Genomic DNA, 60,948 nt, shown 5'->3' with positions numbered 1-60,948 from the left:
CATTTACTTAATGTCAATCAATGAGGCTGTTTTAAAAACAAAAATACAACAGGGGGGTAAGGGCATGAATGGGGGGGTTGGGGTGGTAACGGGGGAATAAGGACACATATAATACCTTAATAAAGAAAATAATAATAATAAAGTTACAAATGAAAATCCAAAAAAAAACAAAAATAATCATTGAAGTTATAAAAGGAAATTTCAGCCTTAAATCAGGCTCTACATTTCCTTAATTCCTCCATTTTGTTTCAAGAGCTCTGTGCTATTTATTATCACTTTAAAAATGGAATTTGAATCAAATAGTCATAAAATCACTGAAGCATCTCAGAGAATTCTACAGAGCCTAGTTTAAAACCATGGTTCTTCAGTGCTTTCCCACTACATCAGGGGACTTGTAATGTGACCTCATTTGCCTCACCTGTTAAAATAAGAAATTGGACTCTTACCTGTTTGGGTCCTCAGATCTTTTGAGAATGTGTTGGAAGCTACAGAGCACAAATTTGCATACAACTTCAAATTTCATACAAATTTGTGCTGACCCCATCACTCTGCCTGTCAGAAGATTTAAGAACCCCTGAACTGGATACTCTCTAATATCTTTTTAAATTTCAGCAGCTCTGGGCTCAGATCAGGCTGAATCATTTCTCTCTTGAAGTCCCCGAATGGGAGATGTTAAAGAACCAGCTCTGGGAATCCCGGCTCCCAAATCAGGTTCATTCTGTTTACGGTACCATTAAAAAGGATTCACATGTGCTAATAGGATAAAGCCCTTTTCAATCTGCCCTATAGCCAAAAGAGTTTGTTAAGAAAGGAAATTGAAACCACTAAGAAAACTGAGATTTTAGGAAACTCGGGAAAGTCACCACAATGGAGGCTAGGAATCTTCCCTTAAAAATTTAGGGGAGTTGGGGGGAGGGGGGAGAGAAACAGGCTGGAAATTAAGCCCTCTGAAAATTACTAGATGTCCCAGGACTGAAAGGAACCATTACTATTAGTAATTATTTTCAGCATCTGGCCCCCAAAAAGTCTCCAACAAAATAGCTGTCTACCTATCATCTTGTTATCCCCTTTCTCCGTCCTAGGCTTAACAACAACTCTGAATTAAAAAGATATTTGTACACCAATGTTCACAGCAGCATTATTCAAATAGCCAAAAGTGGAAAGGACTCGTATGTCCAGCGATGGAAAAATAAAATGTGGTGTACCCTGCTGTCCGAAATGAGGGTGTTCCTATGAAACCTTTCATAAGCCAAAATGGCATCAAACAAAGAGTATCCTCCGCTTTACAAAAGTGCAAGTTGCATCACTTTGCTTTTGTGAAAGACCTACTTTAGTACCTGGTTTAGCTAACCAGAGGAAATCCGAAGACTTTTTACATAAAAGCTGTTACCATACTAATTCTGATCTTACGCAAAAGGGAGGAGACCTAACGGGATCTTTTGGAAAGAGGGGCCTACCCATATACATTCAATGGCATATTAGTCACAAAAAGGAATGGCATTTTTACATATGCTACAAAATGTTTGAATCAGTGAAATAAGCCAGACACAAAGGACAAATATTGGATGATTACAGTTATATGAGGCACCTAGAATGGTAAATTCATAGAGGCATAAAGAATAAAGGTTAAACAGGCTAGGGGAACAGGGCAGGGAATGGGAGAACAAGAAATTACTGTTTAATGGACACAGATTTTATGTTGGGGATTATGACAAACTAGAGGCCTGGTGCACGAATTTGTGCACATTGAAAGGAAATTAATTAGAAGGTGGCCAGTGGGGTGGGACTGGGAGAGACAGATGGCCAGACTCGCCATAGAGCCAACCTCCCATGGTCCCTTCCTGGCCGGCCGCACCTGGGATGGCACCATGGCTCAAAAGGCGTCTGTAGAGTGAGCGGGATCCTTCCGGCAGGTGGGGTCCCTCGGCCTGGCCTGCAGGGATCGGGCCTAAACTGATTCTCCGACATCCCCTGAGAGGTCCTAGAGTGCGAGAGGGCACTCTGCAAAGTTGCTGTCATACAGGGTGTGGAACGCAAATGCAAATGTTCAGTAAACCAGAATCGGGCCAACAGTGCCCCAGCAACAACATAACCCATGGTCAAAGGTAGAATTGCATGGCCCCGTGAGGAATTGGGCTCCCTCTTCTCTGGTTCCAGGGTGCGTCACCTGAGAACCACCTCTGCCAAGTCACTGCAGCTCGGCAGCTCCTGCTTTGAGTGTCTGCCCCCTGGTAGTCAGCCCATGTCATAGTGACCAGTCGAATGGTAGGAGGGACACTTAGCATATTAGCCTTTTATATATATAGATGTTTGGGGATGGCTACACAACAATGTATTTAATGCCACTGAATTGTACACTTACAAGTGGTCACAATGATATATATTATGTTATGTATAGTTTACCACACAAAAAATAACAACAAAAAGGGAACGTACCATTAAAAACATTTTTTTGGACTTCGGCTCAAGGATTCCCCAGAAGCTTGGCCGAACCTTCCTGGACTGCCCAACATGTACAATGCTTCCATCCAAGCTTCTCTCCCTCTCCTTCACTTGGGATTGGACTTGCATCTGGGTCTGCTCATTCCCAGGCCTTCCCCAGTTCCCTCCACTTCCCACCACACACAGTTCCCCTAGTACAGCCTGTGCTCATTTCATTTTGCCTTGGCACCTGCTTCTTGAAGGACCAGGATTAACACCCAGAGTGAATGCAGCTGCTGCACTTGTACCCAGGCACCTGCGCACCCTCAGAGTAATTACCAGGACGCACTGAGCCACAGCAGGCTAACCCACTTCAAAAAAGCTTTTATTGAATTCAATTCCCAAAAGCACTGATTTTTGAGACAATTTTGATAGGACCCTGAATGTTTGCAGGGCTGTTTTTGGCTACTGTAAAAAACACACGCACATCAGGATGGCCCTACTATGAGGGATGGACAGTTCTAGAAGGCACTGACCAGTGACAGGGGTGGGGCCTGCCCTTCCTCAGGCAGCCAGCTCCGCAAGGGCCCTGTCCAAGGGGTCCGTAGACCAGTAGTCGTCATCCCAGCCGAGGAACCAGCCCACGAAGGAGGGGGGCTCAAAGCCTTGCTTGACCATGGTGATGGGGGTCCGCCTGTCACGATTCGCTGGGTCCGTCTCGATATACCGCTTAGCTGCATACACACATACAGGAGAAGGAAACCAGAATCCTCAGTGCCTCCCTCGCCAGGGAGAGGGTTCAGAGCAGGAGTTACCTTAGATCAGTGGTCGGAAAACTGCAGCTCGCGAGCCAGGGTTTGCCGCTCTGTTGACTAAGGAGTTTGCCGACCACTGACCTAGACTCTCGATTCCAATAATTACAGGCTGTTGTTGTTCCTTGTGATTAATCCCCTATCCCAGTGGTCGGCAAACTCATTAGTCAACAGAGCGGCAAACCGTGGCTCATGAGCCGCATGTGGCTCGCGAGCTGCAGTTTGCCGACCACCCTTAGATGGTTTTTGGTCCTACTGTCCCTAATGCCCAATCTCTGCACTGGACACCACTGTCCCTTAAATGCAATGATACTCACAGGATTCTCCCACCACCCCGCCCAGGAACCCAGGAGGGGACGGGGTTACAGCTTAACCTCCTGCCTGGATCATTTCTCTCTTGCTGTCCCCTAATGGGAGATGTTAAAGAACCAGTTCTGGGAATCCCGGCTCCCAAATCAAGTTCATTCTGTTTCCCATCACAGAAATCCCAGTAAGATCAGTCCTTGGGCATTCTGGGAACCCGAGCAGCTGCTCTCTGCTCCTTCCTTTCCCTGGCGTGACCTGAGGCTTTCTGAAGGCGCTCTCTCCACCCCAGGCAGGGCTCCCGTGGGACTGACCATGGATGAGGAAGTCCCCACCCCACTGTCATGAACTCCCAGACTCTAAGGAAGCTGCTCCCACCCCCCCCGTGTGAAACGACCCACAGGCAGACTTGGGTCCTCACCAGAGTTCAAGGCTTCCGTCTTCTCCTCTTCTTGAGAATCCTTTCCAACCCAGACAAAGACCTGGAGGTGAGATGTGAAATAAAAAGTGCATGAGGGTGCTGGCCAAACTCACTGCCGGACGAGGAGGGGAGGTTCCAGGCACAGGTCTGGACAAACCCTCAGCTGGCAAAGCTCACAGACGACTAGGATTTGAAATGCACTTTTCCAGCAACACCTGGCACTGCCTCTTTTAAGTCTTCTGTCAACACCTTGGAGCTGGAAGTCTAGGTCCTCCCACTCCCTTGGGCCCTGAGAGCCTTTGCCTTCTGTCCTTCACCCACCTGGTCCCAGGTGTCCAGGAGCATGACGTCATCAGTGGCCAGGTCTTCCTGCATGAGCTCGCCAGGGACCTCTTCGATCTGGGAAGGAATGGAAGAGGTGAAACAAAGCGCCCAGCCAGCACTCTTCCTCCCCTGGGAAGGCTCCCCACAGCACAGAGGGAGCTGCAGAGCCTGCTCTGGCCAGCAGGGGGCTCCCTCCTCTGTGCTGTGCCAGCAGATCTGCTTCTCCCTGCCCTGCTGCCCTGGGCCCTGCTCCCTGAAACATGCCCCTCCCCACTTCCCTCACCTCCCCAACCCTGGGACACGCAGGCACTCACCACAAAACGTCCGATCTTGTTGGAGCAGGCAAAGAGGCGAGGAGGGTGGGCGTCCATCTTCTTGTCCTTCAGCCGTGGGGACGTGCGGTAGGTGGCCTTCCCACCCAGGGCCTCCCAGAAGCTGTCTGTGAGGGGAGGCCACACAAATCGCCATCTGACACCACTGCCTCCCTGGCACTTCTCATCAGTCTGGAACAAGCCCTGCCCTAGAGCAGCCACCGCTCTCAGTCCCAACCTCCATCTTAAAATCCCAGGGGGCCCAGGAGGGACGGGGCCTGAGAGATTCGAAGGTGATGAAACGGAGCCCGGAGGGACAGACTTGGCAGTAGATGCACGACAGCAGGGCAGGATGAGGACGATTATTCCCACTCAGCAAATGAGCTGATTGGGGCTCAGAGAGATGCAGCAACACACTCGACATCATACAGCCAGTACTCGAGTGAAGCCAGGATGCAGATCTTCCCAAACTCCCATCCCCATAGTCTATCCACTATACCTGCTCTATGTTCAGTAAAGACTATGTGACTGTTTAAATTTTTAATTCATTCAAATGAAATACAATGAAAAATTCAGTTCCTCAGGCTAATTCCCACCAGTGACATTTCAAGTGCTCATTAGCTACACGTGACTGATGGCCACCAAATTGGACCTGGCAGATAAAGAGCAGGCCCACCCTCTCAGAAGGTTCCACCAGACACGCGGCTCTTTCCCGGGTCTGTGCAGCACCAAGCAGGAGGGAGTGGGGTTAAAAGAAGAGCAGAGAGACTGAGCAGAGAGATGCTCCTGGCTTGTGTTCTGGAAAGAGAGGGGGGCCCGAGGCAGTTTGGTGCACTGAGTCCAAAGATTAGAAGAGACCGCTGCCCCTGCCTATGGTCTTTCAGGGCTTCCTAGCAAATGACCACCTCCTCCAGCAGCCTCCCTGACTGCCCCAGCCCACACTGAGCTCTCCTTTCTCTAACTCCTGGAGGCCTCTCTCTCTCACCACAGCCCTCATTTTCATCCAACGTGCTTTTACGTATCACACCTTAGGAGACAGGCAGTGAGAAAGGGTGAGGATATAGAGCCCCCAAAGAGAAGGAAGGTAGGGTAGCCTAACACCTGCAGTCCACCGAGAGCAGCAGGCTCCTCTGTCCCTCGGTCCTTCCTACCTGGCTCGCTGCCTTCTGCCACCGGCACAGGTTGGGCCTGCAGCACCCTGAGCAGCTCCTGGGCCCCTGTCTTCTCCGCTTCGCTGGCTCCTGTACCCACCCAGAGGTAGGCGGCCGAGGGAGTTTTCAGGACAAAGGCATCATTGGAATTCAGTGCACCAGCCTTAGGCATTATCTGGGAGGAGAGCGTTTGATTAATAGGAAACCAGACAAAACGCCCTCAGCCCCCTTCGCACCGCCCGGGAGACACTGCAGCAGGACCACCTTAGGTGGGGACTTGGGTGAGCACAGCCCATTCCAGCTGAGGGCACAGACGTTGGACACTGAGGGGCTTAGTTGACTTCCAGGAGTCACTAATGCCCTGTGGCTAGCCAAGGTGATTCTAGAATTCTGGGATGCATGAACAGAGGTTGAGTGCCCAGAATAAAGGAAGTGATAGTCCTATTCTCTTTCAGGCTGCTCAGACCATTCTGTAGGCTTATGTTCAGGTGTGCACCTTACATCATGAAAGGGACAGTAGCCAACTGAAAAGTAATCGGAAAGTGCCCAGATGGTAAAGCCTGAACGCCCTGCAAGTAGTGAGCTCCCCGTTATGGAAGATGTGCAAGGGGCCCTGGGCATCCTTGAACAAGGGGAAGTCTAAGACATACAATCCTGCTGCAGGTACAAAAAGTTGCTTCTTAACCCCTCACCCAATCCTGTATTCAGAGGTCTGCCCATCAGCCTTGGAGGTTTCTAGGAGGCCACACCCTTCTGGGGTCCAGGGTCTGGGTGTTAGTTACCTCAACAGCTCGGGTGGCTCCAGAGCTGCTGGCCCGGACTTGGAAGAGGCGAGTACTGGCGGGGGCCGTCTGCCCACCCTCGCGGGAGGTGCCACCCTTATAGATGATCATGGGCTTCCCGCCAAACAGGCTCATGAGGTGGGCGGGCTCCTTGCCTTGGACCACACGGCTCTGGCAGGAAGACAAGAGAGCAAGTCAGAAAAGTGGGGGCAATAGTCTTTCCACCCTCCCTGGATAGCATGGCCCAGGCCAGCCTCCCAAACGAGGCCATCACACTTGTATGTGTGTGTGGTGTGGAACTGATCCTACAGCACACAGGGCTGTGCAGGGCAAAGGGAATTCTGGGAAAACTGGAGACAACGCTATGACTCGAGGTCCCCCGGGCACTGCCTCAGTCGCTCTCCCATCCCAAGAGGACCTGCTTTGCTGACCTGACCCTGAGTCTAGGCCAAGAAGCAAGAGAGCCCATGTTTGCAAATGTTCCCTTAAATGGAAGCACAGGGACTGTCCGTGGACATGCTTCCAGGACGGTGACATCAGCTCCAGGCACAAAAGCCAGTGGTGGTGAGAAGCGAACCTTCCAGATCTGGAGACCCTCCCACACAGTCAGTGCCCCAGATGCAGGCTGCAGGTATAGGCCAAGATACATCACATCTGCTCCTGCCCATGTGCCCACTCAGATCCCAGTTGTGGCCCCTCGAGCTAAATCTAGGAGGAAATCTCATGTGTGTGTTGGGAGTACTGTGCTCACTCCCCATTATGACCCCCACTGCTGGGTTAGAGCTCAGATCCCAGCACCGCACTGATGGTGACATTTTGGGCACATGCCTCAACCTCTCAGGTTCTTCCTCGTAAAATGAGGCCAAGAATGCCCAGCATCCAGAGACCACCACTGTCACAAAGTTCAGGGCACCGACCTTGGATCTGAACCTAGAGTCCCACCCACTCCAGGTGTAGGATAGAGGAGGGAGAATTCTGTCTCCTTCCCCCATATCTTCCCAACCTGGCTCTGCTGCCCTCCAGGGCCCCACCCTGTAGCCAGAACAACCTTTCAGATCCCCAAATCACCTCACATCAGATTTATCCCTCAACAATATCCCCTTGCTCTCAGGATCAAGGTCAACATCCTCACCATGGCTTCTGTGTTCTCTGAGCATCTCTCCAGACTCCTATCATTCTAATACCCAATGTCCCCCCCTCCCCCGCTCCCCCACCTCAGGGCCTTTGCAGTAACTCTTCCCTCTGCCTGGATGTGCTTGCCTGCACACTTTACCTGGCCAACTCTTACCCATTCGTTAGGCCCCAGCTGCAAGTCCCTTCCTCCAGAGGGTGAGGATAGGGGTCCTTCTCTAATCGTATTACATCCTAGCTGGGATCTATATCCTTACACTTAACATGCATGTATAAGGGGCCTACTACGGGCCAGGCATGGCTCTAGATGCTTTACAAATACTAACCCTTCATCTGCACAGCACTCCTAGCAGATAGGTGCTGTTATTATCCACAATCTGAGAACAAAGTGGAAAGAGGCTCAGAGACTTGCCCATGGTTGCCCACAGGTGGAGACAGGATTCAGCCCTAAGCAGGCTGCCACCAAGCCCATGCTCTGAGCTGCTCTCCCGTTTTTCTCCTACAGCGTCTTAGGGTTTTCACTCACTGCATGTAACAGCGTGTGATTTGATCTCCTGTGTGTGATTACGCACCCGGGTGTGTGCATGTCTGGTAAACGTCTTTCTGTCCCCTAGACTAGAAACCCATCAGGGCAGGCGCAGGTCTGTGTGTTCATGGCTACAGATGCAGTGCCAGGCACATGGGAGTCCTCCTAAATGTTTGTTGGATGGATGGATGGATGGATGGATGGATGGATGGATGGATGGATGGATTGATAAATAGACAGATGAGTGAACAGATAGACAAGGACCAGAATGTGGCCCAGAGAGGCGCAGGACTGGGCTCACCTGGACAGGGGTACCTCCCAGCTCCTCATCCAGCTGTGCAGTCAGGATAGCAGACGCAGCGACCTCATCCTGGGTGGACTGGGCACCCTGCCTGGAAGAGGGAGGAAGTGATACTTAGTACTGGGGTTCACACAGAGACCTGAATCTCTCCTTGCACCTGAGCATGATAAACCCACAAATTACCAGATTACAGGCAATCAAACTGATACCAGAGAGGGCAAGGGGTTCTCTGAACAACAACCACACAATGTTCATAATAGCAAAAGACTGTAATAATCCAAGTATTCATCAGCAGGAAATCTGTTAAACTACAGTTCAGCCACACCCTGGAATATTATGCAGCTATCAAAAAGAGCAAGGAAATTCGCTGACACAGATTGGTCTCCAGGAAGTATAAGTGAGAAAAGCAAAGTGCAGGACAATATATAAAGTATGCTATCTTTTGTGTAAAGAAGGGAGAGAACTAGGAATATAGGGTCATATTTGCTTGTGTTTGCATGAAGAATTACTGGAAGGCTATACAAAAAACTAATAAAAGTGGCGACCCATGGAGGGGTGAAGTTGGAGAACAGGACTGGGAACAAGATTTCTAAATACATACTTTTTAATTCTGTTTTGATTTTCTGAATTACAAAAATGTGTTACCTATTTTTTTAAAAATTGAAAATAATTTTTCATTAGAAAATAGGTGGAAGGATAAACACCTGTGTGCACAGTACTTAGAGTGAAATGTGGGGAGATTTTCTGCAGGTTTGTTTCTCCCTATTCCATCCCTATTCACCACATCTCTTACAATGGTCATGGAATGTTTTTATAAGAATAGCTTAAAAGGCCTTCCAAGAAATAAGACAAGTGGTATTGCTCTTTGCATAAGAGCCATTCCCAGCAGAGTGCTGGCCCACATACAATTAGACACACCCTTCAACCCTGGTTGCCCCCTGCCCTCAGGGCTCCCACATTCCACCCATGTGGTCCCAGTACCTCACCAGTTATAGATGATCTGGCCCTGGCGGCCACCGTGGCGGTAGTTGTACAGGATGATGTAGCTGTCCCCACCGTAGAACTGCCCATATGTAGCGGGGTCCACAGGCACTTTGTTGGAGCCTTCAATTCTCCAGATCTGCCAGAGCAAAGCTGGACTCAACATGGTGCGGCACCCCCCCCCCCCCAGTTCAGCCCCACCACAGTGACGCCCCCTGGGACAAGCTTTTGATAGGTGACTCCACCTGGGCTCAGAATGAAGCTAAATAATTTACCCTTCTCTGAATTCCTGCCCCCCGCCCCCCAACTCTCCCGCACTTCCTCCTCAGAGGGATGAGCACAGGCACTGGCAGCTGGCTTTTAGTGAGCATAGCACAGTGAGAACTGAGGGCACAAATCAACATACGACCCAGCCTCCACCCCCTGAGAGGTTGTGTGACCTGGAACAACTTGCTTAAACTCTATGAACCTCAGTTTCCTCATCTGAAAAATGGAAAGGTTGTTGTGAGGATCAAGTGAGTTTATTCATGAAAGTCTAGCACAGAGCCTGGCACAGGGTGCTAGCTCTGCAGTGCGACAGCTACTTTATTATTAGAATTATTACAGTTGTTATTACTAATTTTGCCATTATCGGTATCATTATTGAATTGTCTGGACGCTGCAGATGGCCTCCAGAGGCAGGGCCATCACTAGGTGACCTCAGAATGATCCCTGCGGGCAGATCTCTTTTCAGAGCTCTGGTGACAGGGTTTTTCCTGGTGGCCATGAGGCCCTGCAGCGCCACCTGGTAGTGCTGCACAGACTCTGAGTCCTGCAAGTCCCAGGAAACAGAAGCCCAGAATCTCAGGACCTTCAAAATTCTTGAAGGTGATGGAGTGGGATTAAACCTCACTTTAAAGGTAAAAAAAAAAGTGAAGCTCAAAGAGGTTAAGTTACTCACCCAACGTCACACAGCCAGGCGGCCAGGGCTCTTTCCATACTACCCTACCCTGAACATTTTCACTGCATCCTCTCCTCCCACTCAAGGAATGAATGAATGAATGATACCAATGATACAAATGATAATAAAAATTAACCTTTTTGCTATTTCTATCATGTGGAATGGGATCCATGTTTGCTAGAAGCAGATTCTATCTCATAAACATCTCTAAACTCCAGCCCACTCTTCGCCATCTTCACTGTCTTCCTGGTCTCAAGGTCGTCTTCTCTTCCCTAAACTACCATAACAATCTCGTCGTGGGGTCTCTACCTTCATTTTCCTGCCTCTAATCCATTTTCACAGAGTTCTGACAGCACAGAACGGAGCCTGTCACATTTCTGCTTTTATCGCTAGCCCACACGTTGCAGGGGTAAGTCCACACCCTCCTTGAGGATGTCCTCAGTACCAGGCTCTGGGACAGCTTCCAGCCTCCTGTAAGACCCATGGCTCCTCTCTGGCAGCAAGTCCATATTCATACTAAGAGCCAACCCAGTGCCCCCATCTCTGTGAAGACTGCCCAGACCATCCTACCCTCACTGTCTTCCTCTGTCCCCATAATCCCTTTGCTGGCCTCCTATCTTCCACTGACCACACAGGTCTGCTCAATCAGCTGTGACTATGTCACCTCCCTTCCCAGGCCAGGCACTTCTCATAGGCAGGTGGGTCCTGAGACACTTGGCACACAGGGCCTAGCACACAGTAGGTGCTTAGAGTATGCTGGCTATAAAAATTAAGACAAAAGTATCTCATCCACCAGAACTGTGGTCCAAACCCCATAGAGAAAAGTCCATGGGGAAGCAGGAGGCCACGCATGGGCCAGATGTGCCTAGGAGGGAGCGAGGGAGGGGCCTGGACATGCCCACCCCCGCCCCAGGTACCTGCTTCTGGCCTGTGCCGTCATCATCCATGCCGTGCTGGGCGGCCATGGCAGTGGAAGTATGCAGGGTGGCGGCATCGAAGGGCACCCTCTCCACATTGGCGATGTGGCTGGAGAGATAGGTCAAGCCCAGGCCATCTGTCTGGTCTGGGTCCCGCCAGTTCTTGAAGAACTGCTTGAACAGTGGGGTCTCACCGCCCTCAGGAAGGACAGCAACCTGGAAGGGGTCAGAGAAGAGCAGGATGTGGCTGGGACCCCCAGGTCAGCAGGGGTCCTAGGAGCCTCAGTCCACACTGAGGGGGGACAGCCACCCCAGGCCAGCCCTTTCTCACCCAAACTGGACCCACCCTCACTCTCCTACCTGACTCCAGACTCACCTGGGTCTGCCTGGGGTAGTCCATCTTGGAGATGAAGTCAGTGGCTGTTTTGAGGGCAGCTTTCCTCTCCTCGGTGTTGGCCCCCCTGCCTATTGGCAGACAGAAGATAAGGGACCTGGGGTCAGGGCTGCACCCTAACATTCCATGGTCCAGAGAAGGTAGCAGCCAGACCTCCCCTCTTACTCTTCTTAGACTATGGGCAGCCAAATTGAGAGACACCCTCTCCTAGAGCTGACCATTCCTAGATCCCCTGCAGTCCAGCAGGGATCCTGGCTGATGTCAGCAACCACAGCCACCATCTTGGATAATTGACTCTGCTTAGGACTACACATAGGTATTTTCATTGAATTCACCTAATGACCCTAGGTGTGATAAAGATCAGTATTATCTCATCCCCATTTACATATAAGGAAACCAGTGTCTCAGAGAGGTTAAGCGACTTGACCATAGCCACTCAGCAAGTGGGAAAGCTCTAACTGCCCCATTGATTCTGAAGCCTGCATACCACACACTCGGGCTCCTACACTCCCCTAGGCCATCTTTCCTCCAACTCCACAGTCTGAAGTGCTTCCCAACCCTGAGAGCATCCCTGTGTCTGGTGTCTGGACAGCTCCTGTCCCCAGTCTTCTCATTGCCAAGGTTGAAGAGCCAAGAAGATGATGATGATGATGATGATGATGATGACGACGACGACGATGACAATAGCCACACGTGTTCAACTCTCTCTCCCTCTCTCTGCCATGTTCTGCACCCACTGCCTCCCTCCCCTGCTGTCTTCTTCCTCTGGACTAATGAGAAAGCATCTGAGGACAATGCTGATGCACTTGCTCAGAAACATTTGGGCAGTATCTTCTAGGAGCCTCCCTTAATCAGCACCCAAGACAGCCCACAAAGAGTCCACGACCCCCAGCACAGCATTTCTCCAACAGAAACCAGACGACCTTTATGAAAAGCCCCCAATACATTAGCAAGTTAAAGGCACTGGACAAGTCCTGCAGTAAACAAGCCTGTGAACATAATTTCACCCAGTGTTGACCATAAACTTATTTGACCACAAAGCTATATATAAATTTTTTACATATTTTTATATGATGCCAATTCTTCAAAAACTGGTGTTATGACACATTTGGGAAACACTGGTTTTAGCCCGAATAGGAAGTCTGGGACCCAAAGAGGCAAGTGAATTACCCAAGATCACACAGCGAGTCAACCGCAAAGCCAGGGCTTTAGCTCGATCCCCCGATTTCCATTGAGGAGCCTGCCACTGCCTTGGGGTCCATGGAACACACTCTATTTCCCTCCTGAGCTGAGTGCCTGCCAGGCTCTAGGAGCTCCCACCAAGGCCCCGTTAGTTAAGGGTCCTTTCCCAGCCCCCAGTACCTTTCCAGACAAAGATCTTCCCGTCTTTGCCATGGTCCAGGATGAAGCAGTCCTCTGACTTCAAGGCCCCCTGGGCGAAGGGGTTCTCATCAGCCACCAGCAACACTGACATGGTGCCCGCACCATTGGAGACCTAAGGGGACAGGAGAAGAGCCCAGATGTGAGTAACTTCCACCACCTCAGCCTACCCAGAGGGCACCCCAAGCCAACACAAGTCCACATCCCAACCCCTGCCACAAACACAGGGCCGAGTAATGCCTGGGCTTGCATCCTCAGGCTCTGAGGCTCTCTCAGGTCTTCTTTCTCTTTTCCTGCTTTGTCACGGCCATGTCTGTGCCCACACACAGGTGGAACATGGAAAGGGCAAGGGAATAAAATGCAGGCGGCGTAGGAGAAGAATGGTACAATTGGCTGAGAAGATAGTTAATCTCATCAGGAAAAATAAATAAATAAAAGTGAATGCAATGTGGTAGCTTGAATTGGAATCTGGAATAAAAAGTTGGGGAAACCTGAATAAAGTCTGTAGTTCAGTTACTAGCGTGGAACCGGTATTAATGTCTTAGTTTTGACAAATGTACCTGGTTATGTTACATATTAAGGAGATGCTGATGAAGGAGATATATGGGAACACTCTGTACTATCTTTGCAATTTTTCTGAAAACCTAAAAACGATTCCAAAATAAAAAGTTCATTAAGTTATTTTTTTAAAGTGAACTGTATCAATCAAAATTCAGAAGACTGACAATACCCAGTTTGGACAAGGCTCTGGGCACACAAGCACTTTCAAACCCCCAGGGAGGGCTATTTGGGAGCTCTTCCAGAGGGCAGCTTGGTAATAATATGTGTCCGAACTTTACATAATGAGTGTTCGGTACTTACTGAGTACTTCGTATGTGCTAGCACTGTTCGGAGCAATTTGTGTAACTGATAACGTACATAATTATAGAACTCCTTAATCCTTGCCACAACCCTATGATAGTTCTACTACTACCCCCATCTTATCACATGGAAACCAAGGCGCAGAGAGGTGAAGCAACCCGCACACTAGAGAGCACCAGCCTGGGATTCGAGCCCAGGCAGTCTGACTCCAGAACCAGTATCTTCCTGTGACCGTGTCTGGGAACTTGCTCTATTGCCATATTTAGCACAAGTGCAATCGGACTGTCTGCAATCGGAAAAGGCGGAAACATCCTCTAATGTCCATCATTAAGGATATGCTGAAACTCTTATGCTCCTGAAATAGACCACCATAAAGAGCCATGTGGGTCTAGTTTACAAAGGTATTCATGACCACAGCTGAGGGGGAGAAATGAAGGCCACAGAACAGCATGAATAGTTTGGATCTATTTGTATCAAGTAGAGATGGACAAAGTATATAATTAGATGCAGAAAGATGTAATCTGGATTTTTTCCCCCCCATTAAATGGTAACCATGGTAACCCATGGAGAGGGGAGGAAGGGAACCATTTTTTTAAATTGCATATTGTTACTTTTGAAATTAAAATACATTTCAAAATAGTACTGGTTATCTTAAACCAGTCAGATTAAGGAGATTCTTTTTCTTTTTTTTTAAAATATATTTTTATTGACTTCAGAGAGGAATGGAGAGGGAGAGAAAGATAGAAATATCAGTGATGAGAGAGAACCATTGATCAGCTGTCTCCTGCATGCCCCCTACTGGGGATCAAGCCCGTAACCCTGGCATGTGCCCTTGACCACAATCAAACCCGGGACCCGTCAGTGCACAGGCCAACCCTCTATCCACTGAGCCAAGCCCATTAGGACCTTTCTCTCTCTCTCTCTCTCTCTCTCTCTCTCTCTCTCTCTCTCTCTCTCTCTCTTTCCATATGTGTGTGTGTGTGTGTTTAATTTATTGGGGTGACATTGGCTAATAAAATTATATAGGTTTCAAGTGTAAATTCTATAAGACATCATCTGTATGTTATATCTTTTTATATTTTTTAGTATAGCTATTTTTATAGTGAATATGCATTCTTTATCAAAATAAAAATCACTAATGTGGTTTTTCTTTGGAGGTAATGAACATGTGTGCCCCATTTAAACCCAAGGCACAACAGGAGTGTCACAGCTACGTGGGGCTTTCTCCTGGAGCTCAGCCACCAGGCCAAAGTTCCTTAGCTCAAGAGCAGCCTCAATTCAGTTTTAAAAATCACAAGGAAGAAATTATAAATAAAGTCATTAACCATAACCCTCCCCCTGCAAAAAACAAAAACAAAACAACCACAAAACACCACATGCCCCTTTCTGTAGCATTTCCCCAAGTACTTTCCTAAAACGCTTTCCTGTCATTTTTCTCTGTGGACCCTCAGAAACTCTGCAAAGTTCACTTTACTGCCCTTCTCCCCATTTTACAGACTAGAAAACCGAGTCCCAGAGAGAGGACACGTACTGCCAAGACCCCATGGATGAACATGACACAGATGTGTCTGTGGTCAATGGTTTTCTCTTGTTCTTGGTGCAGGAGGCAAAGGCAGTAGATGGATGCCCACTGGAAACCTGCAGAAGCCAAGCCCCCTACCATACCCCCCAAGCATGCTCAGCTCAAGGCCTCACACAATGGAGCTCAGGAAGGCTCAGTCTCCCACTTCCCTGGCATGACCCAAGGGGACAGAGCAGCTGAGGCTCACCTTGTAGAGCTTGGCCAGCTTGCGGTTGGCTGCGTCCTCCTTGGCTGTATCATCAGTACCTTCGGGCAGAGTCGGCTTGGAGCCCAGCACCTGCAGAGATGGAGAGGTGAAAGAAAGGGTGGCTGTGAGCTCCCAGCAGCCTCCTCCCACAGGAGGGGCCTGGACTCCTGACAGACCCCCTCCCGGGCAGGCAAGGACCACACAGGCATCCATAGCGACCCTCCAGTTAGGGGAAAACCCCTCCAGAGACAGCCTGCATCTTCACATGCCTCAACCACATCGGCCTGTCACCCTGTCTCTAAGAGTTCCGGAGGACCCCTGCTCCTCTGCTTCCAGGACGGTCCTTCAGATATTTACTCTACCATTTCCTCCTGGGCCTTCTAAGCCCGATAACCACAGCTACTGACCACACCTTCCACCCAGTGCCTTTAGGCGATCCCACTCAATGCTTACCCCCATGCTAGGAGGCACAGGTTACCACTCTTACTTTACAGAAGTCCCAAGAGATGAAGAGATGGAGTGACTTATGCACACAGCTACAAGTGGCCAAGCAGAACTGAACCTGTGACTGCAGAGCCTGCTTCACTCCTCCATCCTGGTCACACTAGCCTCAACTGCCTCAACCTCCCCAGCTACCAACCCTCCCAAGCCATGGTTGTTTCCAGGATCCTCCTCATCATAATCACTTCCTGCTCTTCCTAGAAACCAAACTGCCAACACCCCCAGATGAGCAGGAGCTAAGTGGGTGGAGCAGGGATCATAGTCTCCCCCATTTTCCTGGTGAGGTTTACCTCTAATGACACGTTCACAAAGCAAAACGGCTGACAATTGTATCACGCAGTTGACTAAACGGGCCATAAACCACCAGGAATGGGCAGAAAAGAGAGGACTGGGTCTCGGTTGTCTTTTTATGATCTGGCTCCAGCACCAGGCTTGCTCTCAAGAGACCCGCTTCCTCAGCTACTTTGGAGGACCTGGACTCCCAGCTGGAGGGTGTGGCTCACGACCCCAGCAAACAGCAAGTCGTGGATTCCAGCCCACCTCTCAGGGGAGTCTGGGAGTTGTCAGGGAAGCTGCTCTTCCCCATTTCCTAAAGAGATCCAGCTGGATAGAAAAGCAAATTCAACTCAAAATTGCCTACTAAATGGAAGAAAGTAAAGAGCATCCTGTCTACATGCTCAGCTCCCACCCCACACTCCTGGGACGTGGCTGTCAGTACCTGGAGCATCGCCTCGGGCTCAGCGCCCTCCTCAGACACGTGCACTTGGGCCCGGCCATGCCGCTCGTTGTCCCGGATGCCCTTGGACACCTGGGTGGCCTTCAGCCTCTCAAATCGGTTGCTGTTAGAGCCGCACCACTGGTAGATATTCTGTAAGACAGGGACCCCAGGTAAGGCAATGCCCCAGCCTTTGTATAAGCTCTGCCCAGTGATAAGGTCAGGAGGACACTGTGGGGCGTGTGTAAGCGCTCCTTGGTCTCTGTTTGCATGGTGAGGGCCGGTGGAGCATGCACAGGTGCACATCAAGCACAATGTGTGTGATCTGAGTGCACCAGAATATGTGAGTGTATGGCTCGGAATATGAGTTTTTTCACAGATACAACTACACAGAGCATGTGTATAAAAATGTTGGCCTGCTGGTGGGAGCAGAAATAGGTACAACCAATTGGAAAACCATCTGGTCATAGCTACTAAAGCTCGGTCTATCGATATCCTATGAGCCAGCCATCCCTCTCCAAGGGCTATGCCCAACAAGTACATCCAGATATCCACCACAAGACCTGTGCAAGAACATCAGAGGAGCACCAGGTGGAATAGCCCCAACCCAGAAACTACCCCAAGGGCCCATCAACAACAGAAAGCATAAATAAATTGTGGCATATCCAGCCAATCGAATCTCAAAAATGAGGAGAATGATCAATCTACAATATGGATGGATCTCAGAAATGGAATGTTGAGCAAAAGTCAAACATAAAAATGAATGGTTCCATGTATATAAAGTTCAGAAAGAGGCAAAACTACTTTGTGCTGTTGAGAGGGTTTAGGATGGTGGCTATCCCTGGAGGTGAAGGGCCTGAAAGAGGACAGGAGGGGCCTTCTGGGGGCTGGGGATATTCTGTTTCCTGATCTGGGTGTTAGTTACACAGTGTGTTCACATTGTGAAATGCACAGAGCTGTGCATTCATGACTCACACACTCTTCTGTGTGCCTATTATACTTTAAATAAGTGTGTGCCTGCATTTGCATAGACATACACCACATGTAAACATGAGGTTTGGGTGCAATGTCTGTCCACGTTCATTTGCAGGTATGAGGGCCCATGGATTTGGGATGAATGGGTACAAAGCATTACACATCTGTAAGTTGGGCCTGGGTAAGTGTGCCCCGCACACATTTCCATATACAAGTGTGCATGTGCAGCTGCACGTCTGTCACATATATATGTGGGTTCTTGAACAACACACCCAAGTTTATGTGTGTAAGCATTGATAATGGTGCCATGTCCATGCTTGGTGGGCAAGAGCCTAACATTTTTGCACATGCCTGCCATGCATTTTTAAGTGAGGGATTATATGTAAAAAGGTACACAAGATGTGTATATGAACACAAGATGTCAAGGAATCTATATGTCAATTGAAGTCCAAGTACACTGTGCAGGAGGGCTGTGCCCATGGCATGATGGCCTTAAGTCTACACGTGTGGAGGTCTATGAGTGCTGGGTACACCTGTATCTGAGGCTTTGCAGGTGTGTCTGATTCAAGGCTAGAGCACGTGTGCCTGTTGCTTTCCCTGTCTGTGTCTTTGCATGTGTTACCATAGGTTTGTCTACCTCCCTAGAGTCAGGCCTGCCAGGCCAGGAGTACCTCAGTGTCCCCTGGGAAAGGGCAGGGCAGGACTCACATTGCCCAGGTCCAGGATGAAGCAGTCGCCATTGTTGAAGCTCTCCCAGGACACGGGCACCTCAGTGGCACGGACCACACGCCGCCCTTTGACCTGGAAGAGTCTCTGCACCACCACCTCATTGGGTACCACATGCTTGAATCCTGATGCCACGCCTCCTTTCTGTTGGGTCAAGGAGACAGGATCAGTCCAGGGAGAGGGTCCAGGGCAGCATACATGGGGGAAAGGAATAGGGTTCAGTTGAAGGAAATCTGGCCTGTGGACCAGGGGCCTTCCAGCAGATGCCATACCATTGCACCTTGCTGCCACCCCTTTGAATTTCAAACTCCACTAACAGGACTTCGGGGGCCACTTTCCTGGATCAAAAGCTGCAAACATTCCTTTCTCAAAACCAGCATTTCCCAAGGGATGTTATAAGAAACCCTAGCCCCAAGACATTCTTCAAGAAAAGGGTCCCATGGAGGTAGAGGAGGAAGCACTTTTATAAAGGCCAGACAAGCAGCCACCCCATCCTGGCCTCTCTTTTTTAAAAGGTTGTTTTGTGTACTAAATCTTGGTTCCAATAAATCCTCTGTATATAAATTTATAAAATAAAAGAATACTTGATTTCTAATTATTGTGGGCATGCATTTCCTAATTAACTCTTCTGATCTAGAAAATTAGACTTGAAGAGATGAGTTAACAATATAATAAAAGCAATATATGCATAACCCATGGACACAGACAACAGGGTGGTGAAGGCCTGGGGCGAGGGGCAGACGAAGGCTAGAAGTGGTCAATGGGGGAGGGGGGGAAGGGGACATATGTAATACTTTCAAAAATAAAGATTTAAAAAATATATATATGCAAGCTCTTAGAAGACAGTGGATCTACAAAAACGGGGCAGGAATATTTTGAAATTTTTATTAATTACTGCTTTGTATGGTCTAACCATTAGGTGAGCAGCAACTGGTACCAAATTATTTGAACAAAATATAATAGGTTAAATTGTTTTAAAAGCCATTTTCCAAATTAAAGTAATGATACATATATCATATATAGAGATAATTCTACATCTATATGAACATACATATATAACTCCAAGAGTAGGATCATGGGGGACTTTTACTTTGAAAACCTATATTCCTATGTTTGACATTTTACAATAAGCTTGCAGCATTCTTATAGACAAATGAAGGACAAAACCTATAAAGATTTACATTTTTCAAAATGTTAAACTGTTTATAAAACAAAGAAAAATGTGGTGACTGGGGTTGTCCCCTCCACCCATTAAGCGCTGACTTCCTTCCTTATCTGAGAAATGGGAAGGAGGACGGAAAGGCTTCCAGTGACTCTGTTTCCCGTTGTGCTCCTTGGGGCCAGGGGCTTCTGGGATCAGCAGGCCCAGATTCTGTTTGAACAAAGGGTTTCAAATAACCCAGCCCCAAGGGGTCTCTAGGGTTCTGTCTGAGAGTCAAGGAGAAAAAGCAGGAGGAGAAGAAAAAGGAGGAGGAGGAGGAGGAAGAGGAAGAGGAGGAGGAGGAGGGGGGGGGATGATCAACAGATTCTGAAAAGTGCAGTGACTTTTAAAAGGATTTGGGGGTTGCCGAACAAGATGAGCTAGCCAGGCCCTGTGACAGCCCTTTCTAGTAGTCGCTCCTGTCCCCTCCCTGCCCCTTCTCACACACCCAGGGACAGAACTGGCACTGAGGTGCAGGCTTTCACAGGAACAAGTCTTGCATAACAAGCTCTGCTCCTTGGGATCTATAATTGATGAGGGCTCCAGGCCAAGAACCTTGGGCTGGGCCTGCCAAGCGCGGGGCAGCAGGAGGGCTTGCAGAAGGTGGAAAACAGGACCGGCCTGGGACCTCACATTTGCACCAGGAGCCAGGGCCTTTCAGGATTGAAGTCCTAAATCTGGGCCTGGGTTGGGAACCCATTCCTTAGAATATGGCCCAAGAACATCTGGGGAAAAACCCCAGAGGGTGGGAGAGGCTTTCTAGCATGCCAATTCCTAGACCGGAGGTCTTGAAATGTTCTCTGAACCAGCTCTGTGCTAGCCCTTCACACCTAGGTTTGAATTCCAGCTCCATCACTTATTAGCTATACAAGCTGCTTGACTTGTCACACAGCAGCATCAATAAGCAGACACTGACTGTTGTTACATAATAGATAAATGTTTGCTGAATAAATGCCAAATGGGGAATGTGTGAGAGCACACACCCAGCAACATACAACTGTACAACTGGCCCAAAGCCTCGCAGTTAGAGGAGTGGCCTTAAGACTGGAACCTTAATCCCTCTGGCTCCTGGTCAAGTGCTCTTTCCACTTCCTGTTCCAGGAGCTCCGAAAAGGCAGGTACTTCTCCAGGTCAGTGGTCTGGGTCCTAACTTTCTCACCTCTCCTTCTTCAAGGTACCCTGGCACCAGAATTGGGTGCAGGAAGAAGGTAGAGCCGGACAGCTCAGCAGGAGTTGCTGTGGGCATGGGTGAACTGGCAGACAGGGGGCGCTAGTTAGCTCCAGGGAATCCAGCCCAACTCCACCCAGCCCAGGGCTGAGGCCTTGTTCCCAAGACACACCCAGCCGTTTGCTATCTCAGTCTCACTAGCACTTTCCCATTATTAAATTCCCTGTGCCCCATCTGGGCAGACAGGGTCAGCACCCTGTTGACACAGAGCACCCTGAAGCCCAGAACAGGACAATGACTTCTATAAAGTCACACAACACATCAGCAACACAGACTTCACTGGAGAGGCAGGCTGTGTAGTGAAAAGAAGGCTGGGAGTCAGGAGATCTGGGTTCTGGTCCCAGCTCTGGGACGGACTTGCTGTGTGACCCTGGGCCAGTTGCTTAATCATTCTGTGCCACAGTTTCCCCTCCATCCCTGAAAATAAGAGCTTTGGCTCTGACATTAAGGCCCATCTGGCTATCAAAGCTTGTGACCCACTCCCTATCCTGACCAAAGAGAACCACTGCTTTGTAAAACTCCAGTTTTTCTGAGCCCTTCCAAGATGCCCAGCCCCATGCAAGGCATTTCCCAGCTACACCTTCACCAAATCTTCTCCCCAGGCCTGAAGGGCAGGTGTAACTGGCTCTCATGTAACCAAAGAGGAAAGGGAGGCTCAGGGAGGCCAAGTGGCTTGCCAGGAGTCACACAGCATATCAGGACACAGCCTCTCAAGGCTTGCTCTTAGCTTAGTTTTGCTCAGCCCCACCTGGCTGGGGGCTGGAGGAAAGATCTGCTGGCTCAGACTCTTCAGAGTTCAAGTTCAAGGGGGATTCTAATGAACAGAAAGAGGAATGTGATCAAGGATGTCCTTTCAAATACCTAACATGGGACCCTCTGTTGACAGGGCGTAAGATCTAAGGGATGCAGAAATAGGGCACAGCACAAGGCCAGGAGAAGCGCGAGGCTGGGTTTCCACCCATGGCCCACCCCTTTCTTCTGGGGCTAGGAAGACAACCCTGTAGGGTGATAGTGAATGTTCTTATCTCCATTTTAAAATAAGGAACCAGAGGCTAAGAGAGGGAGTGTGATTTGTCCAAGGTCACACATCTAGGAAGGGTCCAGGACTCAAACCCAGGGCTGGCCAGCTCCAAAGGCTGAGCTCTGACCTATCTGCCCACATCACCCCACAAGGCTGGAAGGAGAGTGAGTCTGAATGAGCCCTGCCATTGGTATACTTATCCCTCCGCTCAGGACCCACCTTGTATTTGAGGCCGGACTTGAAGTAGCTGAGGAAGGTGGCCGACTCAAAGCCCTGGACCTCGCGGTGCTGCACAGCCCGACCGTTCAGATAGTCATCCAGCTGCACAGTGAAGATGGCGGCCGCCCCGCTCTCGTCCTGGCTGCACTCATTGCCTAGGGGATGTCAGAGCAGCATAAGCCTGGCTTCCAGAGCCCCCAGCACTGCACTGGCCTGGCTATACAAGCCGGCCAATCCCTTGCCTTCTGTGCACCTCAGTTAATCCATCTATATAATGGGGGAGGTGGGGGCCGGACTCCATGGTCTCGAAGAGTCCTCCCAGCTCCAACACATCCCCCACATTCACCTCTTAGCCATTCCCCTGCACTCACTCAAGCTTGCTGAGCATGAAATCAGGCCTGGGAGCATCAATTCAATAGAAAACTGAAGCTCAGCGAGGGGGCAGGACTTACAGAGTCACACAGCAGAGCTGTGACAGGGACTTCAGGTTCCCGACTCAGAAGGGTAAACTGGGACCTGGCTGGAGCTGGGCCAGGGAAGCTGTAGAGGGGGTCCAGGGTCCCCAAGTCACCCCCAGTTCTGAGTGCTTGATGGGGGTGGGGTCTGGCCTCACCCAGCCAGTAGTGGAGGTCATACTGCAGGTTTCCGTTCCTCAGCTGTACCGTCTTCAGGATGACATAGGCGTCGCCTGTGAAGAAGTCTCCGTAAAGGTTGGGGGGCACAGGTACCAGGTCAAACTTCTCCACACGCCAGATCTGCAGGCCAGGCTCTTTCCCTGCCTTGAGGAACTCCGGGTGCTCTGCGGCCATGCTGCCAGACTGGAAGAGAAGGGCGGAGCCTGAGCAGGAGCAGAGGCCCTGGTGGGGAGAGAGACCCCAAGACCCTGGGGCACGAGGGAGGGTGGTTTCTAGCACCAAGAGCATCTCACTTGAGCTTCTAACTCTGCCCACCCCCGAGGCATGTCCAACTCCTTCTGCGAGCCCTGTCTCGATGTGTGAGCAAACAGGGCGGAGTTTAGGCTCCTTGGTCAGTATTGTCTCTCCCACTCAGCTCGTTGGTGATGGGGGACAAAGGGCTCTACCTCTTTTCTTCCCTTCGTAGTGCCAATTGGTTGGGACAGTTGAGGCACAGAGAGGTGAAGTGATTCTGCCAAGGACCCCCAGCTAGGAAATGATGTAGCAGAAATTACCCCAAGCTCTAAGAGCATGGACTCTGGGACCATTTCCCTCAGATGGAAATGGTAAATCTGGAGGTCCCCAGGGGCTCTATGTGTTCCCTTCCAGCATCCTCAGTGGCTCTTAAAACTAGAAGGGTCCTAAAAGAGATCATCACCCAACCCAACTCTGCTAATAGGGAAACTGAGGCTCAAAGAGGGGAAGAGACTGGCCCAACGTCACACAGTCTGTTTGCTTTTGCTCTTTGGAAGTGGGAATATTTCCCATGCCCCATTCATGTCCCCATCACACCCCCAAGAGGGGTCTAAATGATTTAGTCGAAGTGGTCTCCTGTGCTGTCTGCCTCCTCCCTCCTGCCCCCCAGTATCCCACCCCAATTTCTTGTAAAAGGCAGAGAGGATGCAGCCAGGGCCTGCAGGAACCTGTTGGAGACAAGGTGGTTAAGGATGGGGGAAAGGCCATTAGACATGCAGGAGGACTAGAGATGGAGCAGTGTGGGACTGTTAGCCTGGGGCCCAAGGTCAGAAGTCAGCACGTACAGGTCACCTGGCCGGAGGACATATCTGATGGGAAAAGTCAGAGAAAACAGAGAGAAGTCAGGCAGAGGATGGAGAAACACAAAAGGGAAACAGGAGAGAGGAGAAATCAGACAGGGCAGAGGAGATACCAGAGAGGAGAGAATAAATAATCATATTGATGATAAGCAGACAGCGGTGAGATCATACAAGAAAGAAGAGAAAATACTAGAGAGGGAGAGCAATCAGATGAAAAAGAGGAATCTGAAATGGAAGAAATTAGAAGAGGGAAGGAGACACGAGACAAGGAAAGGAGGAAACCAGGCAGCAGGATGCGTAAGAAATCAGAAGGTGGTGGCCAAGGTGAGGTTAGCCTCTAGGGAGGGAAACAGCCAGGTCAGCACGGCTCCCACCCCCGTCCACAGAAGCCCGGGAAGCAGCAAGAGATACTTACAAAACAACAAAACAGTTTGTTCATTCTAGACCTGAATTACTCCCCTTTTCCTAGCGCTGTATCTGAAAGAACTGACAATAGAGAGTTACTCCGGGAGCCCCGAGCACCCTGGGCACTCACCCGCCCCTGGGTCGCGGGTGCCTGGGTCGCCCCTCGCGACGCGGTGGCCGCCCCAGCGGGCGGCGACAGCGCGCACAGCGCCAGGACCAGCGCGCCGAGCATTGCCGGCACGGAGCTTTGCGGAGCCATGGTAGCGAGGACGACAGCAGAAGACCCAGTCGACAGCCGCCCACTCCGGGTCGCCGACCTTAAGTAGCTGCTGGCCCATCCCGCCCAAGCCGGGACCGCCCCGCAGGGAGTGCCTGGGGCAGGACCCAGCCCCTGCGGACCGGCAGGGGCGGGATCTGGCCTGGATTTTGGAGACTTCGGGTTTCCACCCCGAACTGACTGGGCGTGGCCACTCCTTTACCCCAGCTCTGGGCTGGAGACCAGGCACAGGGCTTGGCATACAGCAGGAGCTAACTCGGTGCACACTAAATGGGCGCATGCATTCACGAATAGCAGAGAGCCCAGCTCAGGCTCCTGTGTGACCCACGCAAGACCCCTCCCACGTCTGCAGCTAACATCTTCAGTAGTTACTGAAGTAGTTCCACATGTTATATGAAGGCTGACACCTCAAAACATTCTTTATCCTTTACAGAGAGGAAAACTGCATGCAGAATAGTCAAGCAACCTGCACACACTAGGAAATGGTACAGCCAAGATTTGAACCCAGGCAGCCTGGGTGGCCTGCCCACCTAGGCAGCATGAGCCTCCCACCAGCCAGGGGCAGACTGGACCCATGAGCCAATAGAACTCAGGGAGGGGTGGGCCGACCTCTCACTTCCTGAGAATGCAGATTCTACTTTACTCAAGACCACCCTCTTTCCTTCTTTTTAAAACATTTTTATTCTTTTTTGTGTGTGTGTATTATTTAGTATTGGTTTCAGGTGTATAAAATAGTGATTAGACGATCAAAAAAGTTTTTATTCTTAAAATGTTAATTTTTTATCAAGATTTAAAGTCACATATTTGTACAAAGTTGTTCCATCTCAACCCCACTTACCTCTTCCCAGGGCAACCACATCTACCCCCCCTTTAGCTGATGATTTCAGGGTTAACCTTCATGTCTTAAGTAACAATCCCTGTTGCTTCTTATAGTTGTTTCTAGTTTTTTAATTTTGGTTTGTTTGGGGGCTTTTGTTTTGTTTGTTCTAGGTTCTAGCTATTGTCACACACACACACACACACACACACACACACACACACACACACGACCCGGAGAAGACAAGGTTTAAGTCTCTTCCCCATTCCCAGGCCCCTTTCCCATTCCTCCAGCCTCCACTCCTGAGGCATACAGTCTTTGGGTTAGAAGTCTATTCAGACTCACCTAGTCCCGCCAACCCCTCTCTCCTCCCTCTCACCATCCTACTGGACTCAACTTCTCTATTTCCAAGGTCTCTTTGCCTCCCAGAATTCCTTTCCCAACAGCCTGGAAAGAGAACTGGGGAGTTGGAGACCTGGCTTTGATTCCCACCTCCACTGTGTGTAAGTTACTTTCCCTTTCTATGCCTAGTCACCTCATCTACTAAAGGGGTACAGTAGTTGCTGAGGATTAAATCAGTCTCAATGTGTGAAAATGGCCTAGCTGACAATGAGGTAAGTGGGAGTTCCCGTCCTCCTTCCCCACAGCTATAGCCACCTGTCCCAGCCCCTCCCGGATCCCAGCTTCTGTTTAGTCTGGCTCAAGTTTGCCCTCCATCCACCATAGCTTCCTTGTACTTAAGGGGGTCTGTGGGTCAGATAAAGGACTAAAGGAACACACACACAGAGAAGATGATTCAGAGTGTAAGGATTATAAGACTTCATGGAGAAGGGACTTGTAACCTGGGTGTTGAAGGACAGGAAGGCGGGAGATTAAGAAGAAAAGGCATTTTCCGAGAGGGAACAGCATGGGCAAAGGGCAAGCAAACACAAGAGCACACGCAGCGAATAACGGAGGGATCCAGTAATCCAGAAACACAGCGAGCAAGAGAAGATGAGGCTGGAGAGGGCGGCAGGAGTCACAGGGGCCTGTCTGCCACACAGAAGACTCTAAACTTTATCCCAGTGAGTGGGGTGGTGGGGGGTGTCACGGGGAGATGCTGAGTTCTCAGGGCCTGCGGAGGCCAGCTCAGGCCTAAAATCAGAGAGCTCTTCCGTCTCCATAGGCATTTCAGAAGATAATAAAAACCCCACAGTTCTCATGTCACCTCTCTGGATAGGAGTTTGATTATCCAAATTCAAAACACACAAAGCAACCACAGATCCACGTCCTTCAGAATGACTTACAAAGGAACACTAAAATATACGTGCAAGGATGTTCACTGCGGCATTGTTTGAAGAAAACTGGAAAGGACCCAAATTTCCTGGTCACATAAATTATGGAGCCGCCATACAATGGGCCACTCTGCAGCTATGAGAACAGAACAAGTTAGATCTGGCTGTGCCTGGCACATAGTAGGCACTCAATAAGCATGGCAAGATCTCCAAGGGCAAAAAGCAAATTGTACAACTATTGGCTCCTCTCCTCTTTTTTATAAGGGTATCTGTTTTTGCAAACATCCTTATGGGGAGAATTTCCCTCTCAGATGTTGCCAAGGCTGCCTTAGGCTGCAGTGAGTGGCTGGGTGGCTGGAGTCAGCACCAGGAAACATGTCAGGGTGATGAAAACATTCTAACACTGGATTATGGTGATGATTAAATAACCAAAAATCTACTAAACTTCAGAGTGCTGGACGCTTGCTTACAGTGGGTGAATTGTTATGGTATGTGAATTATACCTCAATACTTGCTTAAAAAAAACAAAACTTGCTGTAGGTTAAAAACTACTTACAAGTATGTATTCAATATAGTTGTGTGTTTTTTTTTTATCAGAACACTGATCTAGAAATAATACATTTTTAAATATGCTTAAAGTTATGCCTGCTCATTAGACAATTTGGAAAATCCAAACAAGTAGAAAGAAGAAATGTCCTTGTCATCCCAGCCCCCAGACTGACCTGAGCGGGCAGCCGCCCAGTCCCTTCTTGGAGCAGTGTGTCCCTGACATCCTCAGTTGCTGATTAACAGAGGGCTGCTATGGCTTGGCCTTGGCCCCAGGGGTCTGACAAGCAGTCCAGGGTCACTGGCTCTCAGGTTAATGATCACAAAGGCCCTGCAGCTTTGCCCGCCACATAGTTCTGGAGCCTGGGCCCTCAGCCCTGGAAACCTGGTGAAGGAGCCCTGCCCCAGAGAGCCCGCAGCCTAGGAACTCGCTACAGGGCAGTGATGTGTGAGCCTGTGATGGGGGCAGCATGGTCTTACGCTGCCCCCTGCCTGAAAGAGGATGCACTCAGGAGAGTGGAGGGGATTTTGGTGCAAGAACAAGATCTCTGGGAGTAAAAGAAGAGGCTCCAGGGCTAGGCCTGGCTCCGCCACTGACTTCCTGGGTGATTCTGGGCAAGTCTCTATCTTCCTCTGGGCCTCAGGGTCTCCATTGTAAAGATGGGGTAGGCTCCTATGTTATTCCCAGGTCAGTATTCCCAGATACTGGCTTGCAACCATATCCAGAACCTACATGTCTCTGACCCTCAGGATTTCCATCTGTAAAATGGTATGGGACCAGGTCACCTCCACAGGTCCTTCTGAACTTGACGATCAAGGACCCCTGACCTGCAGGAGGCACCACATCACCCGTGGCAGCATGCCACCTCTCCTCTGGGCCAAGACATCTCTGGGAGAAGCAAGGGAGTAAAGTAGAGGGGGGTCCAAGACTGAGTCTCTTCATAGCAGGGGAAAGGGGCATTAAAGTTCCCATAAAGGAGACTCGGGGAGGTTCAGTTACTTGCTCGGGGCCACTCGGCCGGAAAGAGGCATTGCTGAGATTCAAATACAAGTGCAGCTGGCTCCAGTCCCCAAGCTCAGTGAGGTCTGGGGAGATCAAACAGGACCTCCTGGCACCATCCAGCCCAGGCAGGGAGCACAGTGTCCTTTCCAGGTAAAGGGTTACAGTTCCTAAACCAGTGAAGCCCAAGCCAAGCCTGGCAGCCAGGAGTCTCAGGGGCAGCCATCCCCACCACACCTTCCAGATCAGGGCAGGAGGCTGCATCAAGAAAGCCCTCTAGCCCCCAACATACCAGTGTGAGCACCCAGGACAAAGGCATGTCCCAGGAAGGTCCCCAGGCTGTGGCCACTGAGTGGAAGATGGACTGTGGCACCTATATTCTATGCCACTCCTGGGCACTCAGGTCAGGGACAGTTTTTTGTCTTGGGAGGCAGCCTGGCTCTGCCACCACTCACTATATGAGCAGATCCTAGTTCCTTCCCTTCTCTGGACCTCAGAGATCCCCTTCACCTCTGATCTTGGTTGTTCCTGGCTCTTGCCCAGTGCCAACCACACAGTTAGGCAGCTTCTCAGTATAAGCCACAGAGAGGAGTTGTACAACCCACATCCCTCCCCTGTAGTTGGTCCCAAGACCCCCACAACTAGCTCCTGCCTTGCACCCCTCTGGGACCTCAGGTTTGTCTCTGGACCTCCCAAGGCAGCTACAAGAGTCCGGAAACAGCGGCCTCACCCTCCGCCCCCAGCCACAGTGTACAAAAAGTCTTGGCCAGCCTAGGAGACACCGCCCTGTTCTTTTCTCTTCACCCCAAACACTGTTGTTCTTGATTTCTGAGAAGCCGGTCACTCATGGGAAGCCCTCTCGCGGAGCTTGTTTGCCTTCTGGCTCACGGCTGTTCTCTCGGTGCTCCCGCCCGTCTGGCTGGGATTTTGCTAATTAGGACAATGGTCAGTAAACAGAGACGCCAGTTATGAAACCCAGTGAAACTGGACAGGACTTCAGTGAGGTCTGGAGAGCCCCATGGACTCAGAAGGAGGCTTGTTTAAGAATCTGGGAGACTCAGTTTCTGTGACCAGGGCCTGTTTCCTTATCTTTAAATTGGAATGATGCCTAGCTCACAGGGCAGCAAGGAGGCCCAAGGCCCGACACACAGTATGAGCTCCCCAACAGTGAGTCCCCTTCTTCTTGTACTGTCTGGTTTCTTTGCAGAGGCCTTTGTTCAGCCCTGACACACCACATGACAGCAGTGGGGCAGGAGAAAGGTTAGACTTCACAGTGAGATTCTTGCGATCAGGTCTGGGCTGTGTTTCCTGGAGAAAATTACTGTCCCTCTCCGAGTCTTGGGCCACTCATTTGTAAATAGCTATAGTGATGCCCAGTTGCAGGACAGTTGTAGTAGACTGCTGGAGTCTACTACACATAGCAGGACTCATTAGCAGCATTAGTCCATCCTCTCTCTGTAGATGATGACACCAACAACGAGAGCGTGACTTCTCAGAGTCACATGCAAGTACTTGGAGAAACAGACCTAGAACTCAGGTCACTTGGCGACCAGGCCAGAGCTGGGGCGTCTCCATGACGTGATAGGGCTCACTGAAAGGGCCAGCTGGACCTCTATGTTGGCACAGTCTATTCCGGGTGTGGACAGCTGTCGGGGGGACAGCCAGCGGGGCTTGGCTCAAGACACCTCCAGGAAGCCAACTATCCCAGGGACCAGAGCCACTGGCCCTTTCCCAGCTTCCGGAGGCAACCCCACATAGTGCTGAGAGCCAGGGCAGGACATTCAGAGGAGGCCAGACCCCACCACTTCCTGACCCTGTGCCCTGGAAGCAGTCAGATTTGGCGATGGGTACAAGCCCAGCACCCTGCCTGCCAGGGCCCACTTTACATTCTGTCTCCCCTTTCCTGGGGGAGGAGCTGGTCCTGGAAGGGTTGGGCCAGCAAATAGCTTCAAACAAGTAGCCTAGCCACTCTGGTACCCTGTAGCCCACCAACAGGGGAGCCCAGGCACAAACACATCAGCAGCAAGTCACGGAGGCCCAAATGCAGGTGTTGTGGCTGCAGGACCAGTAGAAGACGGAACAGAATTTCCACCAGCAAACCTCCTGGGAAGACAGGGCCTAAGATGCCCCAGCCAGAGCCAGCAGGAGCAGGAGCCCAGGAGGCAGCTCCCTGCGCCACAGAGGAAGGGCTTTCCAAGAGGGAGGAAAACAATGTGCATGACTAGAAGGAGCTCCCTCCAGGAAAATCTGGGTTTAAGTCCCTGCCTGACCCACCACTTTCTAACTGTGTGGTTTGAGCAAGTCCCTTCTGCTCTCTGAGCCTCCATTTCTCATCTGTAACATGGGGATTATAATGCCTCCCTAGGGTTGCTGTGGGAATTTTACCAGGTAAATACATTTGGGCTTAGCACAGAGCTGGGCAGAGTATACACCTACAAAGGAAACTATGATCGTTGTTAGCTGGGGGCTTGGGTAAGTTCTCTCTCTGAGACTCAAGTTCCTTAGGTATAAAATTTCTCCAAGGCAAGAGGAAAGGATTGAATAAATGTGAAAGATCCTAGGACCATGCCTGGCAGAAAATAGATGTTCAAAATGCCAGTTTTCTTCCCCCGGAGCAGGGGCTGAGCCTCTGTAAGCTCAGGATGCCAAAAGTGACCAAGACGGGGAGGGGTGCCTCACCTTCCAGCCTAGCGAATACAGGGAATGTCTGGATGAATTTGGATAGAGCCCAAATCCCTACCATGGAGGGGGGGATGCGGGACTTGGCAAACAGGCTTTCTGCAGAATTTCAATTTCCTTTCTGTAAAATGGGGCGATGATTCCTACCCTGCGGGGTGCCTGGGAGCTCTGGGCACCGTGCTTGGTACACAGCAGGCACTCAATAACCATAAGGTCCAAAGGTAAGCTCCCAGGCCGTGCACACATACAGGTCACACCCCTCATACCCACCCCTGAGCTCTACCTCTGTGTTCCCATATCCAAAGCTGGAAAAGGCTGGAGGGTCCCAGACAAGGCCCAGAGCCCAGGGTAGTGGCTGGTGCCAGGGATGGGAAGGAACCTCAGGAGAGAACCTCAAACCAGAATCTAAGGAGCCTGCCTTGCCTCCCATCCCCTCCTCGAATCTCTCCTGATGACACCCTCTCCTCTCCTCCCGTCTACTCCCACCCAAAAGAACAAAGGTTTTGGAGTCACCATCTGAACCCAGCCTTGCCACCCACTACCTGGGTGACCCTGGGCAAGTGACTCAACTTCTCTGAGCCTGTGTCCTTGGGTACAGAGTGATGAGACTATGTCACAGGCTTGCCAGCCCTTGATACTAGTAAAAATCAGTTACGGGAAAACTCCAACTGTTATAGCATGATTAGAGATTCTTTGCAATTGCTCTCAAATTCTTAACTGCAGTAGGATTTCCAGAGTTTCAAAGATATTTGTTATTGTTACTAATCCTTTCCCTTTTAGTAGGATTTTAAAGTACTCTCCCCTCTTAAATATAAACAGAAGTATGGCACTGGAATGCTTTTGTTCTTTTCCAAGCTCAGAGGACAATCGCATCCAGATGGAAGAAGTAAATGATCCAGCACACAAAACAAGCCTGGCACCCAGTAGGGCTCCAAAACGTGTGGTCTTCTCTCCCCAGGTGTGCTCCCACTTCACCTCCATTCAGGCACTAGTCACCAGCATCCTCCTCTGGGTGTCCAAGTGCCTGAACCTCTGGGGGCTTCCAGAACCCCCTGGGACACTCTTAGCGGCAGGGGCTAACCAGAGTCAGTCATCCAGGACTGCACATAAGGGCTGAGGCCAGAGCTGCGATGCTCAACCCCACGCACCCCCTGTTTCACATTCGCTTCCCACCCCACAACCCAGCCACTGTCCTGTTTCTGGGTGCCCACCTTTCCTCTGGTCCCACTGCACCAGCTTCCCCACTGCCTCCAACTCTCCCATTATCCCTAGAGATTGTATTATTTCCTATACAGGACCTTTCCACAGTCCCCAGTGCGTACTGAAAGCAAACAAGACTCCCCAGCCTCTTGCAGCCTCATCACCTGCTGATCCCCCATCAACAGCCTCCACTCCACCTAACCTTGCCTCTATACAGCCTCAATTTCCTGCCTCCAGGAGAGCTGGAGTCTAGACTCCATCTGCCTCTGGCTGTATGTGACCATGGGCAAGCTCTTGGTCTCTCTGAGCCTCAGTCTCATTGGGGGCACTTGTGCAGATGAGACAAGATAAAGGAGTGAGTGCCAGGAGGGCTCAGGAACCACCAGCCTGCTAAACACCGCCTGCTCCCTGCACCTCCACCCCAGCAACCCCAGCGGCATTGCTGGCTCTCTCCCCTAAGCTTTTTCTCCTAAGCACTGGAATGCAGTGTTTACAGCCAGCAGCAGCAGCCAGGGAGGGGAGCAGGAGGGAGGATGGCTTACAGGAAAATTACCGTGCTCTGGCCCTAGTGCTCACAGCTCCCTCTGAAAGACAAGCATCTGGGGGCCTGGCAGGCTCTTCCTCAGCCATGCCCTTGGCCCCAAGCCTTGAGCTCTGTCTCAGCTGGTGGGATGATGGGATTTACTCTGGGGCCCAGTCCTCTGGTAGACACATACTCTTTGGCATCAGAGACAGGGAGGAGGAGGAAAAACATATACGGGTGTTTGTGAGAAGAGAAAATTGGATTTTGCCACTGCATGCTGGGGCCCCAGGCACTGACATGAAAAGGGGCTCTTTGTGCCCATTGTTGAAGCTCAAGCACTATACCCTGGGTACCATGTCCCCATGTACCCTGTCCAGCATCACATATGCCATGCATGCTCTCTATGCCCCATACCAGGCCCTGGGTTCTTCATATCTTGTGTGCGTGACTACCCTGATGCATGTCCCATGTCCTGTGTCCCATGTCACTTATTCCTTGGATCCTGCTCCATGCACCATGTCACATCCAGTACATGATGCACTCTGTACTACATGCCATCTTTTGAATCCGGTGTCCACTGTATCACATCCTTAAAAGTGTGTGCCCTGAACCTTGTCCTGGGCTCACAAATGGTATTTCTTGAGCCATGATTCCCATCTTCAGGTGACGGTTAAGGAAGGCAAGCCTGGAGATAGACGCCCGCCCCTACCCACCATTACCTATGCAACCTGGGAAAGTTACCTCCCTTCTCAATGCCTCAGTTTCTCCAGCTATAAAATAAGAATGATATTGGTACTCACCTAATAAGTGCTGTTATGGGAATTAAAAGAGATAGTGCATTTAAGGCGCTTAGCCCAGTGCCTGGCACAGCATGAGTCTGTAAAATGTTTGCTAGTGCGGTGTCCTGGTACCTGTACTATGTCCCAGGTACTGCATGCCAGGCTCCCACTCCCCAGCTCCTGCCATATATCACACACTCTACCACATCAGTGAAATTCAAACAGTAAGCTTTAAGGAGGATAGTTTTCCCTCTCCTACAAAGGAGAAATCCAAGGCTCAGAGAGGGGCAATCATCTGCACGAAGCCACACAGCCAGAAAGGGTGAAGCTGGGAGGTGCACACAGGGCATTCAGAAAGACAGGACAGATTGGTGACGGGCTACGGGGTGGGTGTGGAGGTTGTCAGCAAGCAGGCACAGCGTCTTGAGGGGTGGTAGAAATGTTCTCAAACGGAATTGTGGGAATGGAGGCACAACTTTGTAAATTTATTAAAAATCACTGAATTAATTAAACTGGGTAAATATATGTATATAAATTATACATAAGTTTACTTCACCAATTCATGTAAATTGCACTTGAATAAAACTGTTTTAAAAAGGAAAAAAGCCCATGCACTGCCCATGCACCACTCGGACAAAGCCTCCAGCGAGGCATGGCTCTGTGAGTTAGTGGAGACGGTCCGCAGAGGCTGGCAACCACTCTGAGGCCCTGCCGGGGGTGGCCTTGAGCAGCTGGGTGCCCAAACACCTCTGCAGATCAGGTGTGCAGCAGAATCACGCGGGGAGTTCCAGAAAACCTAGATTCCCAGGCCCCACGCCCAGCCTCTGAGGGTAGGTCAGGGTGGGGCCCAGGAAATCTGGGATTCTGAGGCTCAGCCTGGACTGGAAACCATCTACCAAAGCCCAACATCTCCTTTCACACTTGCAGAAACTGAGGCCAAGCAATGGGAGAGCCAGGGCTGGAACTGGGACCCCCTTCCTTGTCCTTCCTCTCCTTCCCCTCCTCTTCTCTCCCCCACTCCATCCTGGCCCTTAGCCTCCTCGGGTGACTCAGGGCTCTGAGTCATCCAGTGGCCCCACAGAGGAAACTTCTTAGGAAAAACAATCCCCAAACAAAGCTTCCCCTGATCTGGGGAACAAAATAGGCCCAAGGGGCTAAGAGAGGGAGGAAAGGAGAACACAGGGTGGAGTTGGAGGCCAGGACCAAGACCTGGTCTCTCCTCTTGGCCACTGACTTGTGTGGGGCCTTAGAGACAGTGCTTCACTGTACTGAGCCTTGGTTTCCCCACCTGTAAATAGTACCATAATTGCACAAAGAAGCTCATTATGGACCAGGGAACATAAGTACTTATAAGCTCTGTCTTGTTGACAATGCTTTCCCAAAACCTATAGGTAGCATCATTTCCATTTTACAGATGGGAAAACTGAAGCTCTAAAGGTTCAGACCAAGGATGACCATTAGGAAGTGCAGGGCAAAGTATGAATTAGGACTATCTGACCTTGAAGTCTTACTTTCATGCCTACACACCTTTGAAACACATGTGCTGCGCAGAGTGGCATGCAGATTGCATTTCATTGAACATGTCAAGTGAATGACCACAGAAGGTGCTCAACCACAAATGCCTTGCTCCTTTTCTTCCTCTGAGTCGGGTCGTGCCTCAGGACTTCCTGGCCCCATGGACAGCACACGTGAACTCGGGTATCACTCAGGTGATACAAGCAGGGAGCACCCAGGACCTGACAAGCCACAAAGGAGGAGCATTTGAGCAGAGCCTCAAAGAATGAGCGAAGGTTTGTTTTTGGGAAACTGGGAACAGGCAAGTCAGGTGGAGAGAACAGCAAAGGCTCAGAGATGTGGCTCACACTGGAAATACAAACACTGAGGAGGTGTGCCTGGGGTGGAGACCTGGGCATGTGGGTGAGGAAGGCCTACTAGGAGTCCTGAACTGATCTCAGACAGGGAGGATTTTTAAACAGGGAGAGAACAGGATGGGAACTGGTTTCATCTCTGTAGAGGGCCTGCTGCAGGCAGCTAAATTGGGAGTCAGGACTGGGACTTCCCCTGAGGCCTCCCTGGAGCCCCACCTCCCAGCAGGCTTCAGGGACCACCCAGATCCCTCACTACTCACACATGGGTCAGAATTGCCCCCGAGGGCCTCTTCCCCATCCATAGCTGGGCTGGGCCGAGGGCAGGCAGGCCTCTCCTGACCACATCAACCTAATCACATCGGCCTATAAATAGGAGCCTGTGGCTTTGGTCTGAAATAACTGTGCCAGGTCCAACTCCACAGATATCACATGGGCACACACAGCTCTGGAAATGGTCCTTCTCCTTGACACACTTAAAAACCAAAACTTCCTCAGGAAACCACTGCTCACACTCCACTTTTACATTTCAACATGAGGCAGTGGGCTGGGGCAAGAGCTGCCCACCTACTGCTTATTACTGAAAGTGGGCCTTGTGACTGCTTCTCTGCGTCCCACTCTCTGGGGACCCACAGCAAACTACTACCTCTCTCTGGGCCTCAGTTTCCCAAAATGTAAACTAAGGAGGTTGGATGATATCCTTAAGGACTTTGTAGTCAGGATGCTCTCTAAAATGGTCTGGGGAGCCCCTAAACCCAAAATGCCTACTCCATTGTTACCCCTCCCCCAGCTGACTTGAAATTTTAGTTATCAGCATTTTAAAAATTAGAATTGCAATACATATTGGAGCCAGGAGAAATGAACAGGCCCAATCCCTGCCACTAAAGGGCTGGCTGACCTTGGATGAGTCACTCTCCTTCTCTGGGCCCCAGCCATGAGATGAAGGTGCTGGCAAGACAATGCTCAAAGTCTATGAGTTTTTTAAATTTAAAACTGTTTTGTTTCGTGTTAATGAGAACCATGATAGGCCAGCCTTGTGCTGAGAGCTGCAGCTAAAGAGACAAATAAGATCTCATCCAGCCCTCTGAGCCCAGCCGGGCCAGACCCCAGTGTGGGAAATGTAAAGGCATTTCCAAACCCCTCAGAGTCCCATTAGAGGCCTCCTCAGGGCTGCAGGGAACACCTAGTTCTCAATTCAGATTACAGATTTTATGGCTGCAGAGAAGGACTCCCCAAAGGGCAGATTACGACATGGTCTGAGCCGTTAGCAACCAATGGGGAAATAAAGATAAACAGCCATCCCTATGCATCAGGCATACGCTTAGGACTTGAGTTCCCCATCACTTAACCCCCAACGACCCTATGATCACCCCCATTTCACATATGAGGAAACTGAGGCTGAGAGGGGTTAAGAGACATGTCAAGGGGCACAGAGCAAGCCAGGCCAGAGTGATGCTTCAGGTTCATCCTGTTTGTTCTGGAGCCCAGTACAGTATAACCAAACCTCAGTGCTGCAGTAAAACAACACAGGGAAGCTCCCATGATTTAACCAATGGGCAAACAACCCAACAAGGGCTGGGGACAGAAAGGGATTGAGTGTTTTACTGTGTTTGTGTATAGGTGAGTGGGAGTGACAAAGAAGGCTTCACCTAGTGATACTCATTCTTTCCAACCAGCTTACAGCGTTAACCCCTCTGATCCACCCTTCCTGCTCAAATCCTGTCAATCAAGCCACTTCCAGCTGAAAATGCGTCCATGGCTTCCTGGCACCCAGAGGATCCACACCTGACATTCAATGCCTCTCCTAGCCCTGCACTCCCCGTTATCTCCTGCCACTCCCCACCTCAACCCCACACTCCTGCTGCAGCAGCACTGCTCACTAGGCCCCAAGCACAGTGGCTCCAAGTGGCCAAACCTTTGCACATGTGACTGCCTGAAAGTCCGACGCACCCTCAGCCTAGGGGGAGGAAAAGGCCTCCCTGGCTCCTCTGGGACTTATCCCAAAGACTCCAGGCTCAGCCACCACAATTCTGGATCTCCGAGGGCAGGGCAGGTCTGATTCATCGCCCCTCTCCATTCAGAAGCTCAGCAATGAAAAAAATGCAAGGAGCCCAGAGAATGCTGGGAAGTGCGCATTTGCCAAGATTGCCTAAGACCAAGCCTCATCTGAGGCACAGCGTCAGAACGCCACAGTGTGGAAGGACCAAACATTACACCGTTGGGGTTTATCAGCGTGGGACTTGGGTCTATCTCTTTCCAGGGTTCTAATAATGAAATTTGGGCAAATCTCTCCTTTACTTTAAAATTTCCCAGCGGCTTAGGATAAAATCCAAACTCTAACCAAGGTCCCCAAGGGCTTGCATGACTAAGGTGCTATATGGTCTCCAGGCCCTTGTCCCACCAAGCTCCCTTCCTTTAGGTCCCCAACAACTCCACAAGGGACCTCCTGTCTCAGAGCCTCGGCATACTGTTCCCGCTGCCTGGGTGCTCCTTCCCCTGCTCACACAGCGCCTTCCATTCCCTCTTTAGGTCTGGGCTTTTCAGGGAAGCTTCCCTCATCTGTCCAGATAGAATTCCATCACACCCACCCAATCCCATATGCGCTCATAACCCTGGTTGTCTCCTTTATGGCTGAAGAAATAAATTTGCTATGTGTATAATGACTTACTGTAAGACCCAGGACTACAAGATCATGAGGGATGGAAAAATCTTGCTCTCCAACACCCAGTCAAGGCTTCAATATGTCAAGTGAATGCACCCATGAATGAGTGAGTAAGTGAACGAACGAGTGGACCTACAATGTAACTCAAGACAAGATGGTGGTCAGAATCCTGGTGAACATTAGAGGCAGAAAAGCAGAGTCCAGAGAAGGTCAGGGAAATGGAGATAAACTGGGTGGTGTAGCCTCCCAGAAGCAAAGAGGGGAGAGAGCTTCTTGAATGTTCTCAACTGCTCCAAGGAGATCTGAGGAAACACCACGGGATTTGGACAAGCAGGAGCTCACTGGGGCATCCTTGGTTGAACTCAAGTTCAGCAGAAGTGGGCATGAGGTGGGCACAGTGCGGGGGCTGAGCCAGCCAAGCTTAGTTAACAGGTACTCATCTGGGCCTGAGCCAGCCTGGCCCTGCAGGGTCTGCACAAGTGGGGAAAGCAGAAGACAGGTCTGTGTCATTGTCACCAACAGCATGAACAGAGAGTAACACTCTTTGGTGACAGATTAGTTAAAGGCAATTCAGCTTTAGGAGCTGGAGTGGTCAGGGCTCAGTCCCAAAAGCTGGAGCTGTAGAACCAAGACCGGCCCCCATCCCTCCACTCTGGGCAGCATCAGGGCTGCTCCTTGCTCAGCAGAACAACAGGCTTCGGCTGAAGTGGGACAAGTCCCCTCTCTGGGCCTGGTGGGCCTTCTAGGAACCCTGGCTTTGAGGACAAAGCATTCTGGAGACCATCAGAAGGCCCTTTCATCTCAGCTTTGGGAAAGAGGAACAGCTCTGTCTGTGGTCGCTGTCACCCCCTGAAGCCAGCTGGGCCACCAATGAGTAAGCTTGTAGGCATTCAGCCCCTTCTCTTTTTGGCAACCAAGGATGATGTCATGAGCTGGAGGGTATTTTCCAGGCTCTCCAGATCCTTGCTGTTAGAAATTCACTTCCTTTCCAGCGATAGAAGCTGGGTTAGTTCCCTAGCAGGGATCCTTCCTGTTTCACAGCTCACAAAGCCCTTCAGCATCTACGAGCTTGTGCAGTCTTCACTACAATTTGCAAGGTAGGTGCAGGGGAGACCCACACACCCATTTTTTTTAGGCAGAGAAACCGAGGCCCAAGCTGGGAAGTAACCAGGGTCTCCGGCTTCAGGAGAGAAGTCAGAAAAAGCCCAGGACTCCCCCCTTGGATTTCAGCATACTTCAGCGGGTCACTTGAGAGGGTAACCTGGGAATCCCAATAGCCAGGTGGCCCCACCCTGCCAGCCCTGCCAGCGGCCCCCAGGTGGCGCTGACTCATCCCCTTCCCCATGACTCACACTCCTCAGGTTCTCCTCCTCCAGTCAACAAGCAGAGACTTGGCAGCCACACCCCAGATTCTCTCACCTCCTGTGGAGAATCCGTGCATCTCCTTTTTCCTCAGGAAATCCACCCTCTTACAAAAGAGCCAACAGAGGCCTTGACAGGGAAAGCAACTGACCTACAGTCACACAGCCAGCAAGCAGCACAGCCAGGTGGAGGCCCAGGCACCCTGGCACCCAGCCTAGTCAGTCCTTTCCTCTTTCTCACAGGATCACCCTTGCCCGGCCACCCTCTCAAGGGCAGGTGAGAAGCAAATGAGGTAATGGGCAGGAATGTACTCAGAGCTTAACTAGAAACACCTCAGAAACTACCTTCGAATCCACTATGGCAACCAGCGCTGCTCCCACTGTCCTCTTCAGACTTCCCGAGTTTAGGAGGACTTGGGGTCTGCACTACTCGACCTACCTTGCAGGGCTCAGAGGGTGAAGGGGGCTGTTCCAGGGGCAGGTGCTGGGACCACGGCAGAAGCTGCACAAGCAGGTGTCAGCACCACCTGTAAATAAAGAACCAAGACTCAGTGTCAAGGGCTCAAGGTCATCTGGTCAAATCAAAAGCGTCCACTTCTCTCCAGCCCCACTACCAGGGTCACACAGCCCCTATTTGCACACCTCCAACAATGGGGCACTCGCTTCCTGCCAAGGCTTCAAGACCTTCTATTGGAGAATTTGGCTGGTTAAAAAAAAATTGTCATTAGGGTGTGCTAAAATCTCTCTCTCTCTCTCTCTGCGGTCACCCAGGGACAGGTCTGTCATCCTGTTTCCAAGTGGCTCTTTGGGGACTTGAAAACAGTGGTCCTGGGCCCTCAGTCTTCTACAAGTTGTACAGCCCCTTTCCTCCAGCTTTTCCTGAGACCAGGGTGTCCTGTTCCCTTACCCTTTCCCTGATCTACTCCAAATGAATCCTGTCCCTCCCGAAATAATTTTTTTTAAAAGACCCAGAATTAGACATTCTAATGAGTTCTATCCACAGCAAGCAAGCAGAACTCTCACCTCTATCATTCCAGATATCATGCCTCTATTAATCCAGCCTAAAGTCCCATTAGCATTTAAAGTAATCCCACTGCATGAATGAATTCAGCTTATAACCCTTGCAATCAACTTCAGAGCAGTGGTTGAGGATTCTGGAGGTAGACACGAAGGTCCTTCAGTTAACTAACTATGTAGCTTGACCAAGTTACTGCACCTCTCTGAGTCTCAGTTTCCTTCTCTGTAAAAAATGGATTATGTTGGAACCCACCCCACAGAGTCATTATAAGGATTAAATGAGATAAAACATGTCAAGGGTTTTGAACAGTGCATATATTTACTCTGATTATTAATTAAATCCTAAGTCTTTTTCTAGAAATTGTATCTTTCTCATCCTGAACTTGTATAGTTCAGGGACCCAAGTTGCTTACCTGCCATAATCCTACCTATATGGCTAAGTATCATTCTATTCTTGCAAGACTGTGTTATCAGTACCTGGTGACAGGTCTTTCTCGGCCATCAGACAGACTGTGAGCTCCATCAGACTGCTTTGCCTCTGAAGCTTTGGCCCTGGCACATGGCCTGGCAAACTGCAGACCACTGGCTATATGCTAGGTGACTGAATGAAGGACCAGACTATGTGGGTTCTAGGGTTGAGCAGCCCAGCCTTCCAGTCCCTCCTTCTATTCCCCAGAACACGAACACACACACACACACACACACACACACACACACCCCTACCTTTCATGGACAACCTCATGTCCCACAGTCCCAGTCATCTGCATCCAGGGACAGCTAAGTAAGCTGGCTCCTGCCTACACTGGAAAAATTCTCTGCCCTAACCAGCTTCTCCAAGCCAAAGAGAGAGCGCAGGTTCCCAAATGGAGCAAGGCCCTCCAGGCTCCTGGGATTCAGACACAAAAGGGGCCTTGTTCTCAGCTGACATTAAATGGCCCAGACATTCCTGATGGATTTCTGCATTGTGAGTGGCATGGGTGCACAGCAGGGGATCTGGAAGGAGGCTGGACCCTTATCTGGGCCCTAGGGTCGGTGTTAAATGCCACCTCTATGGGCCTTCCATGTAGGACAGATCAAAGCAGAGCTGGGTTTTGTTGTTCCTGCCAATGATTAATGACCTTGCACTTTCTGTTAACTCTGTGAGAGAATGAGACTTTCAAATCCAGCCCCCCTCTTTTCTACAAACCTCCAAATCACACCTTCATCCTCACTGGCGGTGCTACATTTGTTCCCAAGTGCATCCTGCTCCTCCCCCAATGCTCCCCATCTCAGCAGCAACACCACCACCCAACACCCATACCAGGCCAGACACCAGGGCTCCGCTCTTTTCAACCTCCCCTTCTCTGTCACTCTTGCCTCCAACACTATTGAGTCCTTGCATCCTCTTCTCTCCCCCTCCCCTCAACTGCCAACATCTTGGTCTAAGTAATATCACCTCTCACCTAGATGACTGCAATGCTTCATAACTGGTCCTCCCACTTCCTCTCTCCTTCCCTAAGTGCAGTCTCCTCAGAGCAAGCCCAGACCATGTCACTCCTTGGCTCAGATTCCACCATGGCTCCCTATGGCCCCCAGATAGTCCAAGATCCTTAACACACTATTCGACATCATTTATCATCTTCCCCCTGCCCCCACCATAGCCCCTGGAGCCTCAACTCTCACCAGTTCCTGTCTCCCCACCACTCCTACACACACCCCCACACACACATACACACACCCAAGCTCCAGCCAGACAGCTGCACTCTGTTCCTTAATTCCTCGTCTAATCTTCGCACAGACTGCTTCCCCTGTTTCAGAACTCTTTCTTCTTTTCTTCTTCCACTTTGATCAAGCCCAGCTTTCCTCCCGGAAATCTTCTTGGACTCCCCTTCCCCTTAGAGGTTGAGCTCATCTGAGATCCCACAGGCCTCTTGTCTTCCCTGTCATACTGTATTATGATCTGTTTCCAAGTAGCCTCCCCCATTAGACTAAGATCTGCTCCCTTGTATCCCAACACCTAGCCTAGGGCTGGGGCTACAACAGCTCAAGATTCACTAAAGGAAGAAACTAGTGAATCATGCGTGTAAACACACTCATGCACACCTTCACACAGAGCTGGCTAAGAGTGCAGGTGCTGCCATCTATAGGCTAAAAGAGCATTGCACTCTTTTCTAGCATTTGGGCACAGGGAGCCCCAGAGTTTTAAAATTGGCTGGGTTTAGAATTAGAATTAGCCCCAGCTAACTACAAGTTGGTCTGTTTTCCATTTTGGACTTAAAGCTGCAGCAACTTAAAAACAAGGTCCACAAACCGCTGACTCTAGTCCATCGCCCACACACCCCAGACAGAGCCATAAAGAGAGGCGGCTCCTTCCGGCATTCAGATCCCAGCCCAGGCTTGCTAAGTGGCTGTTTGATGAATTACATCTTAGAGCATAGGGAGAGGAGGCACTTTCTAACAGTCAGAGCTGCCCACCAGTGCAAAGGCTGGTCTTCAGGTAGAGAGCTCCCCATTAGTGAAAGTATGCAAGCTCCCAGGAACCCCATCTGTCTAGAAGGTGACCACAGAGGAGCTTTCTGCTCTGGGGTGTGGCGTAGGGGTGACTGGAGCAGAAGTGTTTTTCTCCTAAAAGACTGCTCCCAGCTCACGGGGAGGACCTTCAGATTTGATGGGAGAAACATGGTATCTGACCAATAAAGCCAGAAGGGTTCAAACGGCCACCCAGTGAGAACAGTTAGCATTTTTTGATCACTTGCCAAGTGTTAAACTCTGACATACATCATCTCTCATCCTCACAATAACTCTGCCAGGCAATATCATTGTCCCCATGTTGTGAAGGACGGACAAAGCTCAGAGAAGTGAAATTATGTGCTGACAGTCACACCGCTAAGGTCTGGGCGAAAGTTCCTACCGAGTCAGGCTGCCTGCCCTACATCTTGGTCTCACTAAATTTCAAGATATGAGGCCAGGCCTCTTGCTCACTAGAGAAAAACATAAAGCTGTGGTTACTCTAGATCAGGGGTTAGCAAACTTTTACTGTAAAGGGCCAGGCAGTAAATGTTTTAGGTTTTGCAGGCCCCATACCTTCTCTTTTGCATATTCTTCCTGGTTTGGGTTTGGATTTTTATTTTGTGTACATTTTTTTAACAACCTTTTGAAAATGTAAAAACCACTCAGCTCAGAGGCATGCAAAAACAATCTAGGGGCTCCCCAGGGCTATAGTTTGCAATCTATAGGTTGAAATTGCTGTTTGCAGTCTTAAATATAAAAACTTCAGGTGGAAATGTTTAAGCCAAATGCTAGGTCCTACAGCTGTATTTCTCCCCCCTCAGATTGCTTCCTATTGAGTCACGCTCTCTTAGAGAAGAGCTGGCCCTACTTTGCTGCGATATTAGGCAGCAAAATATTTCAAGAGCTGTTCAGATTCTAGAAACTCATAGCTGTGGACCAAATAGTTCAACTCAGTGTTTGGGAAGAGAAGAGGGAGGCACATACAATGGGTAGGAAGAGCCTCAAAGATAAGACATTAAGAGATCTGGGGGCCCTAGCTGGTTTGGCTCAGTGGTCAGTCTGCGGACTGAATGGTGCCAGGTTCGATTCTGGTCAAGGGTACATGCCCGGATCGCAGGCTTGGTCCCCAGTGGGGGGAGTGCAGGAGGCAGCTGATCAATGATGTTTCTATCTCTCTATTTCTCTCTGAAATCAATAAAAATACATATTAAAAAGAAGAAGAAGTAAGGTCACTATCTTTAAAAAAAAAAGAGAGAGAGAGAGAGAGAGATCTGTGGTCTTGTCTGAGCCCTGAACAGGGATTTAGACTCTTCCTGTGCAAAGTGGAGGGAAACTAGTTAGGTTTTTGCTGTGTGCTTCAGGAAACTCACTTGCCATCTCTGAGCCTGAGGATCCCCAGCCATGAAGTAAGGGGTTGGGGCCAGGCGATTCCCAAGGTCCAAACTCTATAGGTTGGAGTCCGGAAACTGTTTTGAGGTGAGAAGGGAGTCAGGAGATTGGTCTTCAGCTGATGGTCACCACAGTCACAACAAAGTCAAGGGGACACAAAGTCAAGCCCTTCCGCTCTAAGCACAGAGGTAGAGCAGTGACCTGGCTTAAGCTCAAGGTCTTATGGCAAGTGCCAAGCAGAAACTAGAATGAGAACCAGCATCTCTCTACCTCTTCAGCCCGGATCTTAACCGTTATATTCTACTGATGCTGAACTGTGCAAATGCATTTGCTAAAAGAATGAATGAAGTATGATATTTCCGTAAATGGTCCCTGAGCTAGAATTTTGATAACCAGCTTCTGAGGCTCCCACAAAGTCACCCTCATGCATGGCTGGTGAGAATAAAAATGGCTGCAACCTTTCTGGGCAGCAACTTGGCAAAATGTAGCAAAACCTGTAAAATACATCATTTTGACCCAGAAACTCCAATTCTTGGGTACCCTTCTAAGATATAATGATTTAAAATAGTAATAGACATGCATTTATCTACTTATGTTATAGTATACTTTAAAAATTAAATTTAGAGCCCTAGCCAGTTTGGCTCAGTGGATAGAGCGTCGGGTTGCTGACTGGAGTCCCAGGTTCGATTCCGGTCAAAGGCACGTACCTCAGCTGCAGGCTCAATCCCTGGCCCTGGTCGGACGTGTGCGGAAGGCAACCAATCAATGTCTCTCTCTCACATGGGTGTTTTTCTCTATCCGTATCTCCCACTCCCTTCCACTCGCCTTAAAAATCAATGGAAAAATATCCTCGGTGAGGATTAACAACAACAAAAATTAAACTTACAGTCCTGAAAAACATGAGAAAATATTTATGTTATACTGTTGAAAGAAACAAAAAGTCAGAATAGAAAATTATAAATGTGGTATGACCACAGTTATGTGAGGGTAAAAAATAGTACTGAAAACATCAGGAAGGAAATGTGCCCAAATGTTAGCAGTGATTATCTCTGGTTGGTAGAATTATAGACAGTTCTTATTTTTTATACTTTTTTATTTTCCAAATTTCCTATCATCAACATTTGTTATAATTAGAAAAAGAAAAAAAGGTTCTTGGAGGAGGGGAGAAAAAAATCGCCCCATATTCCATGGGTATCCCACCCATAGCACTTTGCTACTCCCAAAAAAATTAACTAGTATTTACCCAGTACCTACCAAGGGCCCAGCCCAGCCATAGGCGCTATGGAAGGAAATGAAGGGCTAGGCTCCACCCTGAAAGCTTACATATATCATAAAAATATTCTTTGCTTGGCAAATAAACTGGTCCCACATGATATCCTTGTTGAGGCTGGAAAGTAATAAGGCTGTTTGCTCAACAGCAGAATCAACGAACCCATTCCCACTGGTGTGGTGCCTTCATCAGAGTTCCCTGAGAGACACCATGGCTCAAACCATTTCTGGAGTCCCTTTGGGAAAAGAACATTTCAGGGATGCTTTACAGCCCAGGGAGAAAACTGTTATCCCTTAGTCCAAGCATTGAAAGCAAGAGGCACAGAGGCTCCTTCTGAGGCAGAAAACGCAAGGCACCAGGAAGGAGTTGGATGGAGGGCCCAGGGAGGAATCTAACTGGCCATGTGGCCTGGGCAAGAGAACTCATATCTCCAGGCCTCGATTTCCTCACCTGTAAAATGGGGCCCATAATGACAACCTCAGGACTCCTGTGAGGCTCAAAGAAGAAAAAGTAAGTCATTTCATCTCTCTAGGCCAAGCCCCAGTTTCCTCATCTGTAAAACTGAGTCATTATCACCTCTTTAACAGGGCTGTTAAAAGATTAAACAAGACAGTATAGACAAAAGGTGAGCACACACAGTAAGCATCCTACATACATATGATGGCCATGATTCTTATTGCTTGTAGAATAGGGAATAGGATACATAAATGAATCAGACCTCAACTTCCTTATCTGCAAAATGGGGCAACCAATTCAGTCCACAAAGACCAAATTCATGAAAAGTGGTCGACTCTCCAGCTGGCACTGGCACCAGTAACTTAAACACAGATAGCTGCTGTGGGCTCACTTTGTGCTCCCAGAAGTGCAGGTCCCATGTTCCTGCACTGAGCAAAAAGCCCTCTGACTCAAGGCCATCTGAACCCAGAAAGCCTGACATTACCCTGTCTACCCCCACTAGTGCAGAGTGAACACTGGGGCCCAGAGAAAGGTACATATTAGCACAGGTCACCCCGTGCTTTGTCAGTGGCAAAACCAGGACCACACTCACCGCTTTTCTCTGCCCTGCCCTTACGTTGCTGATGTGGTCCCAGGCAAATGGCAGAATGAGGAAGAGAGGGGAAGCCCGAGAGCAGCAGGAACCCAGTCTGTCTGTGGTCTCCAAACTCACAAACCACATCAGGCTGAAATATGACACACGCTCATGCACTTGAAAGAGAGGAGATATTTTTACTTAACATCCCCCAGCTGCCTAAACACTGGTCTCTTTCTTTCCCTGCCCCCCAAAATGCGTAACTCCTGGGACCTGCTTTTTCCTGCTTCTGCAGGCATTTTCTCAGGGAATAACTGTGGGGCAGGGGTGGGGGGCTTCCACTTTTCCTGGCTTTCCCAGAAAACTTTCCAGAACATGGGCTCAAATGGTAAAGGGACAGAGGACTGGTCCTTGCTGGGTTCCCAACTCAACAGGTGACCTTGGGCAAGTCTTGCGTTTTCTGAAATATAGAAAAAGTGAGCCGGAGTCCTCCTGATAGTACAGAAAAGTGTTTACAAACAGCCCAGGGAGGCCCCTCCAGGCCTCTCTGCTACAAGACCAAGCCATGCACTCTGACTCGTGTTCATTGTCACAGCCACAACAAAACTCCCCCATCAGTACTCATGTCAGAGCGAGGTGGAACCTTCTGGAGAATGTCTGCAGTGATTAAGATCTCTGGCTCTCTCATCAGAGCTCTGGAGTCCTGGTACCATCACCCAATAGTCTCACAACCCAAGGCACGTTATTTAGCCTCTCTAAGAGGGATAATAATTTCGACCTCAGCGGAATGGTTGTGAGGAATCAACAAAGTAATTAATGTCCCAGCGGTTGGTATTCCAAAAGGCAGCTTTCTATGATTATGATGCAGATCAACGCCCCCCACCCCCCCATTTTACAGAGAGCCAGGACTTGCCCAAGTTCACTCAGAAGAATTAACAGTGTGGCTCCACTCCCAAGTCAGTGCTTTTAACTTCTCTCAGTCCTACAGTCTCGAATAAGAATATTTACACCCTTAGAGATTGCAAGGTTAGGCTGTAAAGTTTCTTGAAGAAAATCAAAGACCAAAGCTTCAGCTAAGGACTACAGGCCATGAATAAATCATTTCTATGACTTGGCAATTTCTCCTGAAAAACCCAAACTACCCACACAGATGGAGCAGGGGGAAGTGACCTACTGACACTGGATGGCCAAGACGTTGTGAAGGCAGCCAATCAACAACAGCTCTTGCTTGTAATAGTTTGGCACAAGTGCACACACAGCTGTTAACAGTAACTACCTCTGGGGGAAAAGGGGATTTGGAGAGATGAAAGTCACTCTATACTCTTCTCCATGTTTGAATCTTTAACAATATAAATTTGCTTAAAAAAGAAGAAAAAAACAACACAGCAAAACTCAGAATAACTTAGCAGCTTTATCCAATAGGTATAAGCCTGTTTGCTTTTAGATGAAATTTATGGCAAGTTTGGAAATCCAATGTATCTCCTACCATCCGCCACCAGATTGAGAGTTTTTATCTTTGCTCTAGCCAAAAATCCTTTCTCGACTCCTCATTGTCTTTAAAATGAAATCCAAACCCTTAGTTTACAATCAAGTTCCATCTTTACTCAGTCTCAACTCCCATCACTCTACCCTTCCCCCATCCTCCATTATAGCCAAGTGGATTGCTCAGAAAACCTCAGTGCCTTTGCACAAGCTGTTCCTGTTTCTTAAAATGTCTTTTCCCTCAATCTCTTTATCTCCTGGGAAACTATTACTCATTTCTGAGGCCTGGGTCACCCAGACATAGTCACCCCTCTTACAGACTATCAGTATCCCATGACTGTGTCGACCACTCTAGATGGGAAGTATCTTGAGGATAGAGAGTTTTGTCTCCTCAGGGGTTCTTGGGCCCTCGCAGGACAAGGCACTAGACCCAAGAGTACTGAATCAAGGAAGCAGGGAGGAAGGAAATGCCATGAGAGGCAAACCCTGCAGCCTCCCCTCCAGGGAGCTGCCTGCTTTCCAAGTTCACATTAGTCCATAATAAAAAAGACTATGGAAAATTCTGGAGTAAAGTTTCCTTCCCTGATTCACAGGGAAACCTTCTTTGCTGCTGTATAACTCACGCCAGTGCCAACTCAAGCTCCTCCGGCTGTTTACAATTTCCCTGGCATTTATAAATAGTGAGGCCTCAGAAAGGAAAATGGAGTCTCAAGGGAGCTGGATGCCCACTGTCTCCTCTCCTTCCCTTCCTCCTCTGTTCTAAGCTTCTTCCTCTTAACATCCCCAAAGAACACCAACCAGCACCCCCAAGTGTGTGTAAGGGTGGAGGAGAAGTACTCAGTCCCTTAGTGAATGGAAACTCAAAAAAAGAGTCTAAGACCCAGTGGGAGTGGCTCAGTTGGTTGAGCGTAGTCCTGTGCACCAAAAGGTTGCTGGTTTGATTCTTGGTCAGAGAACATACCTGGGCTACAGAAGGCAACTGATTGATGTTGCTCTCTCACATTGATGTCTCTCTCTCCCCTTCCCCTCTTCCCTCCCTCACTTTCTCTCTTCCTTCTCTAAGCATATCCTTGGTGAGGATTAAAAAACCAAAAAACTATTTAAAAAAAAAAAAAGAGTCTAAGGTACCACCAGCTAGAAGGAGTCACCCGAGAGCCCACTGGAACTGGGTCCCAGCCCTGCCCCTTCCTCACTATGTGACTATGAGCCTGTCACAAACTCTCAACGCACTTCAGTTCTCTCGGCTATGGCATGGGGCTGGGGTCAGACTTCAGCAAGCTATGCTCACTGTAAAGTACAGTGCAGGAAAAGGTCGAGGTGCCCTGGTCAAAATGTGATCCTGGGATAACAGGATGTGCAGGACTAAGTCTTTGAGAAGTCCTCCAGGCCAAACAAAAGCAGAACCTCCCCCAGCAGCCCTGCCTTCTGCTCTGAGGAAGGTGTGAGGGCAGAATAAAGGGTAGATGTCTGGGCAGATGAGGGGCTACAGAAGATGTCCCAAAGCTTCCCAGGACCCAGGCTTGCCCTTAGGCATGGCCCAGAGGTCTGGGGACCCAGGGAGAAAGGGAGATTCCAATGACTACCTTCAATTTTGAAAGAAGTTTGCCTGTGAGTCAGGGAAGGGAACAAATACTGTAGCACTGAGAAGACCACACCTACTGGTAGCAAATGCAAGAAGATTTCCCACGAGTGCAAGGAAAACTTTCTAACAGTGCTGGGTCCAGAACGAGGAAGGAGGTGGGAGGCTCCTCATCACCCAGAACGAGCAAGCAAAGGCATTATATTACCCTGGAGTCAAGAATTCGTGGAGCAGGCTCCCCAGCGGAGCCACCGCCCAGACCTCGGGCGAGCGATTACCTCAAAGCCCCGGTCAGGTACACCGAGTGCCTTGAGGAGGTTGCCCTGGGCTCAGTTCCACCAGCCGCGGGGGCGGGGTCGATGTTTGCAGCACAGCGGGGCCTGTGGGTGAGGCCCAATCCCCTCCTCCCCTGCCTACTCCCCCAACCCAAACCTCCTTGGTCCTCTGGAAGACAAGCTAGGTGAGAGAGAAAGCCCTTTTCCAGCGTTGCCCCCGCCGCCCGAGGTCCAGGCGCCAGACCCGGAGGGGAGCTCTAGACCGGAATGGGGGCCGGGGGTGGGGAGGGGGGGGGGGGAGGACCCATAGGACCGAGATCTCCAGATGCCCCGGGTCGTAGCCGCCCCCTTCCCCTACCTGCGGCTGCGGCGCTGGCGACGGCGGCTGCTGGGTCCAGCTGTGCTCAGCTGGTTCCGGGAGGGCCGGGCGAGAGCGTTGCGGTCGGTGGGCCGGGATGGGCAGGGCGCTGGCCGGAGCCGCCCTCGGGGCGGGGCGGCCGGGATAGGGGTGTAGGGGGGAAGGGAGGGGGCAGGAGCGCCGGCCCCTCCCTTAGGCTGCCGGGAGAATGGCGACACTGCCTTCCACTGCCTTCGGGCTAACCTTCTGTCTCCTGGCCAACCCTCGCTACTTGTCCAGCAAGGAAACAAGCTCCCTGCTTTAGATACGAGGAAACTGAGGTCCGAAGCACTCCGGGGACAGCTGCTGGAGCTTGGAGGGAGGGGGAGGAGCGACTGGGCTGGGCTCGAGTCCGAGAGCTCAGTTGGGATGGGCAGCGTGCCATGTTCCACTAGGACCAGCGGAGGCTTATTTCAGCTGCCGCGAGGTCCTGCTACCCAGGCAAAGCCTTCCGCGGGTGAAATGAGCTACTCACAAAAGCAGGGAAAGTGCAAGCAGCATCAGAAAGATGATTCCCAACTTCGTTCGGAGCGAAGAAACAAGAAATGGCAAATTGCATCCCTGTCCTTAAGTTAAAACAGGGAGCAGAGCTTTTGCAGCCAGGCCGCCTGGGTTGCAACTCCTGACACTAGTCCGTAACTTTAGGCAAGTGACTTAACATGTCAAAGTCTCAGTTTCCTCTCTAAAACTGCGACTTCATGGGGCTGTTGGGAAGACTCAGTGAGAGAAGGACTCAGCACAATGGCAGGTTCTGTGAGTTCTCTATAAACGGAAGTTCTTGTTAGTGTGAAGGCAGATATTATTTTAGGTGGTTAAGCAAATCCACAGTTAGAAAGATGAATGCAAGGTAATGTAAACAAGTGTAATATTTTATTTATCTCAAAGCACGTCACATGCATTTGAGAGATAGCCATTTAGGATGGAGCAGGACTACAGTCCTGGTGCAACCGTGGGTTCCCAGGCCTCCTGCAGCTGCTCTGGGGCTCCAAGTCAGGAGACTCACACAACAGGAGACTGGACCAGGTGACCAAGAGGTCCATTCCCAGCACAGGTGCTGGCAGCAGCCCCATGTTCAGGTGGGTTAAATCTCCCTCTAACACGAGGTACCTGTCAGGCTGGGAATCAGAGCAGAAACGTAAAGAGGCCAAGAGCAGAGTTCCTGGTTTTTCCATTGAGTAGCAGCCAGGGAAGCAGAGGGCCTGGGGAATCCCAGCCTGCCTCTTCCTCCTGACCCTTCTCTTTGTACAACACTTGGAATTAGAGGAACCATTTCTTGAACACCTGGTCCATGCTCTAGGCTTCCCAGGTGCTACCAACTTTCCACCTCACTTCCCTACCCCTGCCCCCAACATATACACACAAGGTAGGCATTACCAGGTGCAGTTTTGAGATAGGGAAGCTAAGGCATAGAGAGGTTTGAATAGCTCTCCTGAGCACACAAGTGACACCACACAGACTGAGTCTTTGGCCCTCTTTCCTTTGCTCAATGTCCTGTGTCATACTCTGACACCCTTCCTGACTTGGGAAACTCTGCCCAGTTCCACTTTCTCCCATAACTGAAGCAGGATGCCCAGCCTCAGGGAGGCTCACACCCTCTCTGCCACCCCTGCTTTTTCCAGACTCCTGGGGCCCACTGTGGGGTAGGTGGGGAGAAAAGCAGAAATGCAGACTGTTTGGCTTTGAGCTCTTTGATTACAACTTCCAGCATACACATGTCCTGTTATTATCTAACATATCATTTCCAACCCTGGCAACTTCTCTCAGGCCCGGAGAGGTTAACCTCTGAATCTCTGTGTCCAATGAACTGGAGAATATCATATTGGGATGGAGGAGACACTGGAGAACATGGTCCAACCCCTCAATGTAGAAATGGGGGAACTCAGGCCTAGAGAGCAGAGACTTGCACCCATAACTCTGTGATTGCTCCATTTTGTACTGGAAAAGCCCATAAACCTAGGCTATCACCAGAAATAATTTAAAATAATGATGATAACCAATATTTATACTGGAGGGCCACCCAAATTCCTAGTGTTTTGCTTTGCATACATCAACACATTCGTTTCACAGGTGGTCAAGCTGTATCTTGGTCTGACTTTTCAGTCAAGGTAAAGTCTGTCTTGCACGGATGCTTAGACGTGCCCTCTGCCTTGGTGTCTTATTCTCATTTCTTTCTAGATTCCTTTCTGTACTCCTCCCGCCTTGGGTCTAGGTCTCCGTGAAGACTTTTTGCCCTGAATCTTCACCTTCAGAGTGAATGTCTTCTTGTTCTTGATGATATGGATCTCCTCTCATAAATAATTCCGATGCATCCTTTTATCAGAAGTCCACCTCCTCACCAACAATGAGGAATTGGGGAAATAAAGGCCACACCCAGGCCATGCAGTAGACAATTTGGCACTGCTTAGTCCCTCTTCTGAGAAGGCCTCTCCCCATCCACAGAGGTGGCCCTTGCTAGGCACCCATGTTTGTACTATAACCCCCACCCACCCCAAACACAGTGGACAGTGTTAAGAAAAGTTATCAGAACCAAGCTGGACTACCATAATTTGGGGTTAGAGTTTGGGACATAACCATTTTGGCTAATTAACTAGGCCAGTGAGGACTGGTTATCTCTGAAGGCTAACGTCACCATTTGAGGTGGCCATTTTCCACAGAGAAAGCCAGTGAGACCCTCATCAAGTGGCTAGATGGATGTGGAGAAACTCAGAGTGGAGAAGGCCGGGCTAGCCAGGGAAGACTTCTGGACCTGTGGGGCTTTTTTGGGTGCAGATCTCTCCTGGAGTTCACTTCAGAAAAATTAGTTGTTAGGATAAGTATTTATTGAGCATCGAATGCCTTATAGCAAGTTCCTAGAAGTAGAGCGCAAAATGGAAAACTTGTGCCAAGGATTAATTGAGGGGGTGCTCTCAGGAGATCCTGGAATATCCCCAGGAGCCCTAGGGCAGGGATACAGTGGGCCCCGGGGTCAGACCAAAAGCAGGACCGGAGTACTAACGGAAATTGGGGAGGTGCTCTCACCCCCATCTTTCACTGCTGCCCATCTTATTATTGCTCTGTGTCCCTTCAGACAAGCATTTCTGCTTTCAGCGAGCTAAAATCTTTGTCTGTGACCCATAACTAACTTGGGTCAGATGCCTACCTTTTATCCAATTGACTCTAGCCAGAAAGGCAGGGTCCCACTGCAAAACCTGGCTGCTCCCACTGTAGCCTGTGGATGGAGATAAAGGGGAGGGGAAGCCAGGCAGAAAATACAGTTTCACTAGGCAGAAGGACACATCAGCCTTGAAAGGACAGAAAGAATAAGGATGGAGGTGAGGAACGGGATGGCATCTGCTAAGGGCACAGAACAAGCCAAGGTGTGGCGGCTGGAGGAAGACAAGCCTGGAAGAAGGGAAGGAGTCTTTTATTGGCTCCAGTCTCCGTCCCTTCAGTGGTGTGCTAGAATCGGCTTGCAAGAGCTGGTTGTTAAATTTCCAGGAATTTTGATAGCTACTTGTTAAACACAGCCTTCAGTAAAAATTAATTTATATAAACTTATAATTAAACTAAAGGCCCGGTACATGAAATTCGTGCACTTGGGGGGGGGGTCTCCTCAGCCTGGCCTGTGCCCTCCCGCAGTCTGGGAGCCCTCAGGGGATGTCCAACTGACGGCTTAGGCCTGATCCCCATTATATTACCTATTTACCTATATAGTGGAAATCCTACATAATAAAATGGTAATATGTAAATTACCATCACTCCGCTACGCCCACGATTGGGCCAGCAGGAGGCGCAGGGGGCGGGACTCAGGGTGGCCGGGGTAGCTGATTGGGCCAGAAGGACGCTGAGCTCGCGGCGCCTCTGGCGCCGCGAGCTCAGCGTCTGTACCATGGCTGCCGGAGGCTTTCGGAAGGCCTGGGGCGCCTGCGGACAGCCGGACAGGTCCCCCGCGATCAAAGGCCAAAGCGGGGGACCTGGCCGCCTGTCTGCTCCGGCGCAAGGCCTTTCGAAAGCCTCCGCAGCGCCGGAGGCTTTCGGAAGGCCTGGGGCGCCTGCGGACAGCCAGCCGGACAGGTCCCCCGCGATCAAAGGCCAAAGCGGGGGGACCTGGCCGCCTGTCTGCTCCGGCGCAAGGCCTTTCGAAAGCCTCCGCAGCGCCGGAGGCTTTCGGAAGGCCTGGGGCGCCTGCGGACAGCCAGCCGGACAGGTCCCCCGCGATCAAAGGCCAAAGCGGGGGGACCTGGCCGCCTGTCTGCTCCGGCGCAAGGCCTTTCGAAAGCCTCCGCAGCGCCGGAGGCTTTCGGAAGGCCTGGGGCGCCTGCGGACAGCCAGCCGGACAGGTCCCCCGCGATCAAAGGCCAAAGCGGGGGGACCTGGCCGCCTGTCTGCTCCGGCGCAAGGCCTTTCGAAAGCCTCCGCAGCGCCGGAGGCTTTCGGAAGGCCTGGGGCGCCTGCGGACAGGCCGCTGGTGCACCAGGTGCATGATTAAATCATGCACTGGGCCTCTAGTAGTATATAATTGTGTACTATTACACATAACTTCCCAATTCCACATTCAGTAACATCACACTGGTAATCTGAAATCAGCCATGGTGGGAGAAATCAGCAAAGGCTGCAAATTGAGACTTCCCTTCTCCCTGATCCCAGAGCCTGCCGTTTAACATTTACCAGCACACAACTACCCATACCCTGGGTTCCCTCATTCATCCCTCTACACTGAGTGCCTGTTTATGTGTATATCTCCCTCAGTGGCTGGGAGCTCAGAAGAAGGAAAAAGTGGTTGCTTGCTTTTCTAATATATCCCCAGTGTCACAGAACAGAGGCTTAGCAAATTTTTATTGAGTTAATTAATCAGTAAATGAGGGAAATGGGAGATGAATTTGGGATGCATCAGGAGGACTCAGCAGAGGGTTGTGCTTTGAATTCCAAGAGCTGCCAATTCTAACGTCTTCTGAATCCACGGGCAGGAATGTGTTTGTCCCATTATTTTAATGATAACTTAGAGTATTGGTTCCATGTGATCACTGTCAGCTCGGCCATAAAACCCACAGTTGAATTTCCACATCGCTGGATCCCTGGCAGGCGCGATTCTGTACCTGTGCCCCATCAACAACGCCAGTCAGATGCTGGACAGCATGAGCCTGAGCAAGGTCACTGTTTCTCTTATCCAGCAGCAAATCTCCCCTCCATCCACCTCCCAGCTTAGAATTTAAAGGAAATAGCAAAGGCACCTAGATGCCCTTTCTCCTTCTACCAGGCCTGTCACTGCTGTCCGAAGCTGCACACAGGTGGTCCTATGACAGTGGCACTCATCATAATAGCAACTAAAATTGTAATCATAACTACCACTTTTTAGGCACTTATTATATGCTAGCTGCATTATTATTTCAATTAAGCCTTACAACTGTCATCCAGGTTAGGTATAATTATCTTAAATTTTTCAAATAAATAAACAGGCTCAGAAAAGATAAGTAACCCGCGTAAGCCTCCAGAGCTGGGTGAGTGGTAAACTGGGATTTGAACCCAGGTCTGTCACCAAAGCCCAGCTTCTTTCAACAGCAGAAGTGAAAGAAAGTCAAGGGGAAGGGAAGGTCTTTTCCATGCCTCCTATTCAGGATCAGGAATTATTTCATTTCATCTGGACAATGTTAGGGCTTGAGGTTAGCCCCTTCCCTGTACACTTACTGCTTTATGACAAGTCACTGTCTCTTTATATGGAAGTTATTTGGAGTTGCTTGAGAAATGTAGACTTATTTTAAGAAAGACCGTAAACGCCTATGCTGTAGAAATAAAAAGTAACTCATAAAACCCCTTGAACACATACACCAAAAAGATCTTGGAGGCAGCGCTATTTTTGTATTTTTTCAAACTGTACCCACAAAAGGAGTTTATGCTTTCTTTATTTTTCCTTGCTATTATTTACTTATTGCTTTTCTGAGTACCAGCTATGTGCAGGCCCTGCACTTGGGGCTAAGGGCATACAAATAAATCAGTCGTAGACTCAATCTTTGCAGGGTCTGTGGCCAAGGAAACAGACATTTACAATAGGGTGTTATGGGAATTAAGATAGAGGAAGATCAGGTGGGGATGGGATGAGAGGCTGGGGAACACAGGGTCCAAGGAGACTACAAAGAAGAAGATGAGCTAGGCCTTGGAGGACACCTCCCTGTGCCTCAGTTTCTTGATCTGATAATTGTGTCCACCTCAAAGAGTTGTGGGAAAATGAAATTGTCCATGTCAATTGCTTGTTGCAAAGAGTGGGGCATAGAAAGGACTCTATAAACAGTAGCTGGTATCATTATGGGAACCCTGTAGGTAAAGGCATGGAGGTGTTTAAGATGAGTGAGCATGTCCCAGAGTGTCTGGAGTGCAGGGTACATGGACTGAGTTATGGAAGACGAAACTAGACAGCAAGAAGATAACAGGGCAGCAAAAGGACAACGGGATTCATGAGTGCCTGCTCCTTCAAATCTGACAACAAATTCCTCAGATTGAACTATTCTCACTCCCAGTTCACAGACGAAGAAATTGAGGCTCAGAGAAGTGAAGTCACTTGTTTACGTTGCACAACTGGGAAATGGCAGAGCTGAGAACCCAGATTTCACTCCAAAGCCACTGTCTCCCACTCTTTGAGGTGGGGCTGAGAATATGCCAGACTAGAGGGATGGGGAAGTTGTCAAAGGCTCTCATGCAGGAGACTGACACTGTTGGAACCGGATCAAGAAGGGGCACAGGGGCCTGCTGGCCTCGCAGCCCATGCCTGCCAGGGATTTAGCAGGAAGAACTGGCTTTTGTTCTGGATGAATCAGCCCAGCTGTTTCTGAAAGCCCAGCCCCACTCTTCTGGGCTCAGCAGACCAGAAGGCATTCAGCTGTCTCCCCAGGTTACCAGCAGGGTGGGAGGGACAGTACTTTGCACATTGAACTACAGTATATTATCACAACACGGAACAATGGGCTTTTCAATGTTGTGCTGCCGTCTCGTGCTCCATGCTGCAGTGAAAACACACAGGCCAGCAAGTCACCTAGAGTGACTTGACTTAAAGGCAGATGTTGGAAGGACAGTTCACTGGAACTTATGAGACAGGTGCCCTCTGGCTCTCACTGGGGCAGGACATTCATGCTGAGGCCATTGCAGCAGATCCAGGGACTGGAAAAACTCCTGGTTTTATGAGCCAGATGTAACCTCTCTTAGAAATCGTTACCTCTAAGGAGATTTGGAGAAACTAATAAAACAAAAAAACAAAACAGAACACACACAAAACTACCCACAACTGCTGATTGGATTAAGGTTTTAGTCTAAAGTCGATCTCCCTTCTCCACTTTCCTCCTCTTGCACTTTGCTCCTTCTCATTTCCCTTCTCCCTATTCTATTGTGCTTCTTTCTCATTTTCCCCCACCTCTTCCTCTTCTCCTTTCTCACCATTGTTTCAGCAGTAGCAGCACTTTGCTAGAGTCTAAATAGCCTCACCAGAGGAATTGGGACACCCAAGTTCACTCCCCACCTGCCTCTTTCTTACAGGATGATCCTTTCAGCCTCCATTGCCTCATCTGCAAAATGGGACAGTAGAAGTAACAATTTCTAAGAGCAATTACATCTGGCTCATAAAACCAGGAGTTCTTCCAGTCCCTGGTTCTGCTACACTGGCCTCAGCATGAATGTCCTGCCCAAGCAGAACCAGAGGGCATCTGTCTCATAAGTTCCAGTAAACTGTCCTTCAAAACATTTCCCTCTAGGTCAAGTCACTCTAGATTACCTTATTTTACATCTGTAATTTGTAAAAAATGTCTTTAAAAACTCACAGTGCAAGTGCAATCACTTTAGATCTAGTTTCTCTCAAATCAAAACCACCAACTTGAGAAACCCAATGCCTGATTAAGGAGAAGCTCAATGTTTCCTGGTTGGAGGTTTCCTTTCCTCTTGAATGCCCCAAACTCAGAGGCTGATGCGGCCCCAGCAGCGGGGATGGGGGCAGAGTCAGCCCACGCCCACACCAAGCAGGCAATCTGGAGTTTTGCTTTCTCCCTGTGCACCCCTCTTGCTGTTTTGACCCTGACCTCAGACAGATGACCCTAAGACCCAGGGCCCTGGGCAGGCGCCAGGTGTCTCAGGAGCTATCTGTCCAGCAACCTCACTCCTTGGTCCAGACAGTGTTCTCAGTTCCTGTCCTCAATGTCTCACACAGCCATTCTCCAAGGCCCAGCCTGCCAGGAGCTCTGTATCAAAATGTGTCTGCATAGCCACCCTTAGGGACGCCAAACCTCCCCCTATCTTGTCTCCAGGTGCCCTACATGTCCCCCTTCAGGAACGAAGGAGCAAGCATTAGGTAGTTAAAGGTGAGTTACACCAAAAGGACATTTAATGTCATTTGTCCCCGGAGCTAAAAAAGAAAAACAGTTAAATCTTTAGCTGGCAACCTGTGACCTCTCTCTCAAGTACACAACTTAATCATGGCATAAAATATATCGATACAGTCTGACTTTAGGGGACCCATGAAAAGCTGTGGAAACCTCCTGTGCCAAGGCCATGGGTTGGTAAGCTATGTATTTTATCACCATTCAGACAAATTCCAAGCTTCTTTAGTCTGACATTGGTGGCCACACATGGCCTGGCCTTGCTTTCTCTCCAACTTCATCTTGTCCCCTCCCACCTGAACCCTGAACCCATGGCCCCCGAGCAGATACTGCTTTCTGTCATCTTGACACCTCCAAGCTTTTGTACCCCAGTTCTGCCTCAGGATTGCCCATCTTGACATTATTCCCTTATTTAACTCTTCCCTACCTTTTCGGACTCAGTTTTTGGGGAAGCTCCTTGGCAAAGCATTTCCTGACTCTTCCAGAGGATATCATATTAGCTGCCCCTCCAGGCTCCCAGAGTTCCCTGCCATGACTCATCATAGCACTTCCTGGACCATCCTGCCAAAATAGGTTCCCCTGTCCTCTTATTCTTCATACCAGACCCTGTTTAATCCCCCTAGAAAGGATGGTATTTGTAATGATTTAGTTTACCAGGTTGTTTTCTGTCTCCCCCACTAGCCTATGGGCTCCCTGAGGGCAGGGCCAGATATCTCATTCTTTACTGCCCATGAAAGTGCCCAGCACAGCACCCTGGACAGAGCAGACCTCAACACACACTTCTTGAATGGAAATGGCACATCACACTGTGTTATATTCATCTGTTTATGTTTCTAGCCCTACCAGCAAACCCTTTATGGGCAGGGACCAAGTCTTGTTGATATTATGCTCCCAGAGCCCAGCACAGAACCTGGCACACAACAGACTAGTCAATGTGGAATAAATGCATAAATGAAGGAATTGAATGAGTACAGAGAAGAACTAACATGAAGGCAGGATGAACAAATGATCACATAAAGGAATTCCAACTGACCTTTCTGTTACTTTCACTGTTTGAAATAAATATAAGGCTCCTGCCTTGCTTCTGTGCACTTGTACTGATGAAAAATTATAATGGAGTTGGTCAAGGTTAACCTTTAAAAAACAATCACCACAGAAATCTAATGACTGTAGTAGCCTTTTAATGAATAGGCAAGACATTGATATCAATTTACATTAATTAGTAAGGCTAAGATATCCTCGCAAAATGTCTGCTTCCTTAACCTTCTAGATTTGTATCAAATATCACCTCTTGGGGTTTCCGAGTTTCCTATTTTGAAAAAGTTTGAGTCACTGTAGCAACACTGAAGTGTGTGTGTGAGTGTGTGTGTGTGTGTGTGTGTGTGTGTGTGTGTGTGTGAGAGAGAGAGAGAGAGAGAGAGAGAGAGAGAGAGAGAGAGAGAGAGAAGGGAAAACTAGTTTCTTTTCTACTACTCCCACAGAACTTCACTTCTGACACCAACAATTCGATTCAATTCTGACCCTATCTACCTGGAAATAGCACCAGATCCCACATGTTCAGGTCCCAGTCCCACAAGATTGTCCCTACCCCCACTTCAGAGGCCAATCACAAGTCCAGGCCTCCAGTACTTCTGACCGAAGAGCTATAAATCAAGGGTTCCCGTGACCCACTTCTTGAGTTTCCAAATTTGCTAGAATGGTTCACAGAACTCAGGAAAAGAGTATACTTACTAGGGTAACAGTTTATTATAAAGGACAGAGCTCAGAAACAGCCAGTTGGAAGAGCTGCATCAGGCAAGGTGTGTGTGGTGGGGGGGAGGGGAGGGGGGGCGGGGCGTGGAGCTTCCTTCCCTGCCTCTGTGGGTGTGCCACCTCTGTGTGTTCAGCAACCCAGAAGCTCTCTGAACCCCGTAGTTCAGGGACTTTTATGGAGGCTTCATCACATAGGCACAATCAATTATTAACTCAACCTCCAGTTCTTCTCTCCTTCCCAGAGGATGGGGAGTAGGGCTGAAAGTTCTGAGTTTCTAATCATGGCTTGGTCTTTCTGATGACCAGACCCCACCCTGAAGCTATCAGGAGCCCATCAAGAGTCTCCTCATCAGAACAATAAATGCTCCTATCACCCAAGAAATTCCAAGGACTTCAGGCACTCTGTCAGGAACAGGGGTCAAAGACCAACTATCCTCTCTAATAAAATGGTAATATGCAAATTAACCATCATTCCGCTACATAAGCCACGCCCACCAGCCAAGCCA

The 60,948-nt window shown here is 49.7% G+C and overlaps 1 protein-coding gene across 3 annotated transcripts; it reads right to left on the bottom strand.

Annotated features, from left to right (window-relative positions):
* Positions 1 to 2,785: 2,785 nt before the first annotated feature.
* On the bottom strand, positions 2,786 to 50,584 carry GSN (gelsolin). 3 transcript variants are annotated; one of them, XM_079790441.1, is made up of 19 exons: positions 50,319 to 50,584; positions 39,868 to 39,955; positions 24,456 to 24,526; positions 22,925 to 23,129; positions 22,312 to 22,466; positions 18,625 to 18,786; positions 16,945 to 17,094; positions 15,726 to 15,815; positions 13,078 to 13,210; positions 11,698 to 11,786; positions 11,322 to 11,537; positions 9,470 to 9,603; positions 8,484 to 8,574; positions 6,526 to 6,696; positions 5,744 to 5,918; positions 4,596 to 4,720; positions 4,279 to 4,356; positions 3,958 to 4,018; positions 2,786 to 3,155 (listed from the first exon to the last, which is right to left on the bottom strand). In XM_079790441.1, exons 3-19 carry the CDS (start codon positions 24,477 to 24,479, stop codon positions 2,986 to 2,988), a joined length of 2,229 nt encoding a protein of 742 aa, XP_079646567.1. In that variant the 5' UTR covers positions 24,480 to 24,526; positions 39,868 to 39,955; positions 50,319 to 50,584; the 3' UTR covers positions 2,786 to 2,985. The 3 variants fall into 3 exon arrangements, with proteins under 3 accessions (XP_079646567.1, XP_079646568.1, XP_079646569.1); XM_079790442.1 differs by lacking the exon at positions 24,456 to 24,526 and having other exon boundaries at positions 50,319 to 50,582; XM_079790443.1 differs by lacking the exons at positions 24,456 to 24,526; positions 39,868 to 39,955; positions 50,319 to 50,584 and adding an exon at positions 24,576 to 24,734.
* Positions 50,585 to 60,948: the final 10,364 nt, after the last annotated feature.

The sequence above is a fragment of the Cnephaeus nilssonii genome (assembly GCF_951640355.1).
Source record: "Cnephaeus nilssonii genome assembly, chromosome: 14".
Taxonomy (NCBI): Eukaryota; Metazoa; Chordata; class Mammalia; order Chiroptera; family Vespertilionidae; genus Cnephaeus; species Cnephaeus nilssonii.
This window is presented reverse-complemented; position numbering and strand designations above follow the sequence as displayed.

Excerpts from the sequence above, each read along its gene's own strand:
- GSN (XM_079790443.1), bottom strand. The coding sequence starts at position 24,704 with ATGGCTCCGCAAAGCTCCGTGCCGGCAATGCTCGGCGCGCTGGTCCTG. Across the intron at positions 23,130-24,575 it reads CACCCGCGACCCAGGGGCGG|TCTGGCAGCATGGCCGCAGA; the intron begins GTGAGTGCCCAG and ends CTTCTCTTCCAG. Across the intron at positions 3,156-3,957 it reads GACGGAAGCCTTGAACTCTG|CTAAGCGGTATATCGAGACG; the intron begins GTGAGGACCCAA and ends GTGTGTATGCAG.